The following is a 72,089-nucleotide window of genomic DNA, read 5'->3' as shown; positions in this document are numbered from 1 at the left end:
AGTTTCTCATCTTTTATAACAATTATAAAGCGTATGAAACTTTATTAAAGGCAAACCAGCCAGTACCGACCTCTGATACCGCAGAATGACATCGATCCTCAGCGCCATACAGCAATTTTTCATCTGTGTATCACATTAATTTCTTAGTGATTCAGGTCTGCAAAAGGAATCAAATAACAGACCACGGGTAATGTGCAGAAAAACGAAGTATATCAATACAGCAAAAATATTCATCTAAGCATAGGCCGAAATCGCTTGAAACCGATAGAAATTACCGGTGAAGATCTCATTTTATCGACATTTCTGGATGGGCTTAGGTTTTACTTTATTCTCTGACTATTATGTTCCTAGTAGTAGAGTTTCACAAGAAAAGGTTTATTCGAACATTTCGCTACCTAGAAACCCAGTGTGGCTCTCAAAATACTGTCGATAATGAAATTGTTTTATGTTTAGGTGAAGGCGTATGTTGTACCGCCTGGAGAGAGGCCAAATGTGTTAACGTAATTTCAACATTAAACTTATTCCTCGTACGACAGATCTGACTGAAAGAGAAACGGGCCTCAATTCCGCATTTTGGAGTTTTTGCAGTTTTTATGCTAAACTAACCAGTTCTATTTTACATTTATTAATAAGACGTATTCATTCAATCTGCATGGTATTGTAAACTTCTTTAGTTGTTACACTGGACTAGAAATTCATCTATGGGTACATGCCGCACCTACTTGCCAGGCATTACGTCCTATTTATAAATGAATCCTTTGATGAATGATTTCATTTTGATATGCTCTGATACATATTTCTGCTATTTCCTGTACGTTTTAGTCCTTCGCGTGAACTGTCAAAGCATGGTAACACACTGACGGAGAAAACTGCAAGTCGTGCGACGTACACAAAGGTTGGTGGGCGCGGTTCTGCATCTGAAAGACGGTGTCCGTTCACATTCCGCACCAGTTGCATAAGAGTGGCGCTACAGCGGCACTATGAGGATGCAAATCTGGTTTGGTTTAAATATAAGCTGTAACGGTCCTGAGCGTTAGTTACCTTTGAGGCTGTACGTGGTGAGTTGATATTAGTCAAGAAAGCCCTTAAAGCGACAAAGACCATTATCAGCATCTCACTGCGTTTGAACGAGATCGTGTAATAGTGCTACGACAAGCTGGATGTTCCTTCTACGATACTACAGAAAGACTTGGAAGGAATGTAGTTACTGTCGGTAAGTGTTAGCGGCAGCGGTCACGAGAATGTATGGTCACAAGAAGACCGGGCTGCTGACGGCCAGGTGGTACTACATAGAGGGAGGACCATTCGGTTAGGCCTATGACTCTGGCTCTTTAACTGCGGCAGCAATTTGATCAGCAGTTGGCACTGCAGTAACACAACGAACAACCAACTTCTTTAAATTGGTTACTTTTAGTCAGACGGCTTGTAGGGTGCTCTCCACTGAAACGAAACCACCGCCATTTGTGATTTCAGTGATGTAAAGCGAGAGCTCGTTGGAGGGCAGAGTGGAAGTGTGTTGTGTTTTCTGATGAAAGCTGATCCTGCCTCGGTGCCAGAGATGGCCATCTGTTGGATAGAAGCAGGCCAGTTGAGGGCCTACAACCAACCGGTCTCCTTGCTAGAGCCACTGTACTTACACCTTGAGTTATGGTCTGGGATGTGATTTCTTACGACAGCAAGAGCACTCTCGGGGCTATCCTACGCAAACTAATTACGAATTTTTAAGTGAATGTGGTGATTCGACCTGTTATGCTGCCATTTTTTAACAGCATTCCAGGGGGGTTTCCCAACCGTATAACGTTCAGCCACATAACGCTCTGGTAACCCAAAATGTGTTGCAGAATATCGACATGTTGCCTTGGCGTGCTAGATCAGCAGATCTGTCTTCAATCGAGCACATATAGAACATCATCGGACGACAATTCTAGCGTCATACACAAACAGTACTAACTGTCCCAGTGCAGTAAACATGAAACTCCGTCCCACAAAGTGACATCCGGCGCCAGTAGAACACAATAATGCATTTACATTTGCTTGCATACATTCAATACCCGTTAGTGATGTAACAGCATTTCACATCTGCAGTGGCTTATCGCGCACGTAAATTAAGCTGTGATCTTGCCATGTTAACCATTTAAATATGTTATCTAGACAAATATATTCCCGAAGTTTCATTACTCCACACTGATTACTTTTTGGTACTGCGATTTTTTCCTTCAGTGTATTTATGAATTCCGCTCATATTTGTAATTAGGTACTTTGTATTGTATTGTATGGAACTGCGGACCTAGAAACGATGGAGAGGCTTCGTCCCCGCCGTAGCCCTCAGTAGTTCACAACCCCACAACAGGCCACAGCAGTCCACCCACCCCACCGCTACGTCACACCGAACGCGGTTCGTCCTCAAGTGGAACCCCCACCCCCCAGTAACGTCTCACACCAGACGATACACCCCAGTGTTTTCATGGTAGAGTAATTATGGTGTACATAGTGTAACCGAGACGGAATAAGCGGAACGAGCCCGCATTCGCCGAGGCAGATCGAAAACCGCCTTAAAAACCTTCCACACACTGGCCGGCACACCAGACCTTGACACAAATCCAATTACAACTATCAAGCTACACTTCTGTAAGGAAGCTCACAAAATAACTATGTTCAAAAATAACACACCACACTCTCTTTATTTTCCACCCGCCCGGAAAGCAGTGCGTTAGACCTCACGGCTAACCGGGAGGGCCAATTAGGTACTTTACTGCTACAAATAATTACAACTATCAAGCTACACTTCTGTAAGGAAGCTCACAAAATAACTATGTTCAAAAATAACACACCACGCTCTCTTTTACTTCTACGCAAAAGACTCTTTTTATCATAATCAAAAAGGCCTCCACAAATAATGTTGTGCGGTGTCAGAAAACCAAAATACTTGTTAAATGAAACTAGCGGAAAATATCTGAACATCGTTTCTGCACTGAAGAGCCAACGAAACTGGTACACCTGCATAATATCGTGTAGGGCCCACCCGAGCACGTGGAAGTGCCACAACACGACGTGGCATGGACTCCACTAATGTCTGGTGGGAACTGACACCATGAATCCTGCACGGCTGTCCATAAATCCGTAATAGTACGAAGGGGTAGAGATCTCTTCTGAACAGTACGTTGCAAAGCATCTCAGTTATGCTCAGGAACGTTCATGTCTGTGGAATTTGGTGGCCTGCGGAAGTGTTTAAACAGATAAAATATTCTTGGAGCCACTCAGCAGCAATTCTGGACATCTGGGGTGTTTCATTGTCCTGCTGGAATTGCCCAAGTTCGTCAGAATGCACAATGGACATGAATGGTTGCAGATGATCAGACAGCATGCTTACCTTCGTATCTCCTGTCAAAGTCGTATCTAGCCGTATCAGGGGTACCATATCACTCCAACTGTACGGTCCCCACACCATTATAGAGCCTCCACCAGCGTGAAGAGTCCCCTGCTGAAATGCAGGGTCCATGGATTCATGAGTTTGTCTCCATACCCTTTCGCGTCCATCCAGGAACCATGTTCCAGTCATCAACAGTCCAATGTCGGTGTTGACGGGCCCAGGCGAAGACTAAAGCTTTGTGTCGTGCTGTGATAGAGGGTACACGAGTGGGCCTTCAGCTCCAAAAGCCCATATCGATGATTTTCGTTGTATGGTTACCACGCTGACACTTGTTGATGTCCCAGCACTGAAAACTACAGCAATTTGAGGAATGGCTGTAGTTTTGTCACGTTGAAAGATTCTCTTCAGTCGTCGTTGATCCCGTCCTTGCAGGATCTTTTCCCAGCCGCAACGATGTCGGAGATTTGATGTTTTACCGGATTCCTGATATTCACGGTACAAGTGTGAAATTGTCGTTCGGGAAAATCTCCACGTCATAGCTACCTCGGAGATGCTCTGTAGTATCGCTCGTGGGCAGACTATAAAACCACGTTCAGACTCACTTAAATCTTGATAACCTGCCATTGTAACAGCAGTAACCGATCTAAGAACTGCGCCAGACACTCGTAGTCTTACATCGGCGTTGTCGAACGCAGTGCCGTTTTCTGCCTGTGTACATATCTCTGTGTTTGAATACGTGTGACAATACCAGTGTATAAGAGTTCTAACTCATAGTTTGGTGCGTAGATTGTTATCAATATGTACGACTCTTTCCATAGAAAAAGAGGCACTTGAAAACATCCATTGTGCTTCCTGCCTCTTGTTGATGGACTAATAAGAAGGCAACAAGGCAATCGACTTTTTGCATTTTTTGTATTCATTGTATGTGAAGTTCAGAACTCAAATATCAACCACGCAATCAAATCTGTTAGATGCAGCATAAAAACTTTCGGGTTGGAAGAGGCTGATAGGGAAAGTAAGTAAACTGTTTATTACTTCAAATTCAATCGTCATAACTGCTAATACATTTATCTTACTGTCAGTAATGCGACTTATTGACTTCATGGAAAATTGTTTGCTGCGGACTACGGAACCACGATTGAACTCAGGCGTGCACCTCTTGATCTGAAGTAAGTCGACGACCACGTATGGCTTTCTCTAGGGCTCTAAAAATATGGATGGCGATTGTATGGAGGACAGAAGGAAACTTCTGCAGTATACTCGAAACAGCAATGGCAACACATGTTTCGCCTACTCTGGGAAGCCCTTTCACATACTTCGTACGGTCCTGATTTCTCCCCAAGTTACTTTCATATTTGTGTAGTCCTTAACAAGGACTTCCTCGGCCGTTGCTTTGCTTTGGACATAGAGGTGCACGCCTGGGTGTAATCAAGCTTCTCTACGCAGCAGCGAAAATTTTCTACGAAGGCAATGGCCAGCTCGTCTCAAAGTGGGATAAACGTATTCACAGCTAAGGTGATTACTTTTTAAATGATAAACAGTTTACTAACTGCTTTCCATTTGTCTCAGTTTAATTTTACTGCCCTTTATAGGAACAATAAGATGTGCAGTTTTCATAAAAATAACATTTAAATGAGTTAATTAACATATATTTAAACGACGTAGGAATTCTAAGTGAACGAAAAAAGAACGAAAAAGTTATGACGAAAACGAGAGTCTATCCAACGATTACCAGTCTCGAGCACTTCGATATTTTTTATTTGTATTCAGCGGTTTGTGGTGAAGCTCGTAGAACATGCAACTTTGTCTAAAAAGTTCATTCCGACAAGTATCAAACCGACACCTCCCTTTCTTGCATGCAAACGAGTACTCTAGCACAGAGTCACAACGTTTATCGAAAAATCTACTTTTATTTAGCTTATTAAGGATTGTAGGAAAACTTGAAAGGGGATTTATTCGAGAATTTTTGAGAGTTACATCGAACTGCTTCGGGTTATTGGTATACGAGTTCTGGATTTCACACGCATACATAAAAAAAGATACAGAAATCCGACTGTGGTCTCCTTGTAAATAAATTTATTTATATTGAAGTTCCTCTAGCATATAACGAAAGGCCGATGATACGCGTTTCACAGTGAATCACTTTCTAAACTGTGTCCTTTAAAAAACATTTAGTTGTGCGCAGTTTTCTGTGCCGACAGGTTTGTTATCCACTAAACGGATTTAGAAATGATGAGGAGAAGCTAATATTTCGCTGATTGTTTTAGTAAAACTGCAAGTATTCAAGTATTCGTATGCAGTGAAATAGTTTGGAAACAGCTATGAGATGCTGCAAATACACCGTTTTCTTCAGAAGTATACGCGGTTTCTGCCTCCTTACATTATTTAATAGGCCAAAAAATTCTGTCACAATTATCGTTAAACATAGAAAACTTTCTTCTGTAGGTCTAGACTTGTGTGATTCGAAAAATAAACATTATTTGCCAGGTAAGCAACCAGTTACATTGTAATAGCATCTGCAAATGAACATAAGTATTCGGTTGGTGCATAAGTACCTAGCGTTTTACCATAAGTTTAATAAACAAACGAGATATACAACGTACATAACAGAGACTTTAGACACGTGAATAAAGTGGATGCAGGATGACTGCCAACCCAACTCCTGTACTGTGTTTTCTGTCACTCTGTCAGAATCCAGGCGGGCGTTATCATGATCTAGCATCACTTCACAAGGTCTTCCTTGTCACTGTTCGTGGATTGCATCTACAAGACGTCTCAGCTGTCAGCAGTGATGGTTACACATCGGGAAAGCAATTCGTAGTACACCACATGGCCAGTGTTCCACCAGACGCGTACCATTGTCTTGCACTGACAGATTCTGCTTTGTTTGGTCTCAGACAATCCTGTCTTTCCCTTACGTTAGTATAAAGACACAATCTCCCGTCACCAATAACGATACAGGACGGGAATGGTCGGTGTCGATCACTACCAAACTGAAAACGAGCACACAGAAAGGCAAATACGGCCACCCACAGATTTTTGTGAATTTGACATAGAGCATGCAGTACCATTACGCTCGAGTTTCAAACCTTCCCCATTGCATGAAGATGTTGCACGATGGTGGAATGATCACAGTTCATCGCATTTGCCAGTTCTTCAGTATACTGAGTGAATCATTGTGGATTAATGCGTCTAAACGATCTTAATCAAAACCCCGAATGTCTTCTTAACGTGGAGACTCACTAATGTAAAACGATCTTTCTTGAAACGAGGTAACCATTATCTTGCCGTGTTCAGCTCAATAACATTATCCACATGCTCGGCGCAAATGTTTCTCGCTGCCTCTGCTGATGTCATCACTCTACTGTATTCAAACATAAGAGCATGTCGGAAATGTTACAATTTCTCTACTTGTCACTCCATTTTGTAGCGTACTCAGTGCCATTTGCTACCTCCAAATGACGAAATTATGATGCGTAAACTCAGACAGCAGACTACAAGTAAAAAAGGACAATCTATAAATAAAGCCATAGCAGTCGGAATACCAACACCAGAACAAAAACGCTATGTACTTATCCACTACCTGTGTCGTTGATCCCATAGTCCACATAACGAATCACTAGTTAGAGCTGTAGTTTAATCAGGATGTGCAGTGAACATAAAATGATTGCGACGAGTCATTTACCTGGTGGGCAGACTGATGGCTTTGTACACAGGTGGACACTTGCCCAAGTGGAGGCGTGCTAGCTTACAGCGCGGACTCATTTGGCTTCCGGCTGACAGTGACCGACCTCGCTAGTGGAGTCTCCAAACACCTGCAGAGCCAATACTTCCATCCCAAGCTGGGCTTCTTCTTCACCAAGGCTGGTGGTCCCTTCACCTACCTGCCGTTTGGTCTGGCCCGTACAACGGCCGGCAGCAGCTGCGATGGGAACGTGTACATGCAGGCATTCGCCAGCAACATTCAGGATGTACTCGACAAGAAGGCCATAAGAGATGCCAAAGGCAGCCAAGTTATGGATGTCATCACGCAGGTAAAGCATCCTCTAATGTTACACTTATTTGTAACATTCTAACATATTGCAACTGTATACCGGACCAGGACGCGAACTGGGAACTCTGCCTTTTGTGACAAGCGCTCTAGTGACTGGACAATCCAAGCACGACTCGCGACCCAGCCTCACAGCTTCACTTCCGCCTGTACACCTCCCCTACCTTCAAAACCAAGGTAACGTTTAGCTAGTTCATTCGGAAGAGCATCTCCCCTCAAAGGCCAGATGTTAGGTTTTAAACTGCTAGGAGGTTCCAAAATATGAAATCCTCATTTCATAATATTTAATGGAGTGGAAATGAAACTAATATATTTTACGAAAATGTCTACCTATTTTTGGCTGAAAGCAAGGAAACCGTTGATTTGTATCGTGTCCTAGACAGTACGTCGTTTGCGAAATGCACCTTGACATGGATTACCTAAAACATCTCCATTCAGTCTAAATTCTACTAGACAACCAATTCTCCAACTCAAAAGAGTTTTTTCTATTTGTTTCAAACATCTGTGTTAGCATATTGGTTCCAGAGAGCTTGGTTTTTGTCCCGGATTAGCATTTGACAGTGATATCTCTTTTATCCCATATTTATGTGCATTGTAAAAACTTCAAAGCCCCGTTGAAAAGACTATAAAAGGATTTTATTAATAAATTGTTCAATAAAGAATCAGTAAAGGCCTTGAAGGGCGTAAACCAATTAGTACTGATCATAGGCTTATAATACGCAAAGTCATCACAAACAGATAGCATAAAAGAAACAGAATGACGAGGTAGAAAGATAGAAACGCAGATAATGAAAATTTGTTTTACGAATAGAAAGGTATAAGCATCGATTCAGCATTCTACAAAGTGAAGATTACTGAGATATAGATGAAAGGGACGTATAATTAATACAGATACGATACTTAAGGAGAAACAACACATAAAAAAGAAGCTCTTAAGAGGAACAAGGCAGATATTAAAACAATGGAAAACAATAAAAATGAAAGAAAAACTTAATGTTATGTTGGGAATAATCACATTTCAAAAAATGGTTCAAATGGCTCTGAGCACTATGGGACTTAACATCTGTGGTCATCAGTCCCCTAGAACTTAGAACTACTTAAACCTAACTAACCCAAGGACACCACACACATCCATGCCCGAGGCAGGATTCGAACCTGCGACCGTAGCAGTCGCGCGGTTCCGGACTGAGCGCCTAGAACCGCTAGACCACCGCGGCCGGCAATAATCACATTTCACCATTTATAATAGAACATGTTACAGTAACTAATAAAATTGTTAAATCATTCCCAGATGTCTTTCAATCACTGCATAGTTCAAGAAATTAATCATATACGCAAAACGTTAATAATGAAAGCAATGACATTCCAAAACTAATTCCAGCTGATTTTGAAACGCCATTCCAGATAAGAAGAAGGGTAAGGTTCTAGAAAACGGTGGACTTAAAGCTAAAAGAAAAGCTATACAAATGGAACTTGGGAAATTGTTTGTAGATGCTATGTGGACTGAGAGAATTTAAAAACTGGGACATTTCTGTGATTATTCCACACCTCCGGAAACAGACAAGACACAATGATAGTTTATTGTATTTAAGGTAACGGACAAGGACTTGTAATTTACCCAAGAAGTGTTGCATTTATTCCTATACCAAACTGTAAGTTATCTCTTACAGCTGTAAAAGACTGGGATGTGCCTGATTCATAGCCAATCTCCCAGTCAGCATGGAAATATAGGGTTAATTAGCAAGAAAACGCGTCAGGGGTATCGCACTCTCTAAAGCTACTGCCGGATACTAAAACTGCTGTCAATGTACAACTGAGTGAGTGTAGCATATTTGTAAACAAACTTGACAAACACGGTTACAACAGTTCATAAATAACTAATATCGACAAACTTTAATAATAAGAACGAATGACAACTGTTAGTCAACTCCATAAGTCTAGCAGTGGCGGTAGATGGCCTTATATTGCACAAAGTAATCAGCTACTCAGTCTCCATACGACAAGATCCTATTACATTCTGTTAAACGTTCCTATAAGCGTCATCTCATAATCACGAACTGTTGCAAATACACTCCTGGAAATTGAAATAAGAACACCGTGAATTCATTGTCCCAGGAAGGGGAAACTTTATTGACACATTCCTGGGGTCAGATACATCACATGATCACACTGACAGAACCACAGGCACATAGACACAGGCAACAGAGCATGCACAATGTCGGCACTAGTACAGTGTATATCCACCTTTCGCAGCAATGCAGGCTGCTATTCTCCCATGGAGACGATCGTAGAGATGCTGGATGTAGTCCTGTGGAACGGCTTGCCATGCCATTTCCACCTGGCGCCTCAGTTGGACCAGCGTTCGTGCTGGACGTGCAGACCGCGTGAGACGACGCTTCATCCAGTCCCAAACATGCTCAATGGGGGACAGATCCGGAGATCTTGCTGGCCAGGGTAGTTGACTTACACCTTCTAGAGCACGTTGGGTGGCACGGGATACATGCGGACGTGCATTGTCCTGTTGGAACAGCAAGTTCCCTTGCCGGTCTAGGAATGGTAGAACGATGGGTTCGATGACGGATTGGATGTACCGTGCACTACTCAGTGTCCCCTCGACGATCACCAGTGGTGTACGGCCAGTGTAGGAGATCGCTCCCCACACCATGATGCCGGGTGTTGGCCCTGTGTGTCTCGGTCGTATGCAGTCCTGATTGTGGCGCTCACCTGCACGGCGCCAAACACGCATACGACCATCATTGGCACCAAGGCAGAAGCGACTCTCATCGCTGAAGACGACACGTCTCCATTCGTCCCTCCATTCACGCCTGTCGCGACACCACTGGAGGCGGGCTGCACGATGTTGGGGCGTGAGCGGAAGACGGCCTAACGGTGTGCGGGACGGTAGCCCAGCTTCATGGAGACGGTTGCGAATGGTCCTCGCCGATACCCCAGGAGAAACAGTGTCCCTAATTTGCTGGGAAGTGGCGGCGCGGTCCCCTACGGCACTGCGTAGGATCCTACGGTCTTGGCGTGCGTCCGTGCGTCGCTGCGGTCCGGTCCCAGGTCGACGGGCACGTGCACCTTCCGCCGACCACTGGCGACAACATCGATGTACTGTGGAGACCTCACGCCCCACGTGTTGAGCAATTCGGCGGTACGTCCACCCGGCCTCCCGCATGCCCACTATACGCCCTCGCTCAAAGTCCGTCAACTGCACATACGGTTCACGTCCACGCTGTCGCGGCATGCTACCAGTGTTAAAGACTGCGATGGAGCTCCGTATGCCACGGCAAACTGGCTGACACTGACGGCGGCGGTGCACAAATGCTGCGCAGCTAGCGCCATTCGACGGCCAACACCGCGGTTCCTGGTGTGTCCGCTGTGCCGTGCGTGTGATCATTGCTTGTACAGCCCTCTCGCAGTGTCCGGAGCAAGTATGGTGGGTCTGACACACCGGTGTCAATGTGTTCTTTTTTCCATTTCCAGGAGTGTAGATACCCAAATTTCGATCACTAGCATGAAGGTATGTAATTCTGAAATATCAATGAGCCTTAACTGATTGGGAGTTGGCCTCACAAGGGCTCAGTACAACTCACTTGTTAACAGCGCTAGACAGACCCGGAAGGTCACCCATCCAAGTGTTTACCAATGGCGACAGCGCTAAACTCCGGTGATTTGACGAGAATCGGTGTAGCCACTGCGGCAAGGCCGTTGGCAAAGCCTCCACAAGGTACACGTAGTATGAGGGGAACTTGTGTTACACATTCCTCCATCTAATCAACACAGTTAACGGCTACCTATATTATCTATTAGCTATACCTCATTTTCTAACTCGCATAAATGGCTGTTAATAAAATTATATTAAATCGCTTAGAAAGTGTAAATAATACAAATCAAAACATTTTAATGAAAAGAGAACATATGTCTAGACAGGAGAATAAAGCACCTGCTTCAAGCTGGCCATACGCGTTTCTTGTTCTTAACAATACTACTTTATATTGGAAAACCAGATGTAAGCATGTTAAGGTACATTGTTAATTACTTCCGTGGTGCACGGTCCAGTCACATGTTCGACGTCAACGTGAAGTCACTCACAGAAGAGACGGCGGGTGACAGCAGTGGAAGGTATGTAAAGCGTTTCCGGGGGACGTGGGAAGAATGCAGTCGTTGTTGTGTTGGAGAAATAAATCGTTTTGTCTGACGTTGAGAAAACATGATCATTGGATTTCGGGCCAAGGATGGAAACCTTTCCGAAACGGCCTCCTTGGTTGAAGCATGTCGTGCTATCCAAAACCGGTGGCGCTATCCGCAACTGGCAACAAGGCTACTGTGGTGCACCGCGAACCGCAAATGACAGCGGAGGTGTACGAGCGAATAGATGTTGTTCCAACATTGCGTCTTCAATGACGGGTCAGCGAACGTTGCTACGTATGGCCCTCAGGAGCATACACCTGGTCCATGCACCCATGTTATTGCTCATCGCCGACGAAGGCTAGAATTTGCGACCCAATGCCAGAATTGGACATCCACTGAATGGCGACAAGTGGCTTTTTCATAATAGTGTTTTATGCTACATCGGAAAGATGGACGTAGGCGTATACTGCTTGAAACGTCTGAAAGCAAAGAAGGATCCTGGCCAGAGGAGGGAGTTATGATCTGAGGAATGTTTTCGTGGCATTTTCTGGTGGACCTCCTCATTCTGAAAGGCACGATGGATCAACACATGTGTGCATCTATTCTTGGAGGACATATTCGGGCTCTGGACAAGTGATCACATTAATGTGAGTGGACAGCGTACTATACTGTTTTTATATTGAGAGGTTGCAAGATAATTGCAATAATTGTTATTTTAATCTGACATTATGTTAATCAGAAATCCAACGACAAGCTTTCAGAGGTGGTAGAATGGACCAATACAAGAAAAAGAATGTCTAGTAAACAAGGGCTATAAAATTCATACCTAAAGAGCTATTGGCACTTGTCCAGTACAAGGGATGTGCTTCACAGAAGCGAAGTTTACAAGTACTCATAACTCTTAAGGTATACACTTTACAGCATGTTTACTAGACTTTTTTTCTTGTTTTGCTCCCTACTGCCATACCTGAAAGTTTGTCGGTGGAGTTCTGGTTCAGTTTGTATGTAGGCAAGCAGGATTAGTTTTGACTCATGGTCACAGTTTCAATATTTAGCATGGTCTGTGTAGTAGATGACGCCATGAAATTTATTTAAGGGGGGTAGGACGTCAAACGGTCCGACTTGGAGCAGGAGAGGCACCACAGGACATTTTATTTTCTACTGACTATACTTTTACAAATAAATTCATAAAACTTTGTCAGCATAACCAGGAAGGATTCAGGATCTACACTCATAGCAGTGGAAGTGCAAAACATAAAACAATAATTGTTTTAGATATGAAATCTCATCAATTTTTACTTACTGTTGGCTGCATTTGCTGCTATAGGTACATTTTTCTTCACAAGTAAGAGAAATTCTTTGATGAATTTTGTACAGCATACAAATCATACTTACAGGTGTATGAAACTCTACAATTTTCCAAATCTATTAAAAGCTGTGGTAAAAATTGAGATAATTAACTACAAAATTTGATTTTGTTCTAAACACAAAGTTTAAAACGTAACAGCTCATTCATTTTTTCATAAATTAAATAGATTCTAGAGTTTCAGACACCCGTAAGTATGGTTTGTATGCTGTGCAAAATTCATCGATCAGTCTCTCTTACTTATGAAGGAAAGTGTACCTATAGCAACAAATGCAGCCAATAGTAAGTGAAAAAATGATGAAATTTCGCATGTAAAAAAAATTTATTTTGTTATGTTTGTGAACTTCAGCTGCTACTGGTGTGAATCCTGAATCCTTCCTGGTTATGCTGACAAAGTTTTATGAATTTGCTTGTAAAAGTATAGAGAGTGGAAATTAAAATGTCCTGAGGTGCCTCTCCTGCTCCAAGTCGGCCCGTTTGACGTCCTACCCCCCTTAAAGGTGAGCAGCAGTGTGTAATTTGGCTATAGTTTTCACTCCTTGGATTTCGGTCTCGCGTCTGATGCTGCTTCAGCCATTGTTTCGGAGGGTGTGTTTAGTTACAGTCTAGATAGTCTGGGTGGCGACACTACCGCGCCAACTAAAACTGTTTGATGACGAGTGTTGAAACAGATTAATTTTCGTGATTACAGTCTCACAGCTTATCTTTTCTCTGATGAGCATAGTCATTGGACTTGGAATATTTGACAGTGTCTTTCGTTGACTGGACTGAACGCTGATTCAAACGTTAATTTTATTTTTGGGGCTTGAGGCAGCCGAGAAATTTATCTAATTTGCTTCAGCTAATATTTAGACTCGCATGTGATGGACTAGTTTGGTTGTTTACTGCAGTGATTATTTGGGATAATAAACTTTGGTGTTATTTCGCGATTAATAGCGCAGTCGGGCTTTGAGTGTTTGCTTATGTGTTGGCTGTTACACGAACTTTCTACACATGTTAATAAAACATTCTCGGGTTTCATGCCGCGTCGAATGGTTTACTGCCCGCGAGCTTTCGGCAGAGATCTCCTCTGCCATTGTCAAGTGGATGACTGCCGTTTCGTTGTCATTGCCGTGCTTGTATAGCCGGGCCGTCACTCGTCACTTTTGCTCGGTCCCGCACCGCGCGACCGCCGGGCCCGCTTCAACTCCCTCAACAGCTGAGTACAGCGTGGGATCCGCTGTTGAGGGAGTTGAAGCGGGCCCGGCGGTCGCGCGGCCAAAACATTACCATATATGGTGCGGGACCGAGCAAAAGTGACGTCACGAGTGACGGCCCGGCTATATAAGCACGGCAATGACAACCACACGGCAGACATCCACTTGAAAATGACAGAGGAGATCTCTGCCGAAAGCTCGCGGGCAATAAACCACTTGACGCTGCTTGAAACCCGAGAATGTGTTACTAACGGATATCGCCGCGAAAGCACGCATTCGTACGTAACGTACCTCTAAGGGGAGGAGACGCGGCGCTTCATCAAACACCTGGGAAAGCTGCGCGCTAAGAAGGCTAATTTACTAAGCTCGCTCGCCTTCCTACTACGCTGCCGTGATGAGAAGACGGTTCCACGTTTTGCCATCGTTAACCATCACATCAACACCACGGCAGCCAGAAGAATTTTTCGCCGTGCTAGCTTAGCCCTGCTACGGGAGAAGATACATTTCACCAAAAAACAGCTGCATCTAACAAGGTCACTTTCAGCTTTGGATTGGGACTGGATCGACGCAGCAGCAGTTCCACAGCAAACATCTTCGAGAGAGAGAGCAACGGGGAAGCAGAAAGGGAAATTCAGTAGGCTTTCGCTGCAACAACATGGAGCAGAACATAAAGTTACGGAACGTGCTGTAATCAACATGACAGCAAGAAACTTCGACGCAGGTGCCATCTCAGCACTTAAGAAGGGACATAACTTCTCTCTTCCGCCACGAAGCATCCCCTTCGCTGACATATTGATTGGTGTTGAACAAGCGGCTCGTAAGTTTCCAAGTGATGTGGCTGAGGAAATTGCTGAGGAAATTCTTAGAGAAACGAGCTGTGTTCTTTTAAATCCAAACTACCAGATCCAAACACGACTAGAGCTGAACGCAGTGGTCTCCGTGCTCTCCGGAATGATCATTTCACCGTCGTCCTTCCAGCTTACATGGGCAATGCTGCGTCTTAATGGAAGGAGCCGACTATTACGCAAAAATCAGACGGGTGTTGGAGGAAGACACATACCAAAAATTACCTCAGGAAAATACATGTAGAATAGTGAGGAGGACTTCAGAGCTTCTCAAACGGTCATCGCTGGAAGATAATACTATTAATAACCTCCTCCCCAAGGCACCAAGACCGGCCACGTTCTATGGTCTGCCGAAGGTGCATAAGAAGGATACACCGTTGAGGACGATAGTGAGTACCATCGGATCGTCGACCTATAAACCTACAAAACATCTGGCCAGCCTCCTCTCTACGCACTTTGGACACTGCGGACTCCATATAAAGAATACGGCGGACTTCATCAATCGGATTAAAGGTCTGCGATTTGCTGAAGAGGATATTATGGCTAGCCGCTACGTGGTTTCTTTATTCACGTGTGTCCACATCACCGACTCTATTGACTTGCTGTCCCAGCTCTTTGACTACACCATCCTGGATTTATTTAAGCACACTCTGATGTCATCATATTTCTTACATGGTGGAGAATATTTTAATCAAACTGACGGCGTAGCGATGGGAAGTCCATTAGCTCCAGTAGTAGCCAACCTCTTTATGGCGCATTTCGAAGACGTCGCCTTGGACACGGCTCCTGCAAAGCCGAGCTGTTTTTATCGCTACGTCGACGATACCTTCGTCATTTGGCCGCACGGATAAGACAAGTTAGAACAGTTCCTGGAGCCTATCAGCAGCATACACGACTACATCAACTTCACGATGGAAGTAGAGAAGGAGGGTTCCCTGCCGTTCTTGGACGTGCTTGTCCGCAGTAAGCCCAATGGGTCTCTAGGTCATAGCGTTTACCGCAAGCCCACCCACATGGATCGGTATCTGAAAGCCACCAGCTTCCATCACCCAGAACAGAAACAGTCAATTCTGAGGACCTTAGAACATCGAGCTGAAACCGTCTTACACGCTGAAAACTTGCCGAGAGAATTGAGCCACTTACGCATAGTTTTTAAGGAAAACGGTTACAACAACAAACAGATCTCACAAGCAGTGACAGCCAAGCCTCAAAGGAAGAAGGCCTCTGAAGAAGACACCAAGCAGGTTGCATTTTTACAATTTTGTGGTTCGACAACAGGGAAGGTTAGTCGGTCCTGAAGAGGCATAAAATAGACACAATTCTCAGGCCTTCGGCAAAGATCCAGCCACTAATGAAATCCGTGAAAGACGATGTAGGCCTCAGAACGCCAGGAATTTACAAGATACTGTGTGGATCTGGGCAGTTCTATGTCGGCCAGACTGTTCACACTATTGAATAGCGCCGCATACAACATGAAAGGTGTTACCGTCTGCGCTGTCCCGAAAAGTCAGCTGTAGCAGAACATGCTCTGGAAAACGGACACCGAATTGCATTCGGTGAGACGTCTGTTATTAAACGGATTAATGGCTTCTGGGATAGCGTGATAAACGAGGCCATAGAGATTAGAATTTCTGACAACACCTTCAATAGAAACGGTGGACTACAGCTGAGTATAGCGTAGGATCCGGCGTTGAGGGAGTTGAAGCGGGCCCGGCGGTCGCGAGGCCAAAACATTACCATGTATGGTGCGGGACCGTGCACCAGTGACGTCACGAGCGACGTCAGGAGCGACGTCACGAGAGACGGCGCGGCTATATAAGCACGGCAATGACAACCACACGACAGTCATCCACTTGACAATGGCAGAGGAGATCTCTGCCGAAAGCTCCTGGACAGTAAACCACTTTACGCGGTTGGAAACCTGAGAATGTTTTACTAACGGATATCGCCGCAAAAACATGCATTCGTTTCAACACATGTGTTCCACTTGTATTAATCTCATACACTATATTAATTATGATTATTACTATATTTTCATTTTAATCCGCAGTTGTGTAAGGACATAATTCGGAATTGTGTGAATTATTTGCAATACAAAATTGATGAATATTATTCTGTTTTAAACAAATTAGTCCGACATGATTTATTCATGTATTTTATCCATTTATAAACTACGTCACTAGCCTGCGTAATACACTATAATGATCTAAGGGACAGTTCTTTAAGAAACGCGTGGCCTTTAGAGCACATGTGTACAACCGACCCCCCTGATGCAACATCCGGTCAAGCTAATAGTCAGGGACCATTAGTTATTCATTGCCCACACAACAGCTGCTGGAGAAAACTGCTGGTGTAGTCCTTGGTTAAGCATTAGAAAGATTTGCATTTCAAATTTTGTGAGCTATTTTGAAGTAATGAACTGTTAAGATCATTTTCTGAGTGATTGGCTTTTGCTTATGACGTATTCTAAGCTCGTGTTTATGTGTACGTCTGTTTCAGAACTATATAATTCCCTCTACAAAGATCCGTTATTACTATCCAGCTAGTTGTAGAATACACTGAGCCAGTCAGTTACCGTTTATATGATATTATTGTGCAACCCCAGACTGTCTGGCGTAAATTAAAAAAGGTGACTGTAGTGTCAGTTTGTTCACGATAGTTTTTTGTGTGTACACCACACCAGTTCAGTATTAGACGGAATGATACTTACCGATTAACTGGATTATTTTCAATGATAGATAATGTAATAATGCAGTTAAATGCTGCTCGATAAATGGAACTGATAATTATTAATGACTAAGACATTCGCTGCGGACAGCAACAGAAAAAAATTCTTAATGGGTCTCCCCAAAGTTTCAATAAAGTTCGTAATATACATCAGACTATTTATTTAGTACATAGCCTTTGGACAGTTTTGAGAGAGACTCAAGTAGACAAATCTGTCATAGTACAAATGAAATAACAAAGCTGTTTTGAAGTATCTCTCTGAAAGAATTATTAAGTGTTTATGAAGCAAAGCGTCTCTACCTGAATCTCGAAAAGACATCGGACATTCATATATGTTTAACAACAACACTAATTATTGTATTAATGAACAGAATTTAGTAAGGAGGTCAGGTCGTTCAAGAAAATTGAATCGATACAGAAGACAATTCAGACGTAATGCGCGTTCTATAGACATTTACATTTTCTAATGCTTCATTTAATAGCCCTGTAGGATAAATAATTTTAATTTGACTAAAAGTTGTTCAAACTATTAAAAATAACGTCTGTTGTGATCAAATAACATAAAAGATGTTCACAAAATTCGACAAAGCTATGAATTATTCTGTAGAAAATATTTTCAGTGTTTACACATTCATTTCAGACGCCTAAGACACGGCAAAGTCAACTTTAAAAATGAAGTGAAAATACTTCTCATTGCTATCTATGGCTCCATAGATAAATTTTATTTTAAAATTATGTGGTTGAAAAAAAAAGGAATATCATACTTATACTGTTACTAAGTTATCTCCACTACAATATTCTTTGTTCGTGATAACATTGACAGGTACGTCTCTTAATAAATGAAATTTATTTAATAGGGAATAAGCTACCTCGTTAGACGTTATTAGGGTACATCGTTTCCATGCAAGTAACGTTTTAGATGAAGCTGAATCAAATAAAAACTAAACTTTTACCGTTAGTCTCCTAAAACAGTAATCATTTATGAAAATGAATTCCATAGCTAAACAGTTATCACTACATTCTCATAATATAAAATCTTATTTCTGTTATCCAGTAGGACGGTTCTTTTGAGTCTCTGGTTCCAGTTTACATTTAGGAACATTGTGCTGTTCCAATGTTGTTATTAAGTTATATCTTCAGTTTCAATCTTAACTATACCAGTTGCCTCCAGATAATGATGCACCAAATAGTTTACATTTAGCTTTAAGTTTTCAAAATGATGTGCTTGTTTTTTGTTAGACTGACAGGGTACGTTCTTCAAATGGGCCTGGCAACTGTTAATCTAGCTACCTAATCTACCCAATATTTTTCTACATCTTTGTACAGTTCAGAACTTCTACTTTTGTTCTGTTACCTAAAAATTTCTAGCAATATTTTTCGTCCAGGTTTCTTTCTTTCGTTTTATGTCGATGAATCTATAATTTTGGATTCATTATTGTAACTAGACCAAGTTTCTGTCCTCTTACGTTCATTCGGTTTTACGAAGTCATTCCTTATCGGTCGAAAGATCTTTCGTTACAACAAACGTTTATGTTAGCTCACATTTGGGTGACTCTTTATCTTAGACATGTAAAAATGTTTTGCGTTAAAAATTTTATCAGTTTTCACTGATACTCCTGTGTTTAAGCTTAGTTTTAATTCTGTCGTTAGTAATAGTCTTCGTTGTTTTGCAAATACAAATTTGTAATGTTGCACACGTTATCCTTTTTTTATTCCTTTCATCTGGGTCGGGGAGCAACAAGGTAATATTGACACTATACCTACTCTGGTGGATTTTGTGCAGTAGGTTCCATATCTTATCGCTCACTCTATGGTCATTTTGTGTCGCCATGACGTACAAATTAACATTTTCACACCATACAGTTCAGTTCGCTGGTCAGTTAATCGTGACGCCACGCCGGCGACTTGCGAGTCAGTGTGATAATATTGATGAAGAAGGACACACAAACACCGAGTCCCCTGCCGGGAATCGAACCCGGGCCCCTTGCGTGGTAGGCGGTAACGCTACCGCTACGTTACGGAGGCGGACAGTGGAACACAATATGTACAGGAGGAAAATTATTTAAACAGAAAAAACTGTGGGTGGTTGCACAGGACACCACAAGAAACGTTTTCCTCTAATGTCACTATTAACTGAGAGGGTTTTCATCCGGTGTACGGCTTAATTGCTCTCAATATTCAGCTCCTTCACGAGAAACTCTTAATCCATTTGAATTACAGCGTGTGCACATCCTCGAACTGGATGATTATGCACCCTGATCACAGCATTCGCAGTATTCATGTAACAGCTTGAAAATGCATCCTGCACTTCCGTTCTTTGTGCTATTTACAGATGAGGCAACGTTCGGAAACATGTGGTTCTGATTCCAAGTTAAACTATAAGTAACCTTTACCCGGTTTGATATCTGGGATAAGTTAGGTACTCGCAAGCCGGCGAAGTGCCGCCCAATAGGAAGACATGCACCAGAGCATTCAGCAACACGAAATAATTATTGTTTACAGGTCCCGGTACGTAATAAAATGGATCATCTGTACCCCTCCTTTCCCACTTTTTTTTAGTATATAGCTACCAGTTTCCGTGACTCAATATGCCACCTTCTGAACGTAACTGACGCTGAGGTGGTGAACTCCAATCGGATACACGATATAAACAGATAATAAAATTTATGAAACAGTTTCCGTAGACTGTTGTAACAACGACGTTGTGTCTACAACCATGAACTATTACTACTATTATTATCTACAAACATAATTCAGTTTGTACGGAATCCTCAGAGCGCGAGTCTTACTCACACTTTTTCGGTATTTTAGGTAAACTATGCCGAGGTGCAATATATAAATGAGTACCCTTCACATAGTGTGCTGCATAAGGAAGGGTCACTACGCGCTTCCCTAGGTAATTATATGAGACGAAATGCGGTTTAAAATCTGAAAAATAAGAGTGTCCTCGATATCTCACTTTTGAATTTATAGTGCGCCATATTGACGAGTATATCATAAACGCATACATAAGCATCGAATTAGAAGTGGAAAGCAATACTTCCACAAGAAATTTCCACGACCTGAAGTGTTGCCAGTTCGTGCAGCTTCCTGTTACTTGGCTTTATTTAAGTGATTGCAAAATCAAACGAAATCACGCATTGGTTAGCCAATTTGGACGTATAAGTAAATGAATGTATCGAAGAGGTTGTAATCAGCCTTCAACGAATCAGAACTGTCTTTCAGACTGAAGATACTTGTTCACGACATAATCATGAACTGTCCTTTTGTGTATGTTAGAATGCTTATAGTGCACTTGCTTAAGGTCTGGATTCGGCTAACACTTCAGGTAATAATATTTAACAATCACAAACTGACGCTCTTCACCTCTAGTAAAACGATTTGAACAATGTAGCCTTGGACCGTGATTCCAAATCCACATTAAGCATGACGTTCCTTCGCTACCTATTTTAGGAGAGTCGGTGTAGGTTGGACCATGGCAGAGGCGAAAGTCACGCCAGGTAGAGACTCTGTAACCTGTTTGTTTTCTTCCACGAGATTTCTTTTTATATCAGTGAGCTATTTGTCATTCAATGTCGCTTGTTCATTAATGTATCTGAACTCCAGCTGTTGAAATAATTGGTTCAGGGCTGGTATTAGAATAAGGTCTCTCCTTTTTCTGGGTGTGACTCATTTGAGACGACGCAGTTCCATCGTTTTATTGTTTCCCCAAAATAACACACTCATCAGTCTCCACGAAAAGCAAGTGTTTTGGTTCGAACCTTGGTCTGCAGCAAATTGTTTCCATCGTGTCATTTTAGGCTGTAGCACACGCGCAACAAACTGCAGGTATCGGACAATTATAATTTTTTATGTCTCTCCTTGCTTTTCAACAATAACGATTGGTGCCGCTTTCGACACACGGTGAGAAGTTTCAGGCAGACCTAGAACTTTTAGCCAAATCGTTTCAGGTTCATACCAGCCACATTTAATTACTAAAGAAAAATAATTCCATAGTCAGCGCCTCTTTGTGTTTGATCAATGACGATGATATGTGGAGGATTCGACTCCCAGTCAGCATAGAACTTTATGTCATGCTATTTTTATTTCAGACACGTGCACATCTCGGTGCTGGTGAAATTAACCAATTTTTATATTCGCGCCAAGACGTTAAATTTCGGTAAGGCAAACGTTCTTCGTCTCGTCATTTCAGTTTCAGTTATCTGTCCTCTGGTGACAATTTTTGATAGTTAACATTCGACTGTGATTCGTTTACAATCCGATTAAGTTGCAAGTTCGAACACCCATTCAACACAAAACTTTATGCAGTGTCATTGCAAGTTTAAACCTGAGCGCACATTGTGACTTAAGCCATGATGGCTCTGAGCGCTATGCGACTTAACTTCTGAGGTCATCAGTCGCCTAGAACTTAGAACTAGTTAAACCTAACTAACCTAAGGACATCACACACATCCATGCCCGAGGCAGGATTCGAACCTGCGACGGAAGCGGTCGCTCGGTTCCAGACTGTAGTGCCTAGAACCGCACGGCCACTCCGGCCGGCTTAAGCCATGATCTTCGTGGCTAATTAACAGGAACAGCAGTTGTTGGATTGGAGTCCCAGTTACCACCCCAGTACAAAACTGTATTAAATGCAAGTTCATACTGATACTTGCTTTTTGAAACGTCATTTACCGTAATAAATTTGAGTTTACAAGCGAAATAGCTTTGTCATCTCTAATACTGTGTTCTCAGATGTTTCCATTATAGTAATACTAATTTGCATCTGGATTGACAGCCATACAGAGCTTTTATTTCTTGTGACCTCTTGTAGTAACCAGTTTTTGTTGTCAAATGACTGTACCGAGGCCGGCCGGAGTGGCCGAGCGGTTAAAGGCGCTACAGTCTGGAACCGCACGACCGCTACGGTCGCAGGTTCGAATCCTGCCTCGGGCATGGATGTGTGTGATGTCCTTAGGTTAGTTAGGTTTAAGTAGTTCTAAGTTCTAGGGGACTTATGACCACAGCAGTTGAGTCCCATAGTGCTCAGAGCCATTTGAACCATTTGACTGTACCGAAAAGAAGAAGATCGGCAAGACAGTTACGTTATGCCGGTGGTACACAACGCATTTCACGCCGTTCACACACTTTTGAGCACGATAGAACATAGTTTGAGGTGTAGTAGTGTAGTGTATTCTGAACATAATACGTCATATGAGCATATGTCCTTTTCTCAATAGCCTCCGAGGAAACTAATGGAAAGAACAGGGAACGGGAAAAATTCAGTGTGCCGGCCGCGGTGGTCTCGCGGTTCTAGGCGCGCAGTCCGGAACCGTGGGACTGCTACGGTCGCAGGTTCGAATCCTGCCTCGGGCATGGATGTTTGTGATGTCCTTAGGTTAGTTAGGTTTACGTAGTTCTAAGTTCTAGGGGACTGATAACCACAGCAGTTGAGTCCCATAGTGCTCAGAGCCAGCCAAAAATTCAGTGATAGTAAGTGAATCACTGTGATTTAATGTTTTGTTTAGTTGTGTACATATCCTCACAACATACGTCACTGCAATGCATTTTGCAGCTGTTGCAGACAGATGCTCTGTTGCTGATCTGACCTCATTAAACCAGTCGTTTACTTGATCACACGTATGTAAAATATGAATGACAAGTTCCATGTAGTAAAGAGTGACTTATTTGCTGTTCCGGTCGAAATGTCCGAAATTGGAGTAGCATTATCTCAACTGGTGTACAGGTCAGTTGGTGAAGACACATCTGAACCCTGCTGCTAGAATGTGCGGACAACCAAGTCAAAAAACAGGGAAAACGTATGGTTGCATAAAAATGACCTATGTTCAATAAAGACCACACTACGCAGACTAACGTCGCTTTGATTGTATTTGCATGTGATTGCAGCTGAAGAAGGACATGCGAGTGGCGCGCTTCGTTTTCAAATATCTATATGACGGATACGGCCGGAAAAAGGGCGTATGTTCATTTGCAGGTTTTTGTTCACAATCATCAATACTATCACCTCTAAATCTGTATACTTTTCCTCCTGGCTCACCCTGTATACTTTCACTGTGCTCCACAAAATACGGAAACATCTGACCGCAACGTACATGAGGCTTCACTTGACGAAATACTGACAGTTCACTACTGCTATACAAGTGGTGCGTCGTGCTCCTTCTACTGACCCCGAGTCAGAACTGATGTGTTCTTTAAATGAAGGTATTAATTTTACGAAACTGTATATAAAAGAATTTTCGTAATTATGTAGCTTTTCTAGTAGTTCTGAGTAGCTAATAACTGTCTGGTACGCGAAGTATCATTTAAATCAACGATATTGGCAACGAATTAAATGTATTCTATTACCATTATTTACTGAATTAAATTCAAGTATATATGGATTTGTTACAAACTAAAAGCAAACACAGAACACAAATTCCTACCGACCGCCTTTCCCCATAGCTCTCTTTCATTACAACGTGTCCCTCCCTCCCTCTGCCACCCTCCACTGTCACCCTTTTCATTCCGCTGTCACCTCAAGAAACAAAAATACCCTCCGTTGATCTATATGGCAAGAAATTTCAAGTATTAAAATTTGTTTATGAAGGAGGCATTTGTTGCTGAGTAACTGATCTTTCAAAATTAATGAAACTTGGGATTCTTCGTACGTTTGTAGGAATCATCGAGATAGAAACTGCTAGCTGATATGAAAAAAGATCAGTAATTAGAATCATCACTAAGGATAAATTTCTTTCTTTGGAAACAACTAATTATATTCTTGATCACAATAAAAAAGAGAAAAGAAGAAATAACTAGCTGAAGCAATAAAGGACGACAAAACATGTGAAAACATACAATTACTTTCCAGTTGTTAGAAACTTCTATAAGCCTTAGAAAATCCGGGAATTTCCACTTTATTAAAAAAACGAGAAAGCCTACCCTATATGACTTCAGAGGGCACTTACTAAGGCAAAGTATAGTCTTTCAGTCCTGCTAGCAGAACCAGTTGGTTACGGAGTGCACTAAGACAAAGAGTCGTCGTCCTTCACTGCAGCTTTCAGAACCGGTTTTAGATAAGATAAGTGCCACCGTCCTATTTTCAGTATCATTTGACTTTCAGTCAACCGGTAATATTCCGATTAGTTACACACGTAAGTGAGCGACGGCAGTATGTTGTCAGTATAAAAACGTGATGGCGACGGCAGTATCACCGTCGTACCTTCACAATACAGATTTAAGAGTTACATCTGGCGATTTCGTTTCTGTTGGCGAACTGACAAGTTTCACTAACTTCTGGTGAGTATCGTCATTAAAATTCCCTAATTTTATTGAGTAGTAAGATAGGCGAGACTTACACCAGCAATTAATGGAACTGCATTTATGCAGTACGTTAATGCACTAATTTGCTGAACTGATCTAATGTTTGTCACATGACATTTATTAATTACTCTAACTTAAGCATTAATAAATCTTGATATTTATGTCTTAGCAAAGTTTTCATCCTCTTGTTCCTCTATAGATCTAAGTTCACGAAACCATAAACTGTTGTTTGGAGTTAGTCGCAGTGTGGAATCACGTTACAGAATCGACCGTCAATTGCAAGTTCAGAAAAAAATCGTTCTAGTAACTTATGACACCTCCACTTGCCTTGGTGTCAGCTGCGATTCTCTGTGATCCTGAATGAATCAAGTCATCAATCAGTAGGTGAATGATTCTGCAAGGGTATGTGGGTTACCAGTACAGATTCACTTGCTGAAGATGCGAAATGTCATCATGTTTATGACCGTTGCTGTTGTACTCTTCAGTCCAGAGGCAGGTTTGATGCAGCTCTCCATGCTACTCTATTATGTGCAAGCTTCTTCATTTCCAAGTAACTTCTGCACCCTACATGCTTCTGAATCCGCTTCATCTCTTGGACTTCCTCACCGAGTTTCATCCTTCACGCTGCCCTACAGCACTAAATTGGTGATCCCTTGATGCTACAGAACATGTCCTGCCAACCAGTCCCTTCTTCTAGACAAATGGTGCCACAAATTACTCTTCTCCCCAGTTCTATTCAGTACCTCCTCAATGGTTATGTGATCTACCCATATAATCTTCAACGCTCTTCTGTAGCACCACATTACGAAACCTTCTGTTCTCTTCCTGTCTAAACTATTTATCGGCCACATCGTCCACGTTTCTCATCCATACATGGCTACACTCCATATAAATACTTTCAGAAACGACTTCGTGACACTTAAATCTATACTCGATGTTAACGAATTTCCCTTCTTCAGAAACGCATTCCTTGCCATTGCCAGTCAGCATGTTATATCCCCTCTACTTCGACCATAATCAGTTATTTTGCTCCCCAAATAATAAAACTCATCTACTTCTTTAAGTGTCTCATTTCCCAAAAAAATTCCCTCAGCATCACCTGATTTAGTTAGACTACATTCCATTATCATCGTTTTGGTTTTGTTGATGTTCATCTTGTAGCCTCCTTTCAAGACACTATCCATTCCGTTCAACTGCTCTTCCAGATTCTTTGCTGTTTCTGACAGAATTAAAATGTCATCGGCTAACTTCAAAGTTTTTATTTCTTCTCCGTGGATTTTAACTCTCCAAATTTTTCCTTCGTTTCCCTTACTGCTTGCTCAATGTATAGATTGAATAACATCGGGAATAGGCTACAACCCTATCTCGCACCCTTCCCAACCACTGCTTCCCTTTCATGCCCCTCGACTCTTATAACTGCCGTCTTGTTACTGTAAAAATTGAAAACAACCCTTCGCTCGCTGTATTTGACTTCTGCCAACTTCGTAATTTGAAAACGAGTATTCCAGTCAACTTTGTCAAAAGCTTTCTCTAAGTCTACAAATGCTAGAAACGTAGGTTAGCCTTTCCTTAATCTATCTTCTAAGGTAAGTCGTAGCGTCAATATTGCCTCATGTGTTCATACATTTCTACGGAATCCAAATTGATCTTTCCCAAGGTCGGCTTCTACCAGTTTTTCCTCCGTCTTCTGTAAAGAATTCGTGTCGGTATTTGCAGCCGTGACTTATTAAACGCCGCGCGGGATTAGCCGAGCGGTCAGCACGGTAGCTCAGCGTGTTCGGTCAGAGAGCTGGCTGAGCTCTGTAATAAAAAAACTGAGTGAAAAGATCAACAACGAACTTCTTTAACGGACGTAACGTCACGTCCGCGACGACGAAATACAACGAACCATAACGAAACACACAAAAAAGCGGTCTATGGCGTTGCAGTCAGGGACTGTGCGGATGGTCCCGGCGGAGGTTCGAGTCCTCCCTCGGGCATGGGTGTGTATGTTTGTCCTTAGGATAATTTAGGTTAAGTTCAAATGGCTCTGAGCACTATGCGACTTAACTTCTGAGGTCATGAGTCGCCTAGAACTTAGAACTAATTAAACCTAACTAACCTAAGGACATCACACACATCCATGCCCGAGGCAGGATTCGAACCTGCGACCGTAGCGGTCGGTCGGCTCCATACTGTAGCGCCTAGAACCGCACTGCCACTCCGACCGGCTTAGATTAAGTAGTGTGTAAGCTTAGGGACTGATGACCGTAGCAGTTAAGTCCCATAAAATTTTGCACACATTTGAACATTTTTGAACTTATTAAACTGATAGTTCACTAATTTTCACACCTGTCAACACCTGTTGTAATAGACCCTCTGTGCATTCCTACCTCCTTTTGCTTTCCCTTCTTTGCTTAGAACTGGTTTTCCATCTGAGCTCTTGATATTCATACAACTGGTTCTCTTTTCTCCAAAGATCTCATTAATATTCCTGTAGGCAGTATCTATCGTACGTCTACAGATATTCTTACATCTGTCCTCAGCCATCCCTGCTTAGCCGTTTTGCAGTTCCAGTCGATCTCATTTTCGAGACGTTTGTATACCTTTCTACCTGCTTCATTTACAGCATTTTTGTATTTTCTCCTTCATCAATTAAATTGAATATCTCATCTGTTACCCAAAGATTTCTACTAGCCCTCGTCTTTTTACCTACTTGATCATCTGCTGCCTTCACTATTTCATCTCTGAAATCTACCTACTCTTCTTCTATTGTATTTCTTCCCCCTGTTCTTGTCAATCGTTCCCTAATGCTCTCTCTGAAGCTCTCCACCACCTTTGGTTCTTTCAGTTTATCCAGGTCCCGTCTCCTTAAATTCCCACCTTTTTGTGAGTATAAGACAGAATAGAACATTCGTAATAATGTTCGACATGTTCATTACTACACCGCAAATAAGGATATCCGTCACTTCGCAAACTACTGATCACCCTTGTGGAAGCATGCCTTTACAGTGTAGTCATACAACGTTATTTACATTTTGCACAATCTAGGCTCTCACTGCTGACCTTTTGCGGCTATAAGTATTTTATTTGAAAAGGAAATGGAAATGGAAAGTAATGAATGGTTGTAACCTGTTACTTATTAACTACCTGATCCGTTTCTCGTAATGAAACCGAAAGTGCGACCTTCTAGTTCTTGCCGCGCGAAAGAGTTGTGAACTATAAATAGCAAATTAACTCAAGGCATCCCCTGCTAGAGGTCTCTGAGTGAGTACCGATACGCAGCAGTTTAAATCGATATATTCTTATAATGCTTTCTGCATAATATTTTAATCAGATTCAGCTAACAAAAAAGGTCCCCACTTGCTGAAAATTAGCTTACGTCATTTATTAGGCCGTCAGTGAGGCAACATCTTCCATTTCCGTAGCGGAACAGGTGAGTGAAACGTTCGTTTGATAATTACTTTTACGAACTTCAAACCGGAGCGACTTATTTCTAGTTACATGAAGGGTTACTGGCATAAATTTTTGAATTTGTTGCATGTCTGAATGCTTACTAGGCGCAGCCTCTCTTTGCAATAGCAGTTACAGTTTGTGATCAAAAGTATCCGGACACTCCCAAAACCACACGTTTTTTGTATTAGGTGCATTGTGCTGCCACCAACTGCGAGGTGCTCCATATCAGCGACCTTAGTAGTCATTAGATATCGTGAGAGAGCAGAATGGGACGCTCCGCGGAACTCATGGACGTCGAACGTGGTGAGGTGATTGGGTGTCACTTGTGTCATACGTCTGTGTGCGAGATTTCCACACTCCTAAACATCCCTAGAGCCACTGTTTCCGATGTGACAGTGATGTGGAAACGTGAAGGGACACGTACAGCACAAAAGCGTACAGGCTTACAGAGACCGCCGACAGTTCAAAAGGGTCGTAATGTGTAATTATCAGACATCTATCCAGACAATCACACAGGAATTCCAAACTGCATCAGGATCCACTGCAAGTACTATGACAGTTAGGCGGGAGATGAGAAAACTTGGATTTCACGGTGGAGCGGCTGCTCATAAGCCACACATCACGCCGGTAAATGCCGAACGACGGCTCGCTTGGTGTAAGAAGCGTAAATATTGGTCGATTGAACAGTGGAGTCACGAATCACGGTACATAATATGGCGATCCGATGGCAGGGTGTGGGTATGGGGAATTCCCGGTGAATTTCTTCTGCCATCGTGTGTAGTGCCAACAGTAAAATTCGGAGGAGGTGGTGTTATGGTGTGGTCGTGTTTTTCATGGAGGGGGGCTTGCATCCCTTGTTGCTTTGCTGTGCGGCCTACATTAATGTTTTAAGCACCTTCTTGCTTGCCACTGTTGAAGAGCAATTAGGAGATGGCGATTGCATCTTTCAACGAGGTCGAACACCTGTTCATAATGCACGGCCTGTGGTGGAGTGATTACACGACAGTTACATCCCTGTAATGGACGGGCCTGCTCAGAGTCCTGACATGAATCCTGTAGAAATCGTTTGTGATGTTTTGGAACGCCGACTTCGTGCCGGGCCCCACCGACCTACAACGATACCTCTCCTCAGTGCAGCATTCCGTGAAGAATGGGCTGCCCCAAGAAACCGTCCAGCACCTGATTGAACGTATGTCTGCGAGAGTGGAAGCTGTCATCAAGGCTAGGGGTAGGCTACCACCACTTTGAATACCAGCATAATCAGTGGAGGGCGCCACGTACTTGTAAGTAATTTTCAGTCAGGTGCCCGGATACTTTTTATCACATAGTGTATGTGTAAACTACTGCTTCTTGTATCGATACTTGTGTCGTTCAAGTGTTTGTTTGTCTATTTTGGTTATAAAAGCTCAGTGTCAGTTAGACTGTTAGTGAGGCAGCACTAACCGTTCCCGCAGATGAGCAGGCGAGTACAGTTTCCGTTTGCTAATTATTTTACGAGCGTCAGGCGAGAGCGAATTATTTCGTTACCTGTGTGATTACTAGTTTAAATTGTAAATTTCTTACGTTTTTTTTGTGCATACTAGGCACATTCTAGCGTTGTGTACAGTTTTGCCATCTTTGGTAAGGACAGCGACTGTAATTGCAGTGTTCGGATGCAGACTTAGTGACGATTCGCCACAGATCCAGGCGTTGCTGGCTTCGGTCACGGAGCCTGAGGCTGTTGCCAATGTTCATCACTGTGAGGTGCCAAACGTGGAGATCCGATGGACGTCTAGCACATTCCACGTCTCCCAAAATCGATCCAATGCTGTTCATGTCCTTGCTACTGCCAGGGTGGAGGCTTAAAACTCACCAGTGGTTGACTGGGTTATCTTTCCGAAGTGACACAGGCAGCAGAAGACTTTCCAGAGGCCTATCGAATGGTCAGACAAACGGGTTCGAAGTACTGTCTTGGGTGATACAGGCCCTGAACCATCGCTTGTCAGGTTTTGGAGGAAGCCTCTCAACCTTCAAGGAGCGGACATTCACACAAGGTGGCATTACTCGTAGTCGTAGCTGCAATTTTAGGCACTTAATGAGGGCCCTTAGGTACATGGCTGCTAAGGAGGGGACGAAATCCAGTGTACAGTCCGCGTGCGTCCAGGGGGAAAACATCCAGGATGTGGAATGGGTCCTCCTACACGCCATGAAGAGAACAGGGTGCAGTCAGCCTCTAGTCGGTTCTAATTATGTATGCCGATTTTGGTTGGAAGAGTTTCTATCCGCTTCGGGCGTTTAGCCCAATTAGCTAAGACTGCCAGTTGTGCTATCCGCGGGAATAGCATCGCCGACAGTACCGATTGCCGACCTTTGTTACAGAGCAGAGTCTGAATGAGGCAACCGTGTAGGCTGCTGATTCCTCATCTTCCGTCGTAGAGTGGTGGGCTATCAGGTTCCGCTAAATAGGTGCGCTACATACGCAGGGTAGGTGGAGGCTGTATGGATTAGAATGGAAGGGTTTTTAGGTTAGAGGATCCCAGTAAAGAAGAAAATGTCAAAGGTTGCCGGTAAAAGACCACACAAGAGCCACAAATATTATAGTATAAGCTCCGACAGCTATGTTGAGAAAAGAACAAGAACTACAGACGTCAATGCGACGGGTGTTCAATAAATAATACAACACAATTTTTCTGAAACCAGGTTGGTATTACTCGAGATTTCAATACACCATATTATTCCCAATATTTCTTGGCTAGAAAACCCTGTATTTCCCCATAATATCCATTCAATGCGAGGTCCTTACGCCACCTTACTGAGAGGGCCCGTATGCCTGCATGTTACCACTCTACTGGCCAACGTTGCAACCAAACTCTTCCTGCATCGATGAACTCTCCCTCCTCCACAACCGCTTCCCGTGGAGTGCATTCATCATTGAAAGATGTGAAATACTGGCTGTAGGGAGGATGTGGAAGAAACTTCTAGGGTGCGGAAACTTTTGTGAGGCCTTTTGTTGTCATGAGAAGTAGAAGTTAGTTTGCATTTTTATGGCGACGAACACGCTAAAGTCGTTTCCTTGATTTCCTGAGCACAGCACAGTAAACTTCTGAGTTGATCGTTGCACCGTGCGGGAGAATATCACACAGAATAATGCGTTCAGAGTCTCAGAAGACTCCCGCCATAATATTACTAGCTGGGGGTGCAGCTTTGAACTTTTAATTCGGAGGTGACATGGTGTGGCGCTACTCCATGATTGCCCTTTTGTTTCCGGTCCGAAGTGATAAAACTATATTTCTTAGCCTGTGACGATGTTCGACGAAAATTGTTATGAACAGCCACGTGGTGCGCAAGCAATTCCTCACAAATGGTCCTCAGTCGCTCTTTATGGTCTTCTGTAAGGTGGCTAGGAACCCAGCGGTCACACACCTTTGAGTACCCCAACTGGTGGACGAGTGTGTCAACAATACAGACGTCCAGTTGGGCAGCGAGGTGTTTGTGACGCATGGATCAGATCGAATGACGGTGGCCGCAAGTTCCAACACAGCAGGAGTCACAGCTATCGCGGACTGCCGGCATGCGGAAAATCGGACAAGTTTGTAAGACCAACGACTCACCGTGCTTTTGTTCACTGACTGTTCTCCGAGGACATTCTGCAAGTCCTGTTGACATTTTCGATACTGTGGTTTTCCGCCAAAACGGAATCAATGACAGTTCTCTGCTTGGAACACTCCTCCGTTATAGACGCCATGGCCGTACACCTTTTAATGGCTTGTGGATACTCAGTTGACTGTGTCCTTTCATGCAAGAAGACATGTGACTGTTAATACTTTCTCTAGCGTACAACATAATATAGAAATACCGATTTTCATACTGATGGTGATTTCGCACGTTAGCCACTACATTGGTAACAGAAGTTAATTACTCACGTTTTTTGACATTAATCGTGTACTCAATCCACAGGTGTGTAACCGAAAACAATGGCACGCAAAGATTGTGGCATTGCACTGCTGCTGCTGTTATCGCTAGCAATTGCAGGTGCACATCGGAACCGAAAAATCAGGAAGACAGCGGTTAACAGCGACGAATTGAAGGACAATTCCAGGTTAGGAGAACCTGAACTAGTGACCGTTATTGCCTTAAAGGAGGCGAAATTCGACTTTGGTGACAACGCAACGGTGGAGCAATATCTACGAGACAGCGGCAATTACGATCCCAAATCTGTGCTACCGTACGATGTAACAGGTGAGTTACAATAGCTGTTAGCGTGATACCATACTTATGTAAAGTCAATCATCCAACGGAATACGGTTCTAGGCGCTTCAATCTGGAACCGCGCCACCGCTACGGTCGCAGGTTCGAATCCTGCCTCGGGCTTGGATGTATGTGATTTCCTTAGGTTAGTTAGGTTTAAGTAGTTTTAAGTTTTAGGGGGCTGATGACGTCAGATGCTAAGTCCCATAGTGCTCAGAGACATTTCGAGCCAACGGAATACCAGTCACATTCTGGTGTTGTTTGTAGAAGTTAGTTCCAAATCTAAGTAGTCCGTATTTTTTACTGTAGTTGCTACATCGTCATTCCTGTAAAGGAGCGCTATGAAATAGTTATTATCTATATACCCAGCCTTAAAAGTAAAATAACCTAAGTTACACTTCTTTGTACAACTGCTTTCGGCTGCACCACAGCTCATAACCTGAATAAAGTAAATTCAGTTTACTGATCATTCAGTATTTCGAGGGGTGTTCGAAAAGTAACGCAACAAATTTTTATCTGAAACCAGGATAATTTTTTTAGGATTTCAGTAAACCACATTGTTTCCCACTCTACTGGCTATAAAAATTTATTTTTGAACAAAATCTCCATTCAGTGAGACGACCTTACGCCACCTTACAGGGAAAGCCTGTTTGAGCATATGGTACCACTCTAGTGGTGGACGTCAGAGCCAACGTGTTGCTTCAGTAAACTACCATATCGTTCATGTACTGCTTGCCGCAGAGTGCATCCTTCGTTAGGCCAAACAGATGGAAGTAGGAAGGTACGAGCTCCGGGCTGTAGGTTGGATTGAGAAAACTGTCCAATGGAAGTTCGTGAGAGCCTCTAGGGTGTGCAGACTTGTGTGAGGTCTTTCGTTGTCATGGAGACGTTCATTCTCATTATTGTGGCGACCAACACACTGAAATCGTTTCTTCAAATTCCTAAGGGTAGCACAACACGCTTCAGAGTTGATCGTTGCACCGCGAGGGAGGATATCAAACAGAATAACCCATTCAGAATCCCGTATAACCATCGCTTTGACTTTACCGGCTGAGAGTGCGGCTTTGAACTTTTTCTCTGGAGGAGAGACATTTCGGTTCAAATGGTTCAAATGGCTCTGATGGCTCTGAGCACTATGCGACTTAACTTCTGAGGTGATCAGTCGCCTACACTTAGAACTACTTAAACCTAAATAATCTAAGGACATCACATGCCCGAGGCTGGATTCGAACCTGCGACCGCAGCAGCAGCGCGGTTCCCGACTGAAGAGAGATATGGTGCCTCATTCAATCGACTGCTGTTTTATTTCCGGTTCGAAGTGATGAACCTGTTTCATGGAATCTAAAGATTTTCGATAAAAATTTGCCACGATCAAACTCGTAACGCGCAAGCAGTTCCGTACGGTTGGTCCTTCGCGGTTCTTTTGGTCTCCTCTTAAGCGGCGAGGAACCCAGCGATTACACACCTTTGAGTAGGTCAACTCATGGACGAGTGTTTCAGTACTGCCAACAGAGGCGTCGAGTCGTCCAGCGACGTGTTTGATTGTGATCAGTCGATCACCTCGAATCAGAGTGTCCACAGGTTCCAGTGTGGAGGAGTCACAAATGTGTGCGGCCAGCGGGCACACGGAAGATGGGACACCTTTGTGCGACCTCGTTGCGGTGCAAACGAGTCACCCTCCTTTCGCTGAATTCTGCAAGCGCCTATGAATATCCTCCATGCTCTAGTTTTCTACTGAAAGAAACTCAATGATATCTCTCTTTTTGGAATACTCGTAATTTACAGACGCCATTTTCAAGGCTAACTACAGCGCCCCCGTCCATCAGCTTTGTTATGGTATATCACATCAACTGCACTGCGTTGTAGGGTTGCCACAACATTAAATGTTCAAAAAAAAAGTTCAAATGTATGTGAAATCTTATGGGACTTAACTTCTAAGGTCATCAGTCCCTAGGCTTTTACATTACTTAACCTAAATTATCCTAAGGACAAGCATACATACTCACGCCCGAGGGAGGACTCGAACCTCCGCCGGGACCAGCCGCACAGTCCATGACTGCAGCGCCTTAGACCGATCGGCTAATCCCTCGCGGCGCCACAACATTACAATACTACACTCCTGGAAATGGAAAAAAGAACACATTGACACCGGTGTGTCAGACCCACCATACTTGCTCCGGACACTGCGAGAGGGCTGTACAAGCAATGATCACACGCACGGCACAGCGGACACACCAGGAACCGCGGTGTTGGCCGTCGAATGGCGCTAGCTGCGCAGCATTTGTGCACCGCCGCCGTCAGTGTCAGCCAGTTTGCCGTGGCATACGGAGCTCCATCGCAGTCTTTAACACTGGTAGCATGCCGCGACAGCGTGGACGTGAACCGTATGTGCAGTTGACGGACTTTGAGCGAGGGCGTATAGTGGGCATGCGGGAGGCCGGGTGGACGTACCGCCGAATTGCTCAACACGTGGGGCGTGAGGTCTCCACAGTACATCGATGTTGTCGCCAGTGGTCGGCGGAAGGTGCACGTGCCCGTCTACCTGGGACCGGACCGCAGCGACGCACGGATGCACGCCAAGACCGTAGGATCCTACGCAGTGCCGTATGGGACCGCACCGCCACTTCCCAGCAAATTAGGGACACTGTTGCTCCTGGGGTATCGGCGAGGACCATTCGCAACCGTCTCCATGAAGCTGGGCTACGGTCCCGCACACCGTTAGGCCGTCTTCCGCTCACGCCCCAACATCGTGCAGCCCGCCTCCAGTGGTGTCGCGACAGGCGTGAATGGAGGGACGAATGGAGACGTGTCGTCTTCAGCGATGAGAGTCGCTTCTGCCTTGGTGCCAATGATGGTCGTATGCGTGTTTGGCGCCGTGCAGGTGAGCGCCACAATCAGGACTGCATACGACCGAGGCACACAGGGCCAACACCCGGCATCATGGTGTGGGGAGCGATCTCCTACACTGGCCGTCCACCACTGGTGATCGTCGAGGGGACACTGAAAAGTGCACGGTACATCCAAACCGTCATCGAACCCATCGTTCTACCATTCCTAGACAGGCAAGGGAACTTGCTGTTCCAACAGGACAATGCACGTCCGCACATATCCCGTGCCACCCAACGTGCTCTAGAAGGTGTAAGTCAACTACCCTGGCCAGCAAGATCTCCGGATCTGTCCCCCATTGAGCATGTTTGGGACTGGATGAAGCGTCGTCTCACGCGGTCTGCACGTCCAGCACGAACGCTGGTCCAACTGAGGCGCCAGGTGGAAATGGCATGGCAAGCCGTTCCACAGGACTACATCCAGCATCTCTACGATCGTCTCCATGGGAGAATAGCAGCCTGCATTGCTGCGAAAGGTGGATATACACTGTACTAGTGCCGACATTGTGCATGCTCTGTTGCCTGTGTCTATGTGCCTGTGGTTCTGTCAGTGTGATCATGTGATGTATCTGACCCCAGGAATGTGTCAATAAAGTTTCCCCTTCCTGGGACAATGAATTCACGGTGTTCTTATTTCAATTTCCAGGAGTGTAGCTATAATTTTCCAACAGTTTGCGTGTCTTCACAGCCACTGAGCTGGCCCTTCAAAATTTTGACTTGATTGTAGCAATTTATTCATATTTATTACGTTATTTTTGCGGCTTTTATTTCAGAAAGGAGTAAAGAGGATCATTTTCAACATCAGTCGCAAAATTTATTATCAGCCCATGGCAGTAGAAACACTTTTCTTCCAAAGTCTTCTACAAACTATCTCGAGGTTATAGCGTACATGTATGTTTGCAGCTTTTTAATGTCTTCATGGATTCTCTTCAAAGCATCACAACGACCATTAGTAGGGTTCCCATCTTGCAAGTGAGGTAAAGCTAATAGAGAAAAGCTAAAAACCTCACATGTGTCCATATGACACATCTATGACAGGTCTATATGGTAATGTTAATAACACGAAGAGACTGAGATACCAGTTGGTACAGTGAGTGTGTGTCATGCATGGGACATGCAGTAGATTGCAGCTCATTGGTTTTTCTTTAACTATAAAACGAGCCCTCTGTTGACTCGTCAAACGGATGGTACTAACAACATCTCCTCTACTGACTGCAGTGGACACAGCAGCTCGCAACCGCATATTTGTGGCGACGCCACAGGTGGCGCGGGGCATCCCGGTCTCTCTCAGCACTTACCGATTCCACGATCCAGGCAGCTCGTCGCTGAAGCCGTATCCCAGCCTGGACGTGCATCGCACAACAGAGGACACCATCACAGACTGTAACACGCAGCTGGTGTCCGTCTTCACTACCACGGTGAGACGCGGGCGCTAGCGTTCCCAACTGCCTAACATTCGCAGTGCTGTAGCCAAGCCACCTGACTGTCGAATTAATGGTGTTACTAACAGCTAATTTGAATAAAGTTTATCGATATGGATGTGAGAGGGGGTGGTAAAATAATTCAGTGGAACAGAGAGAAAATTTAGTGACTGCGGAGGTATCACGAAATGTGTCCAGTAGCCTTACACTCTGGGTCCATCCCTATTCTTTACCTACAGTGTATGCCAGAAATACTGAGAAAGAGTTTTAGAAGTTGTAGAAGTTACCTTGAGGAACAACGCGAGGACAGGAACCAGATTGTGGACATGTTGTCCAACGGCGTTACGCAGCTTAGAACTTACAGGCGCCGGCACCTGCCATTAGGCCATCCCTCTGGCAGCCAACGTGAATTTGTATGCTAACGGACCATGGGCGCTTCGTCTCGCAATGTTGTTTGTTATTCAGTGATCGCGACTTATTGCCACGATCACGTGGAACCATCTGGAAAATCTCAACAGTTTCTCCATATACAAAAGACAAAAATGAACTGCAGCTGGAAACCCGTTTCCAGAACCGTCATTCACCAAGGCAGCAGGGCAACACAATAATAGGAGACTAGGCCTGTCTGCACTGCAGATGGCTCCATCTTGTCCATTGTCGATCGTGTCAATCAGTGGCGATCACTGAATAACAAACGACACTGCGAGACGTTTGCCAAAGTTCCGTCAGCATACAAAATCACATTTGCTGCCGAAGGGGTGGCCTTCTGGCAGACACCAGCAACTGTAACTGCGACGCCGCATAGTATCGTTGTATGACGTTTCCAGACATGGGTTACTATCTTCCATCTGTGCCTCAAGACACCGACTACAACTGCTTTAAGTTTATCGCAACATTTCTCGAATACCCTGTATATGAATTACCTACTAATTTACAATTAATATCTTTCGTAGAAGAAACAAGTGGTTCTCTTCTGTTGTTTGCATAATGTCTCGTGCTGGAAACATAAAAATAATTTTAAGTAACTTATTCTGCAATATTGCACTCTCTGTGGTATTACGGCATAATTTTATGTGATGTCTTAGGAAGAAATCACTCATTGCATCAAAACGAGCAGAGACAGCAATATGTTGTGAAGTCGTGTGATAGAGACAAAAGAGGAGTCATTCTAGCGTCGAGAGGCAGGGGGAATGCAAATGGGTAAATCCTCTAATATAGACGATTTTGTTTCAGAAAACTTCGGCAGATGAAGATACGCTCTACGCCATGGACAGTGGCGTTTTGGACATAGTCAAGAACCCGAAAGCGGTGTGTCCCCCTAAAATTGTCAGCTTCAACTTGCAAACCGATAAGGTCCAAAACGTGACAATAATTGAGAAAGCTGCCTGCAACACTATTTACACCTTAATTCGGGTGAGTTTCAAAGATAAATGGTAATCCGTTATTTTTATCGATGTAATAAGTTGTTCATGAGTACATGCTGTGTTTTCACGAGTGCAAATTAAGCCATTTTCCCTAGGTACCAGTAGCTTTAGTTAAGCAGATCGGTATATCAGCATCTTGTCAGGTAGAGTCCTCTTTTTAAATATCGCTTGAAATTCCTATCGTCAAACATTTCGCTTTCCAAAGATGACTGCCTTTTACTTTTCCTATAAATTAATAACTGTACTTACACTATTTTTACTTAATAGTTATCTACCCTCTCCGCTGGTGGGGAGGCTTGCTTGCCTCAGCGATACGGATAGCCGTAACGTAGGTGCAACCACAACGGAGGGGTATCTGTTAAGAGGCTAGACAAACGTGTGGTTCCTGAAGAGGGGCAGCAGCCTTTTCAGTAGTTGCAGCGGCAACAGTCTGGATGACCGACTGATCTGGCCTTGTAACATCAACCAAAACGGCCATGATGTGCTGGTACTGCGAACGGCTGAAACCAAGGGGAAACTACAGCCTTAATTTTTCCCGAGGGCATGCAGCTTTACTGTACGGTTAAATGACGATGACGTCCTCTTGGGTTAAATATTACGGAGGTAAAATAGGGCCCCATTCAGATATCAGGGTGCGGACTACTCATGAGGGCGTCGTTATCAGGAGAAACAAAACTGCTGTTCTACGGATCGGAACGTGGTATGTCAGATCCCTTAATCGGGCAGGTAGGTTAGAAAATTTTAAATGGGAAACGATTAGGTTTAAGTAAGATAAGAGGGAATTAGTGAAGTTCGTTGGCAGGAGGAACAAGACTTCTAGTCAGGTGAATAAAGGGTTATAAGTAAAAAATCAAATAGGAGTAATGCAGGAGTAGGTTTAGTAATGAATAATAAATAGGAACGCGGATAAGCAACTACGAACAGCATAGTGATCATTGTAACCAAGATAGAAACGAAGCCCACACCTACCACAGTAGTACAAGTTTATATGTGAACTAGCTCCGCAGGCGTCGAAAAGATTGAAGAAATATAAGGATAAAAGAAATTATTCAGATACTGAAGAGAGTCGAAAATTTAATAGTCATTGGGGACTGTAATTCGATTGTAGAAAAAGGAAGAGAAGGAAAGGTAGTAGGTGAATATGGAATGGGCGTGAAGAGTGAAACAGGAAGCCGCCTGGTAGAATTTTGCAAGAGCTTAACTTAATCATAGCTAACACTCGGTTTAAGAATCATGAAAGACGGTTATACACGTGGAAGAGGCCTGGAGATACTGGAAGGTTTCAGATAGATTATATAATGGTAAGACAGAGATTTAGGAACCAGGTTTTAAATTGTAAGACATTTCGAGGGGCAGATGTAGACTCTGACCAAAATCTGTTTGTTACGTACTGTAGATTAAAACTGAAAAAACTGCAAAAATGTGGGAATTTAGGGAGATGGGACCTGGATAAATTGAAAGAACCAGAATTTGTAGAGTGTTTCAGGGAGAGCATTAGGGAACGATTGACAAATACGGAGGAAAGAAATTAAGTAGAAGAAGAATGGGTAGCTTTGAGAGATGAAATAATGAAGGCAGCAGAGGCTCAAGTAGGTAAAAAGACGAGGGTAGTAGAATTCTTGGGTAACAGAAGAGATATTGAATTTAATTGATGGAAGGGGAAAATATAAAAATGCAGTACATGAAACAGGCAAAAAGGAGTACAAATGTCTCAAAAATGAGATCGACAGGATGTGCAAAATGGCTGATCAGGGATGGCTAGAGGACAAATATAAGGATGTAGAGGCATATATCACTAGGGGTAAGATAGATAATGACTACAGGAAAATTAAATAGACCTCTCTGGAGAACAGAGAACCACTTTTATGAATATCAAGAGTTTAGATGGTAAACCAGTTCTAAGCAAAGAAGGGAAAGCAGAAAGGAGGAAGGAGTATATAGAGGTTCTATACAAGGGCGATGTACTGGAGGGCAGTATTATGGAAATGGAAGAGGTCGTAGATGAAGATGAAGTGGGAGATTTGATATTGCTTGAAGAGTCTGACAGACCACTGAAAGGCCTAAGCTGAACCAATGCCCCGGGGGTAGACAACATTCCAGTAGTGTTACTGATACCCATGGGAGAGCCAGCCATGACAAAACTTTTCCATCTTGTGAGCAAGATACATGAGGCAGGTGAAATACCTTCAGACTTCAACAAGAATATAATAATTCCAGTTCCAAATAAAGCAGGTGTTGACAGATGTGAAAATTACCGAACCATCAATTTAATAAGTCACGTCTACAAAATACAAACACGAATTCTTTACTGACGATTGAGAAACTGTTAGGTGCCGACCACGGGAAAGATTAGTCTGGATTCTATAGAAATAACAGAACACGCAAGGCATTACTGGCAGAACGCCTTATCTTAGAAGATAGGTTAAAGAGAGGTAAACCTACGTTTCTAGCATTTTTAGACTTAGAGAAAGCTTTTGACAATGTTGACTGGAATACTCACTTTCAAATTCTGAGGGTGGCACGGTGAGCTGCATCAATCCAGTCTCTGGACTGAAGACAACAACAACAACAGTTATGGGCCAGTATCGATTATTGTATTACATAATTTACCATTTCAATATAACAATTTAATTAAAGTATTACAAGTGATCCTTATGCGACAATGGTGGTGATGTGATGTGCGTACCCTTGACTTTGAATATCATATCATGCAGGTTCCTGGTGACTAATTACGGGGAATGATATGTGGGAATTGTTGGACAAGATGTTGTATGGAAAAGGGTGTGGGATCTCTCTGTGGGGAAGACTTGAGAGACGAGATGTGGACGTTACGAGGTGTATGGAAACCATCTGGCACAACCATGGCTGCCTTGGTTTTAGTGGCGTAAGTCAGAAAGAACAAAGCTGTTTTAGAGTTCGTGCACGAGACAGGACAACAGCACCACAGGAGAAAAAAATAAATCCTTAACAATGAACTATACAGTGAAAGGGGGAATTTCTGTACATTGGAGAAGTATAGATCGATGTTAAGGAGCCGTGGAAAATATTAGAAGGCAACCGGGACCACAGAGGAGAATCGTATCTGATAGTTTTGGTAGCAGCGAAAGTTATAATTTGAGTCTGTTGTCTCAAGTAGATGTATAGGAGTCTCAAGTAGATACAGGTCTGGCTAATGCTCAACAGCTTTTCAATAGGAAACGAGTTGCTTCAGAGAAATTTTTGCGAGCCGAATTATGTAAAAAACTCAAAATTATGAACTTCTTCTAACAAAGTTCATGTGGTAGAAGAACTAAGTTTATTGTGCAAGAATTTTGTGGAGGATCATGTTGAGAGTGGGTGGGGACGGATGCAGTAATAATAGTGATCAGTCCTACAATACAGACAGTGAACATTTAAAGATGGCTTCAGCAGTGAGCCCCACGGATGCTGAGCTGTTTCTAATTATTTTGAGACTTTGTGAACTGAGTCAGCAGCCGGAACATTGATTTTCTGTCTGTGCTATGGGCTGCTGGCGCTTATCAAGTAACGGCGTATACATATCATAGTAGGAAGTGGAAATAAAAATGAAAATTTTCCACGTTCATACCAGAATCTCTAAGAGGGACACTGCCACTAATGGGAGTGTACTTGAAAAACAAATTTAATAATATTCTAACTTAATCAGATAATCTGCAGCCTGCAGATCATGTAGATAGGAATTGTATCTCGCAATGATATTTGACCACTGAAATCAGGGTTCTGTTTCTGAGCAAATATAACTTAGCATACATTCATGTAGGTCAGGAATTGAAAACGGAGGAGATGTCAAATACTTCAAGAAGAGATAAAAATACGTATGAAAACACTGATTTCCATAAATGATCATAATTTTGTATATTATGCTACAGAAAAAGATATTTCCGTAAGTTAATACACACGTCAAAAGAAGTTTTGCATGATGCCGGTTCCCAGAACTCCTGAAGATAGACGTTGACCGTTGATACTGTATCACAGACACAGTCCTTTTGACTGTTCAGAGGTGTCACTAAACCCATGCAAAGATGTAAACAACCATGCATGAGCAGCGCCTATTAGGCAGAGGGGGTCCGACAGTCGGTCAGTTACAGTCGTTCCACCAGGAAGGACATACACGGCTCGTGTTGTCTGTTGTTCAACCATGCCTAGACGGTCAATACCGCGGTTTGACCGCGTCCGCTTTGTTACTTTGGGCCAGAAAGGACTCTCAACAAGGGAAGTGTCCAGGCGTCTCGGTGTGAACCAAAGCGATGTTTTTCGGATATGGAGGATATACAGAGAGACAGGAACTGTCGATGACATGCCTCGCTCAGGCCGCGCAAGTGCTACTACTGCAGTGGATGCCCGTTACCTACGGATTATGGCTCGCAGCAGCTGACAGCAACGCCACCGTGTTGAATAATGGTTTTCATGCAGCCACAGAAAGTCGTGTTACCACTTACATTGCGCGCAATAGGCTGCATGATCCGCAACTTCACTCCCAAAGTCCATGGCGAGGTCCATCTTTGTAACCGTGCAGCGCGGTGCAGATGCGCCCAACAACATGTCGAAAGGACCGTTCAAAATTGGTATCACGTACCCTTCACCGATGAGTGTCGCATATGCCTTCAACCTGACAATCGTCGGAGACGTGTTTGGAGGTAACCCGATCAAGCTGAACGCCTTAGACACACTGTCCAGCAAGTGCAGCAAGGTGGAGGCTCCCAGATGTTTGGGGGTGGCATTATGTGGGGCCGACGTACGACGCTGGTGGACATGGAAGGCGCCGTAACGGCTGTACGATACATGAATGCCATCCTCCGACCGACAGTGCAACCATATCGTCAGCATATTGGCGAGGCATTCGTCTTCATAGACGACAATTCACGCGCCCATCGTGCACATCTCGTGAATGACTTCCTTCAGGAAAACGACATCGCACAACTAGATTGGTCAGCATGTTCTCCAGACATGAACCCTATCGGACATGCCTGGAATAGACGTAAATGGCTGTTTATGGACGACATGACCCACCAACCACTCTGAGGGATCCACGCCGATTCGCCATTGAGGTGGCTATAAGGACTCACCGCTACTTGTTACTACACTAGGCAAATAAATAAAGATGACGATAGTGAGAGTTTCAAATATCAAAATCGGCAGGCGTCCTGCAGTCATCGTATTCCGAGTTGGCATTGTTGGGAATTTTAAAAATTACAGGGTAGCCGTGTCAGTAAATGTTTAAGAAATACCAAATGGTTGTTACAGGAAATTTAAAATAACTGAAGGTGTGGGACAATCTGGACCAACCGTGGCTTGATAAACCTGTGTATAGTATGTCAAGATGAATACAGGCATGCATCAATGCAAGACGACGTGCTACTGGGTATTAGAGGTACCGGTGTGTTCAGCAGTCTGGACCACCAACTCTGAAGGTCTCGCTGTATGGTGTTACAACATGCAATGTGTAGTTTTCATGAGCAATATAAGTTCCGGGAATGATGTTTATGTTGATTTCTGTTCCAGTTTTCTATACTGGTTCCGAAACTCCCGGAACCGAGGTGATGAAAACCTTTTTTTGATGTTTGTAGTAGTAGTAGTAGTAGTAGTAGCAGTAGTAGTAACAATATGCATCTCTCCAGGTACATATTCCCGGTTTCTCATTTAAGACTTTGGGGCATTACTGAAGTTTGTAACTTCTTAATAATGTGATGTGGTAATAATCTAATATTTACCTATGCCTTAGCTTTATTTAAGTCCATTGCCATTCATGCAATGCACCAAGTGACATAATTTGCGACATGAATTAATGGTCAATCTAATTATTTCCAGGATTTTCAAATTTTTTCGTGATCATTAAAAGGAATTTCTAATTACTTAGTACAGGAAAACTACCTGTTAATTGAATAAATTATGATATGCTTTAATAAATAAATTATATGTGATTATCTGTGGGTATTTGGCGACTCATATAAAGCTTTTCGTTGTGTGGACTGTAGTGTCACTACACTCAAGTCAAAATATTAGGGAGCAGACGATACTGCAGGTTCTCACTTTTCTTGCCTGTTACACAGAAAGCAGTATGTATTAGTTCAATATCGCACACATACTAATTTGTAGTCGAAATTTTAAGAAACGAGACGTAGTATAATACAGGAGTCTGTGTTATATCTTTATTATTTAATAATTTATTTCCATTATCCTTTCGGTAGAATATATAGGTGGAGTAATTAAGTTTAGTAGCACTCCTCTTACTGAAAAGTCGGTTAATGAGCATTTAAAAACATCGACAGACTGTTCCCAGTATATGGATTATCATTAAAATTTCACAAGTATTCCTAAGTAGCCAATAACACTTTACATAGAGCTTCACTGGCCATGGAAGTAATACAGTCAAACAGAGAAGTGAAATACCTAGTTGTTATACAGTTTGTAGTGGTATAGATAGATTACAAACCATAATTACGTGACTGGCACATTATAGTAAATCACTTTTTTTAGTTCAGCTATATTTGCTGCAGATATTATGAAGCTATTTATGGCTAAGGACAAGAAACCAACTTAACAAGAGACCAATTTCTGCATATTTCTGTTTATAAGCAATAATGTACTATTGAATCTTTTTGAGGAAATTTACCATCCAAAGTGAATGTTTTCAAAATACAGACCCACACACTACCAGAGAGAGACAAGGTGTATAGAAGAGAGACGACCTGTTAAAATACCAAGAATGAATAGCCCTAGAAGAGTCATCTAAGTAGAAAGGCTATAAGGACTCACCGCTACTTGTTACTACACTAGGCAAATGGCTATAAGGACTCATCGCTACTTGTTACTACACTAGGCAAATAAATCAAGATGGCGATAGTGAGAATTTCAAAAATCAAAATCGGCAGGCGTCCTGCAGTCACCGTATTCCGAGTTGGCATTGTTGGGAATTTTAAAAATTACAGGGTAGCCGTGTCAGTAAATGTTTAAGAAATACCAAATGGTTGTTACAGGAAATTTAAAATAACTGAAGATGGTGGAAGTATCTTGTTGTTCTTTGTAATCCTTCTGATACCACATTACAGTCGTTCTGTTCAAAAGGAACTAATAATTTGGATTTTGCGCCATCTGGAAAAGTATCCAAATGTCTTCAGTTATTTTTTAAAAAATGTAAATGGTCTGATTTAAAGGAATTTCCACACAAAAAATATATAAGTATTAATATCAAATGTCAAAATGTTATTTCTACGTCTAAAATACCTGCCTGATTTGATGCCTAAAATAGGGCGGTATATTCTCACATCATGTGCCACAAAGCTAGTCTCAAGTCTACATTTCCTGTCATTTTCAGAAAACTATGTCAAGATAGTGGCACTAAATCTTAGTGTGGGGCGGCGGGTGGAATAATTGTTAGTAAAAATGTTTTGTTTTTCCCAGCTGATGCACCATATGTGGGGCGGCAGGTGGAATAAATGTTATATATGTTGTTATTATCTATTTATTCTGTTTGCCGTTCTCAACACTGGCTCTCTAAGTACAATACTGGCAACCAGAAAGTGAGTAGCAAAACGTGAAGCCTGTAATTAGAATTCCTAGTGCCCACTTAATCTGAGAAATACATTTATAGCTACAGCTTATAACTCTGAGGAATTAGGAGATTGTCTGGGATTCATAATCAAACACGATTCTCTCTAAAATATTCACTATATTCTGAAAGTCACAGACCAAAACGATTCCACACAATCCAACTACCAGAGCAGTTCAGAGTCTAATGCGCTGATGCAACTATAACTGTTCAAATTAAATGTTTAAGTGAATGCTCGCCATAATTTGATGATAATGTTCATCAAACGCCACGCTAAATAATGGTAGAATGTCTGTCCCGCGGCGGCACGTGAAAATACGACATACACAAACTGAAGATAGAGTCATCCCAGAATTAACACTTCACTCAAAAACGATTTCATGGTTACGCGTATCCCGAGTAACTTATTACGGCATCCGAGGCTGTTTATAGGAATGATACCGACGCGACGCGACTCCCAGCACAGGTGGTGCGGTAATCAGCGTCTGGAGAAAACTGGGGGCTTTTTTTCTCGCGCAGCGTTCTTATATATAAAGCCGCGGTGCGGACGGCTAAGGGAAAGCCTGATCAAATCCGCTCTCCTGACTAGCCGCTGGGCTAGTAATGCACCACTTTAAGTTATCAAACAAATCATTGCTTCCTTTGCTGATGGCCGATGAAGCTCTCAATTTAAATGTGCAATCAGCACACAGGTAAGTAATCATAATAAAAGTCTGACGTGGCTAAGTCAAATATTTTGGGCGACAGAATTAATTTAATTACACTACACGCAGTAGACGAGCTCTGAACTTGCCTTTTGGAGATACGCTATCGCTATAGTTTTATAGTTATTCAGTTGAAACTTCTCACATCTTTATGATTATAGCGGATCTCCCTTCTACTTAAACATACCAGCTTTATTTATTCGCCTACTTAATCTATCTTGCTTCCTTAATTTTTAAGACAAAAACCAGAAAATCATGAATTTCAACTAAAATTTTAATTTTGAGATCCAGAATACTGTTTCTACTAAATTATTTTGCAAAAGGGATCTAAATATAAATTTTTAAGTTTCTAGCTCTATTCTGTTGCGCCAATGATTTTTACAGAAAAACATCCAAATTTCGAAAATGGTTAAAGTTATTGAACTGATATTCAACACATACTGATTTAGTATTACTCCTGACATGCTAGAACCGTTTCAGGTTATTTACTTGATTTTTAAAGTATTGCGCAACATTTATGACGTCAGAGCTAGTTACAGCAGACTAGGCTGGCACACAATGGAAAGACTGATGTGAATTTTATAAGGCGTGAATATGCTGCTTCCCTACATTAGGCCTACTTGAAGCTATGTTACTGTTGTTTTCAGACTTTTTCAGTAATGCTTCACCTTACTAAGCACTATTTTAGTTGGGATAATACAGTATTGGGATAATACAGTACATCAAGTTCCACTCTATAAAAATATATTTGATATTATTGGCTGGCTAACAATGCATTTCATTACTTTAGATCTGGTGCCTGAACGTAGTTATCCACTGATGTTACAGTTTTCCATTTCATCACAACGGAACATAATAAAAATTATGTATTTTGATAATATGTTATTGCACTGTGTCACTTAAACTACATTTTTGGGTAAAACACGAAGTTAATATCGTAATGCTCCAGATATAAAATCTAATCACACAATGTGGCCAGAAAATGTAGCAGACAAGATTCCTCACAAAGATGAATGTTTGGTATCTTGAAATTATGATTTTGGCACCAAAATAAAATTATTTATCAAAATACATAAATATTCTGAGTGCAAATCACGTACAGGTTGCCTTTCGTAATACGCAAGTGTAATTGCAGGAATCTGATTATAAACATTAAGTCGATCTTTACACCAAAATAGAAGTGTCTATATTACTTACAAAATTGTGTAAAGGTTTCGTGTACGATGTAGACATAGCACTACCGTAACTTTATTGTTTTATAAGTTTTTTAAAAAGAATATAAACGGCTTTCGTATAGTTACCACTGATACAACTTACAGGTTAGGCACTAATTGTTTAGAAACTTAGTTCAATCTTTGTACCACACTTTAAAGGAACAAAAACTTGTGTGTAGTATTAATCAAATACACAATTATTTGTTCCGTGGCACTAAAAAACACGTATGACACTAATGCTGATCTAACTTGAAGATTAAGCTGGTCTTGTCAATGGGAATAGTTTTTTTATCTTTGAACTACCTTTTCAAGAAACCAAAAAAGTTCTATATTATTTATCCAAATAAGTATTGAATTTGAACATAAAAACACATGTAAACATATGTTTGCATTTAAATTTACACATATAAAACAAAAAAATTAATTTCTACCTTTTTTACTTTCTCTATTTGTGACCACACAAGCTAGTTCGACTCGTTATAACTTCTTGATGTTACAACATATAGTACATGTTCTCTCCTTAGTCTTTTATCAGTAACACAGTATCTTGTTCGAATCATTGTCGCTTTACAGAAACCTTCTTTCCTCTTCTTGTCACGTTTCCCATCGGTGAATATAGTATTCAGCTTTAATTCTGCAGCTAACATGTTGACATTTTGCATTATTTGACTTCTTCTAATAGGAAATCCATTCTTCTGATCGTCCAGCAGCCACTGAACTAACTCAGTTTCGCTCTCTTTTCTCAGTGTACAGGAGAGACATGTCTGTTTCGAACTGGATATCTTCCAGAATTTTTATCCATCCAAGTTGCCGTAGGAACATTGTACAGCTCATTAAAAATTAGTGACTTAGTAAGCTCGATTTCAGCTGACGTGTTAGGCAACTTGGTATAATTTTTTTGACACATATCTGTAAGCCAAACACAAAATGATGGAGAGCCAATAACTGAAACAATAACTGAAAGCCAATGGAGTTACACATTGTCTGCTCCTGGTGTTACGATGCGATTTTAAGATACAGTAACATTTTTGTACTTGATATCTTTCCGTATTTTGACAAGTAATTTTCATTTCTTGTGAAGACCTAGCATTGGTGTAAGGACAATATTTGGCTTCTGGGATTTCTTTTTTTATTTTCACCCCTGCCATCACGCATTTTTTAAAATTTTCCGACCACCAGCATCTTGCATTTTTAAGAATTCCCCATCACTGCCATCTTCGATTTCGCTTACTGCAGTGCCATCACCAGTTCTGAGACATCGAACTTTCTTCTCAGTGTGGAAACTTGTCCATCACTGTCTTTGACCATGCTATATATTTATCTTTCTTCTTTGGACCATCAGTACGCTATCCTTGCATTTCAGAAAAAGTTGTTGTTTAAATGAGACAACACATGAATCATCTCATGAAATCACATAATTTTTGATATGGTTTGAGGGTCCACAGTCACGTTTCAGGTGTCAAATGTAAGATTCGTTTAATTGTACTCTTCCAGTGCCTGATAGTTACAGAACAATAATTCAGAATACGTATTTGTTTGCGTCATCTGTAACTGCTTGCCTGTTTAGTACATTACTTTAGCCAACATGCTTTTGTACAATTACTGGATTCTTCAATTTCTTTGAGCCCAGTGTCTCATTTAGATCTAAATTGAAGTGTCAAATGTCTGTTTAAATGCTTTTTTAACCACATGTGTACTGTACTCTTATAGAATAAATCAGACATGGGAATAGTATTCTGTCACTTCTTTTGAGCGTCTTTAGTCATGTTTTAAGCATTCATTTTGGCATATATTTTAGCTGTAGAAATAACATGGTGACCATTGACGTAAACAAGGTGTGTGTGTGTGTGTGTGTGTGTGTGTGTGTGTGTGTGTGTGTGTGTGTGCGCGCGCGTTGATTTACGTATTCTTGACATGAAAATATTGTACTCTTTACGCCGGCCGTTGTGGCCGAGTGGTTCTAGGCGCTTCAGTCTGAAACCGCGCGACCTCTACGGTCGCAGGTTCGAATCCTGCCTTGGGCATGGATGTGTGTGATGTCCTTAGGTTAGTTAGGTTTAAGTAGTTCTAAGTTCTAGGGGACTGATGACCTCACATGTTAAGTCCCATAGTGCTCAGAGCCATTTGAATTTTTTGTACCTTTTACATCTGTGAGTATTTTTGATGAATAATCGGATACTTTTGAACATTGTACCAAATTCAGATCATTTCGATACTTTCCAAGACGACCAATATGTCGGATACATATTGATTCGCTTTTTTGTTGTAGTGACTGGTAAAATACTGGGCTGTTATTGGGAGATATAAATGTGTACGGGATTTTATGTATTAATTGGCGTAAAGACACTGTAATTTAAACCCTTGATGTATTTGTTTGACAAATAATTCAGGTCATCTGAATAAATTTGAAGATGGCACAGTATTCAGATTATTCGGATATTTTTGGACACTGCTCGTGGGTTTTGATATTAAGTAAGTAACAAAGCACAGTCATCACAACTGAGTTACAGAGAGTCAAATCAAAGACCTTTCAGCTGTTTAATCTCCAGACGGTTATTTTATTGGGCTACCAGTTGTGGCGATTTATTACGCCACCTTCAGGCCCCCTAACCGACGTGTAGGAAGATTCCAACCTCGGGTCAGGTCAAAATATGGGCCAGCATTCAAAGACTGGTATCTGTAGAGTTCTGCTTGATACAGTGACCACTTCAAACGTGATTCGCCGACCGAAGACGGCGTTATAAATCGTCGAAACTGGTAGCCCAATAAAATAACCGTTTGGAACTTAGCTGGTTGAAAAGTGTTTAATTTGACGTTGTGTACTGAACAGCCGAGTCCTACAGCCATCTGGGAGGAGTTGGACATACAGAGACAACTGAGCTAGTTCGGCCTCTGAGATTTCTTTTTTAATTCTCACCACTGCCATCGTGCATTTTTTCAAGTTTTCGAACCATTAAAATCCTGCATTTTTTCTAGTTTTCGACTCTTGCATTTTTTAAAATTTCCCATTGGTGCCATCTTCGATTTCGGCGACCGTAGTGATACCGACATCTTGGATTTTTTAATTTCCCAGAACACTTTTTTTTGTTTTTTGTTTTGCGACTGCAGCGTGAACCAGCAGTGGCTATTTGAGCTATGTGCTTTAGTCACTATAGGCATTCTACTCAAATAGTTTATTTCTTAGTCCTATTTATGTCCCACAAAACGATCATGTTGGAATAATCACACGCTTTCTGCCGTTGATTCTTGCCAAGTACCAAACATGAATGGAATAAGAAGAAGGAAAAAAGAATGGCGGTATTGGTAACACCCCTGCTACACAAGCAGTGTGTCCTTCACAGTGTCCATCCCCAAGATAACCTACATACCTCACATTACAACTGACTTCTGATCATCTAAAAATGTGTACAACTCCTTTCGTTTCAATGTTTCCACTTGGGCCATCAAAGTTCTTTACACAAACATGGGTGCCAATAAATTTACTTGAACAACCCTGGCAGTGCTTTGTTAAACATTCATAATCTAGTACCTTACCAGTTTCAATAAATGTGGCAGTTATAACCCCATTCAGAGAAGTATGACCTCTCTTCTGCCAAGATCCATCAAATGCTGCTACAATGTCTGTATTCTCAGACAAAGCTACTGCTTCTTCTGCTGCTCTTTTCATTGAATGTTTACTTACACCACATAAAGCATTGTGTGTTAGTTTATTGTATCTGTCAAACCTCAGTTGAGATGGAGGCAAATCCATCACTGCACAAAAAGTCTGGGCAGCTCTCCTTCCCCTTCCAATACATCGCATTGCATAAGCATGCTGAATATTTACTCTGTAATGTCGGCTATCAGTTACTGGCGATCTCTTAGTATTACTGTGCATCTTGCACGAGTTACGGGCAATCACTGACCGACTTGATAGACCCTTCCTTACTGAAATGTCCTCGGAAATGTCAATACTTTCTTTACAATTGCAGTACTTACATTTCACAGCACTCATGAAAAGTCTTGACAGCGTATTTAGGTTCACAATAACATTTCCGTCGTTATTGTTGCTCACAATACTACTAGGCTTGTTCTTATTACATTCAGAAAGCGAAAGTTTACGTCTAGAAGCACTGCCTGTAGACACAGTTTCCGCAGGCGACTTTTGAAGCAACTGATGTGTATTATTTGGTTGTGTTTCGAAGTCGTTGCCGCGAAACTTACGTTTGAGGCTAAATTTCTCTACTCTCGGCATTTGTAGCACAGGAAACACACACACAGAAACTGAACAACACACAATAACTACAAAACCACATGCATGTGAAATTCTGAAATCATATATTCTCAGATCTTTGTTTACATTCGAACCATAGACTTCTGGACAGGTCTTTACTTTGGTTCTGGGAGTCAGTGCCTTCTAGAATACACCTGTGTTAACGATCCGTAACTAACGACGGAAAAAATGGAAGAACAAAATAATGCATCACATGTTCTGACGCACTTCAGTCTGACAGATGGGCGTGGCACCTGTACAACATTAAGTTCAACCTCTATTTTAGAACTAATGGAAAATGATAAAGCCCATAAGCTATACATGTTTTAAATCAGCATGAAATGATCTTTTCTATAGACCAAGAAATTTATCATTTTCACTATCATGACCCTTAAAGACCGTCGCTCAGGCCAGCTTTTGCACTGTTTTTAAGCGCCTTCTCACGCTGGTTTCGGCAAATGCTGGCATGGTGTCCACTTTCTACGTCAGACAAAACGTTACACAAAAAGTTAAAATGCGATCCTCGTGGAACAGAGTTTACACACTGCCGTTTTCCGTGAGATCCACCGATTTTTTCTTTCTTTCTGAGATGCATAGTTCTTCCCATCGCTTCTATACTACCCCTAAAAGCAGGATTATTTCATCCGCCAGCTGTGCCTTTCCGATTATTTCTATCCCCGCCTGTGCCGGCCGCTGTGATCTAGCGGTTCTAGGCGCGCAGTCCGGTAACGCGCGACTGCTACGGTCGCAGGTTCGAATCCTGCCTCGGGCATGGATGTGTGTGATGTCCTTAGGTTAGTTAGGTTTAAGTAGTTCTAAGTTCTAGGGGACTGATGACCACAGATGTTAAGTCCCATAGTGCTCAGAACCATTTGAACCATTTCTATCCCCGCCTTCACTGTCGTTGTATTCTTCTCTTAGAATCTGAGTTTGGTTTATTTATGTCTGTGGTTAAAAGCAATTGAACTTTCTTTCTGGAAGACTAAAACGCCATTTGACTGTGTATTACCGTATTTATCTTCTGTACAGTGTACATTTCGGCTTTTGTGCCATTATCATGGACAATACTAAAAGTTCTCACACCATTAACATGTCATGTAAGTTAACACAACAGAAGATAAATATAGTAATACTAAGTCAAATTGAGGTTTATTCTTTCAAAAGATGTTGCATGACAATGGCTCATAACCATCTAAAAGTAATTGAACTTTTTCAGTTAGTTCCCTTATTAACAAAGCATAACTGGAGCGACTGCTTTGCAGAACGTACTGACACGTGGCTTTGTACACAGGTGGAGCAGTGCGCGGATAGCAGATTGGTGGCATACATCGCCGACACCGTAGGCTTCCAGCTGACGGTGACCGACCTCACCACTGGGGTCTCCAAACACCTGCAGAGTCAGTATTTCTACCCCAAGCCGGGCTACTTTTTCACCAAGGCGGGTGGTCCTTCTACTTACCTTCCGTATGGTCTGTACGGGATATCGGGAGATGACAGATGCGATGGGAAACTGTACATGCAAGGTCACGCGACGAACATACAAGCAGCCGTGAAGAAGGAAGTCATCCGGAACGCGAATGACGGTGACATTCTCGACACTGTGACACAGGTACCTTTATATCTATTAGAGCATCATTAGAAGTCTAACAATACTCAGAATTTGTTTGGTGAAATCTTACATCAAAGTGAAAAGAAATATGCAGTTAATGCTATTTTGTTCATACTATTACGGTTTTGTTGATAACAGTGGTCCGCCTCCACAGTTGAATGGTCAGCGTAGCACAATGCTATGCGAGAGGCCCGGGTTTGATTTCCGGCTGAGTGTAAGATCTTATCCTCTCGGAGACTGGGTGTTGTGTTGTCTTCATCATCATATCATCCTCATCGACACCCAAGTCGCCGAAGTGGCATCAAATAACAAGACTTGCACCAGACGACCCGTGTACCCAGCGGTGCCTTAGCCACACGACATTTCTTTTCATAGAAACAACGTGTCAAACTGCTATGCGATTGGCACGACCTAAAACATGCAAATAACGTCCCTCCTGCTACACTGTCAAGTAGCGTGTGCACGTCTACATCGGTGTACTATGTATCCCCTCTATTTTGACCACCAGAAGTCACTTATTAGCCAGAAGGATAATAAAAAGAAGTTATCACACAAATACTGTTTCGCAGAAGGGGGGGCATACATGTACACATAGAGACCTCACGCCGCTCTAGAGTGCATCACGGACAGCAAATACACTGAAGAGCCGAAGAAACTGGTACACCTGCCTAATATCGTGTAGGGCGCCGGAGAGAACGCAAAAGTGCCGCAACACGACTAGTGTATAAAGTAGTACTGGAGGGAACTGACATGATGAATTCTGCAGGCCTGTCCATAAATCCATAAGAGCACGAGGGGTGGAGATCTCTTCTAAACAACACGTTGCAAGGCATCTCAGAAAAGCTCAATAATGTTGAAGTCTGGGGAATGTGGTGGCCAGCGGAAGTGTTTAAACTCAGAAGAGTGTTCCTGGAGCCACACTGTAGCAATTCTGGAAGTGTGGAGTGTCGAATGGTCCTGCTGGAATTGTCCTAGTCCGTCGGAATGCACAAGCGACAGAATGGATGCAGGTGATCATACAGGATGCTTACTTACGTCTCACCTATAGAGTCATATGTAGGCGTATCAGGGGTCGACATCACTCCAACTGCAATCGCCCCACACCACTACAGAGCCTCCACCAGTTTGAACGGTACCCTGCTGACATGCCGGGCCCATGGATTCATGAAGTTTTCTCCATACCTGTACACGCCCATCCGCTCGATACAGTTTGAAACGGGACTCGTCCGGCCAGGCAACATGCTTCCAGTCATCAATAGTTCAATGTCAGTGTTGACGGCTTCAGGAGAGGCGTACAGCTTTGTGTCGTGGAGTCATCAAGGGCACACGAGCGGGCCTTCGGCCCTGAGAGCCCATATCGATGATGTTTCGTTCAATGATTCGCACGCTGACACTTGTTGATGGCCCTGAATTTAAATATTCATCAATTCGCGGAAGGGTTGGACTTTTGTCACGTTGAACGATTATCTTCAGTCGTCGTTGGTCCTGTTCTTGCAGGATCTTTTTCCAGCCGCAACGATGTCAGAGGTTTGATGTTTTACAAGATATCTGATATTCACTGAACATTCGTGAAATAGTCGTACGAGAAAATTCCCACTCCATCGCTACCTCGGAGATGCTGTGCCCCATCGCTCGTGTGCTAATTATAACACCACGTTCATACTCACTTCAATCTTGATAACCTGTCATTGTAGCAGCAGTAACAGAACTAAATACTGCGCCACACACGTGTTGCCTTAAATCGGCGTTGCCGACCGCAGAGCCGTGTTCTGCCAGCTTTTTTAAAATCTCTATTCTTTATCTTTACATTATACATATGTAACCCACCACCTCACATGATTAGTGGGTCCTTAAGTGTTACAACATCATTATTCAAAAAATGGTTCAAATGGCTCTGAGCACTATGGGACGTAACATCTGAGGTCATCAGTCCCCAAGAACTTAGAACTACTGAAACCTAACTAACCTAAGGACATCACACACATCCATGCCCGAGGCAGGATTCGAACCTGCGACCGTAGCGGTCGCGCGGTTCCAGACTGAAGCGCCTAGAAACGTTCGGCCACACCGGCCGGCCAGCATCATTATTGATAGCAGTTAATTACAGTAATTACATGTGAGCTATAGTACAGTATAGTGCGTCACAATGAGCAATTTCTATTCTATTAGTACTCTACTTAATTCTAATGGCTATTTATGACTAACCTCTACTGCCTGCAGCGTCACAGGTGTGTCAGTGAAGTGTATAAACCTACTGCACGGCCTTTCTCACAGAGCTAACCCCGATGAGCGTGCCCCTGACACTTGGCAGGCCAAGGATGACTTGAATCGCTGCAGGTTCCTACTTTTGTGCCATATTAACTAATATCCTATCCTAGGTCAAGTCCGGCGCATGTCTCCGTTCGGTTTGTTGTACCCCATCCACCTAGTCCTACATGTGGCGGATTCCAACTGTGTTGTAAGTCGACCTATCCACGCACAGGCGGTACTGGATCAGGATACTGGAACACGATTGTGCCATCAGATATTCTGATAGAACTTTCCGTGATACCTCGTTTGCTAGATTGTTCAAGAGTTCGAAATGTCTCCTCACGTCTCAGTAGGAAGTATGACTCATTGTTTGGTAGTTGAAGTCGTAAAGCGGCTGCTAAATCATTGAAAAGCTGGCACTCGTAAACCACATGGTCGGGAGTAACCTCCGATGCGCCACAGTCACACGCAGGCGTAGCCCTCCTCCCAAACCGACATAGATATGTCGGATAGGGCCGATGACCAGTGAGAAAGTGGAACAATCCACTAATTGGCTCAAAGTACTTCATTCCTAACCTTTCTTTCACGTCTGGCAAAAGTTGAAATGTCCTACGACCTGTATCATCAGTGTCCCACGATCCCTGACACAGCTCCTCACCTCTTCTCCTAATCGCACCCGTGTCCCCAACCCGAACAACCAGAATGTACTCTGTTTTCTCAATGTTTCCTTTCTTGCCCCAAAACCATGCTGCTTGCTCTCTAATCTTGATGTCCAGAGGGCAGAGCCCCATTATCATTAACAGAGCCCCACCTGGAGATGTCCTGTAGACCCCCACTGCCCTTAATATTCTTCTGCACCCCTCTCACCGACATGGCACGCACCGCCCTCGTGAGCCTATGCGCCCAGACTCCCGAGCCGTAATCCAGTATTGACGTTAACATGCTCTTATGATATAGGTTTATCAGATGAGGGGGAATATTCTGCCTGTTTGCAAATCTCTGTATTTGAATACTCATACCTACACCAGTTTCTTTGGCGCTTCGGTGTGATACCAGTATTATTTTCTGTTCAATTCGCGTATCGAGAGATGGAGAAATGGCTGTCCATCGACATCTACACTTGCCCTGATCTCTCTTATTTTCATGAGCCCTATTTGAGATAAACGATTGTGGCAGTATAATACTATCACTCTCGTCTTCAAACACATGATATCTAAATTTATTCAACAGCGTCTCGAAAAGTTACACAAATTTTCTTTCCGTTTTAAAGTCCTTGGGCAGTTCCGTTACACTTTCTTATGGAATACATCACCCTGTTACCGAGTAACAAGTCTCCGAATTCGTTCCAAATCTGTTGCCATGCCTGCATGGTAAGGACTCTAACCACTGAAACAACACTAGAATTGCTCGCGCTGGTGTCTTGTATGCGTTTCTGTGTCCCACGAAGTAATTTAAAGAATGTAGCTGATGATGCCGCGAATCAGAATGTGATATTTGAATACTATCTGGACGTAAATTTTGTCACTGCGGAATTCAAGGACACATGCAGCGTCCAAGCACGAACTTAGTATAGCTGCCACTTGTGACTTCAGTATTACGCATTTGCTGTTGGTTAGGTATGATTGCCTCCTTGTCATGACTGCGGTACACCGCCAGAGCTCAACAGACACTTTGGGACGGAGCAGTTTTCCAACTAATATGAGCACATGATATAATCGGTTAGTTAATCTGAAAAATAACTCGAATGCGTTTTGTCGTTTTAATCGTTACGTCTTTAATTACGATGGAAATTTGAAAATTGCTCTGTCGAAAGACTGTGTTCTATAACGAACTCTGTCGAAAGACTGTGTTCTATAACGAAAAAAGTTATTTATTTTGGACGTATACCATCACTGGATCAATGTACTTTGACCTACGTTATTCCAGTGAGTGTATACCAACATCGAAGGGCTTGTGCTTAAGACATAACTAGGACCGTTATTATCGGTTCAATAGGCTCATGACGTACTCAACCAATAGATTTCTTTAAATGCAGTATTAGGAGATAGTCCGTTGGTGAATAATATTATTTAATATTCTTACACCTGAATACAGAGACACAACCTGTTACGGACCATCGAGGAGGACACAGGCTACTTATTGCATAAACGCTAAATAATCGGAAAAGCGGAAGCGTGTAGGCAAAAATGGGAGCTTACCAGCTCTAGAATAACATTCAGATGTAGCGCGTGAAAGACAAAAAACTAATTTCACAGTTTGGATTAGGAAAGGGAGGAAGCAGGACGGCAATGATGGAATATGTAACGAACATCACTCAGTTAAGAACTTTAAATGAAACTCCATCAGATAAAAGGTCTCACACTGTAATTATTTCATGGTAGATTCATAAGCTTCACCTATTATAATACTGTTTTGTGTCAATGGAGTTATTTTTATATTTCTCAGTACGTTGGCTTGTTAGTACTGACCAACGATATTACCCGTAAATTCACCGACATACAGCTTCCATTACTCTCTTCTTTATTGAAATATATTGTTAATCATAAAGTTTACAATTAATTGCAAGGAAACTGGTGTTTATGTATATCTCTTCCGCCCCTACAAATCGACTGTCGTACACCTCTGAATATTTTGTTTAGTTTCATTTGAGCCCTTTCCTTCACCAGTTCAAAAATATTCAAATGTGTGTGAAATCTTATGGGACTTAACTGCTAAGGTCATCAGTCCCTAAGCGTACACACTACTTAACCTAAACTATCCTAAGGACAAACACACACACTATAGTACCTATGTATCGCATCCACCAATCGCCACGCAGCAATACACTCACAGACATAAAAGCAGTGACCGAGTAGACGTCAAACTAGTTGCTGGTCAAGCTATCGACCTTTCTTTGACTATCTCTGTTCCTCTTCTGAATGGCAGCATGCGGCACCAACGTTTAGCAAGTATACGTTTGTAAAGTTTCAGTTGGGTGGTTGTTTTCATGAAGTTTCACTTGTACGACTCGTGTGACTGATATTCCTCTGAGGGTAGAGTAACTGTAAAAAGGTTTGTGGATAACTGGGAAACAACGAAAGTTGATGAATACATTAGAATGAGCACGCAGAAGATTAAAGAGAAAGCTCATACTACCTAACAATGTACACAAAAAAACTGAGGAACATAATGAAGCTACGTGTGGACATCGACAATATTAGACTTCCTCGTTCTGTTGCGCGTATCGTGTCGAATCCTACACCACTGGCAAAGGAAATGAAATAAAGTAAAAAAGGGATTCGCAACTTTCGTTTTCCACTCCTTCCCAAACCAGGCTTGCGCTACGCCTCTAATGACCTCACCGGCTACGGAACGATAAATCTTAATACATGCTGTTTATAAATTAGTTACAGAAAATTAACATGTAATTGTGAAGAGGACACACAACTCAAAGAAATCTTTCATACAGATCTAAATGCAGTGTATCTTCAAGTCCTATTCCCGCCCAAGATCGTTAGTTTACGAAGTTCCCATTAGGTGCCATGCGCAATTGAATCATGGTATCTAATAATGATGCATAGTGTGTGTCGTGTTGTTTATGCTTTCATGAATCCAAATCCACTACTACAGCTCAGGGACAATTCAAGACTAAATATCAGCCGGCACGGTAGTTCAGCGTGTTCGATAAGAGGGCTGCTTGCTCTCTGTAATAAAAAAAAACTGAGTCAAGGAATCAACGATCAACTTGAACGGGTGTCTTGCGACGTCCGTCCAGACCAAACGCAACGAACTATATCGAACAAAATGGAAGGAATAATATATATATATATATATATATATATATATATATATATATATATATATATATATATATATATATCAGAGGACATCATCTGAAAGATAAACTGTTATTAATTGGCAGAATCTTTTCATGGAAATTGACTGTGTATCTCATAGGACGTCTGGTCAGTGTCGGCCAGCTGTCTCAGATGTAGCAATTGAACAAATTCGGAAGTCTTACTTTCGTAGTCCAGGTAAACCAACGAGACGTGCCAGCTTAGTACTGAATGTGGCTATTGTTTCAGTGTGGAAGGTTTGCTCCTACGCTTATAGAAAATGTCGACGAGCTGTGATAAAGGATAACACAAGCAATTGCCACCATATATCAAGACATGCTTCGTAGGAAGGGGGGGTGGGGGGAGAATTGATCACGTATGGGACATTTTTCGTGCTAGAAAAGGTGGCCGCATTGGACGCTTGTAAAGGAAACTTGAAGATATACTGCATTCCCTGCTGTATCAAACATTTCTGTACGTCATTTGCCTTTTTCAGAATTGCAGGTTACTTATTTAGAACTAATTTACAAACACCCTTTATTTCTTCCTTGCCTGCTTTTCTGCGTGTTCAGGAAATAGGAATTCAGATCATCGGCAAACAGAATTTATACGACTAAAAAAGAAAAATAATTGAAACCACAAATTGTTTCCTGAACTAAAATTTCCAATCTCGTCCTTGACTCCGATTTGTAAACACGTTACGAATGTAACATATGCATTCCAAATATTTCGTAATGACGAAATACGCGAAAGCACAAACAGACAGAACACATACTGAGAGCAAGACTGTCGTGTGTAACTGCTAGGAGCTTTCGTTCTGTTCCATTGATTTACACTGTATTACAGTGTGTCGTTCTTTCGATTGTGACGATCTAGGGTATCACACAAAGTGGTCAACTGTTTTCATGTCCTTCTCTTTTCCATTCACTTTACGGAATCGTTCTAGCTCTCCCTCTTTTCTCCCTTCCTCCATCCAGCAGTCTTTTATTCTTTTTCTTCCTACTTTGAAATCTTGGATTTTTTCTTGCTAACTTGCAAAATGCAGCTAACTCTGCAGTTTTCTGCTGTACACCGTTTTGCTGCTTCTTTCCTTGTTCCCCGTGCTCCAGGTGGCGCTACCCGGGCGCCTGGCGGGTCCCAGCGGTCCCCTGGCGGCGGACCCCAGCGGCCAGCTGCTGTTCTTCCCCCAGCAGGACGCGCTGGCCGTCTACTGCTGGAACACCAGCAAGCCGCACAACCCGCACAACTTCCGGATGATCGCGCGAGACAGCGAGAGGCTGCAGTACTTCAGCCACATGGAGGTGGATCCCACTAGTATGCGACTGTATCTGGGTACCAATCGCTTCACCAAATACCTCTCGAAAACTATCGACTATTCCGACTATAACTACAGACTTCTGTACATCAATCTGAGTGGAATCACGTGTTAGATAAAGGTATTATGTTGTTCAGCTGTGACTCCCTCTGGATTTAGTACTTCAACGATAACCAAAACATGGACAATTTCTTCTTTTACACATGTTTATGTGCAGGATACCGAGAATGAAGTAAATAAAAAGTATCAAGCACTAGGAAGTTTCGAGGATGAGATTTTCGCTCTGCAGCGGAGTGTGCGCTGATATGAAACTTCCTGGCAGATTAAAACTGTGTGCCGGACCGAGACTCGAACTCTCGACCTTTGCCTTTCGCGGGCAAGTGCTGTACCGTCTGAGCTACGCAAGCACGACTCACTACCCGTCCTCACAGTTTCAATTCTGCCAGTACCTCGTCTCCTACTATCCAAACTTTACAGAAGCTCTTCTGCGAACCTTCCAGAATTGCCACTCGGAAGAAAGGATATTGCGGAGACATGGCCTAGCCACAGCCTGCGGGTGTTTCCAGAATGAGATTTTCACTCTGCAGTGGAGTGTGGTCTGATATGCAACTTCTTGTCAGATTTAAACTGTGTGCCGGGCCGAGACTCGAACTCCGGACCTTTCGCGGGCAAGTGATCTACCATCTGAGATACCCAAGTACGACTCACGGCCCCGTCAATTGAAAGCTTACTTCGGGAACAAAATCCCGCACAGGCAACAGTTTCGCAATTAGGGACTGTTATAAAGTCAGCAGAGCACACGCTACTTCATTTTTTATAATTTCTGTACAAAAGTCAAGTATTCTCCCAGCACCGTCTCCATCCTTTGTTTCAGCTACATGCATGTACACCGAGGTGACTAAAATCATCGGATAGCGATATGCACACATACAGATGGTGGTAGTACCGCGTAAACGATGTATGAAAAGAGACTGCATTGCCGGAGCTGCCATTTATGCTACAATGATTCACTTGATAATTTTCCGGTGTGATTATAGCCTCGAAACGGGAACTAACAGACTTTCAATGCGGAGCTTGACACACGAGATATTCCATTTCGGAAATCGTTAGGTGCACGACATCGCCTACATCGCCTCTCCTGTGCTCGTAACCAAATATCAGTTGGGAACGATTGGAAAACGTGGCCGGGTCAGATGAATCCCAATTTCAGTTGCCGGCTGGAGTGGCCGAGCGGTTCTAGGCGCTACAGTCTGGAACCGCGCGACCACCACGGTCGCAGGTTCGAATCCTGCCTCGGGCATGGATGTGTGTGATGTCTTTAGGTTAGTTAGGTTTAAGTAGTTCTAAGTTCTAAGGGACTGATGACCTCAGATGTTTAGTCCCATAGCGCTCAGAACCATTTGAACCATTTGAAACCAGTTTCAGTTGGTAACAGCTGATGGTAGGGTTCAAGTGCAGCGCAGACCGCACGATGCTATGGTCTCAAGTTGCCAACAAGGCACAGTGCAAGCTTGTGGTGGCTCCATAATGCTGAGGGCTGTGTTCACATGGAATGGACTGGGTCCTATGGTAAAACTGAAGCGATGTTTTACTTACAGTGTTTATGTTCTGCTACTTGACGACCATTTGCTGCCATTCATGGACTTCGGGTTCCCAAAACAACGATGGAATTTTTATGGGTAACGATGCACCATGTGACCGGGCCACAGTTGTTTGGAGTTGGTTTGAAGACCACTGAAGAACATCCTCGACAAGTTGAACAAATGGTTTGGCCACCCAGATCGCTCGACATGAGTCCCATCGAACATTTATGGTACATAATCGACAGGTAAGTTCGTGAAAAAAATGCTGCACCGGCAACAGTTTCGCAATTAGAGACTGCTATAGAGGCAGCATGGATCAATATTTCTGCAGGGGTTTTTCCGGTTTTTGAGTCCACACCACCTCGATTTACTTCGCTATGCCGGGAAAAAGAATGTTTCGACACGGTGTTCAGAAGTACCCCATGACTTTCGCCACCTCCACTTCATTTAGAAAAATCAGAAATACCATAATTTCAGCGACGCAATAACGCAATGAAAAAAAGAAAAACTGGTAACAGACGTGAAGATGTGTGAAAACATTTTCCTGAATGACATGCTAATGAAAACTAACTAAAATCGAAGAAGAAGATTCACACTACTAGTTAGTTTCAGAACAGCTATTTCCAGAAACTGACGGTTTCAAACTAACTGTACAAAACCAATTAACAACGACAAGGAACAGCCGGAAGTACATTTTAGGATTTCTGTTTCAGACGGCAACTATAGGTATGGCTGAAATACTCTAGAGACTATGCAGCACACAACTGCGGGCTGCGGCGTAAGACAGAATTCAACTTAAAACCAGTCAAATGTCTGTTGCAAAACACAGGGTATCAGTAATTAGCACTGAACACGACTTGTGCTCAGCTGATTTATAGTAATATCGTATTTGCAAACGTCAATAACAGTACTAAACTTTTACATTAAAAGTTACTTCATTTTAAGACCTTTAATAACGGGCTAGGAATCGATTTGCTGTTTGCCATATTCTAACGGAAGGAACCTGCCAACAAATCATCTTTAATCATTACAAATCTAAACAGTTTTTTCCTACTTTTTGGTTATTTTCCGCGTATTGCAATTCTTAAACAGACACAATCAAGAAAATCGAAGTTCGTCAGTCAGGAGTATTTGTTTCCGCTTTCAGATAAATTTCAGTGTATCGCAGTCGCCATAACACAATTAAAACATCATCATTTACAGTAAGACTATACGTTCAGGAAGAATATTAAGTGCACTGTCAAATATTTCGATAAGTAAGTTACTTTAACACAATGAAATGAACTGAAAGAATTTTCTCAGAATCAAGAACAACATTTCAATAGAAAAGCCTTCAAGGTGATTTTCTAAATCTCAGTGAGAGATGTGACAGTGATCAGTACAGTGAACTCGCATTCGGAAGTCCAAATCTCGCATCCGTCTATTGCGATTTAGGTTGTCTATGGTGTTTCTAAATCGCTTAAAGGAAACACAGAGATCGTACCTTTGAAATAGACACTACCTACTTTCTCCCATACCCTTTTCCAATTCGAGCTTCGTCTCAGTCTCAAATGACGTCGGAAATTTGCGGTTTATCAACAACTGTCTACAATTTATTTGGGAATTCATCCAAAACGCGTAACCAGGCTTCATTTATTTTTTAAATAATTCACAATATAAGGATTATTACCCTGTAGCATGCACTGAATCGATGCTACAGTTCATTTGAAGCGATCTCAATCACGAATAATGTAAACCAGCAGATAAAGTATGCTGTCAGCGTAAGACTCCCCCCCACAGTTAAACAAATGCTTGAATTACAGCTCGTAGAACCGCGGGTTTAGGCTCTCTGACCTCAGTTCCGACAAATTTTACATGACGCCAAAGGTAGTGTTACAACATTAACTAGTGTATCGTCTTCAGTGATATGATTTCCGGAGTTACATGTCGAGCGGCGCGCTAAGGCTGTCGGCACGAAAAACAGCGCTGTCGCCACACGCCACAAGCTGGTGATTGCATTTTGCGCTCTCCGGCGGCAGTTGTCGGTATTACTTGGCTCACAAACCACGAAAATGGACGCTCTTAGAATTCCTTCGTTATCTCTGTTAAAAAGTACATTTCCTCTCTTGACCATATGCTAGTCGTATTATTCTGTCTGTCGTGTACATACATCATAACTTCAATATCCGCGAATAAGGCCAAAAGTGAAAGATACATGTCCATTCAGTAAGGACATAAGATTATAAATGTTCCAGATCGAACAAACTCACTCGTAACCAAAAGCGTACTTATATTTAAATAACGTCAAATATTACATAAATTATTTCTATTAATTGCATAGGAAAGTCCCACAAACTTCTAGGAAAACAGATGGTGAAAAAAATGTAAACACTGGAACGAGAACTCTCTACGTACCTACAGGGTGTTTCAAAAATGACCGGTATATTTGAAACGGCAATAAAAGCTAAACGAGCAGCGATAGAAATACACCGTTTGTTGCAATATGTTTGGGACAACAGTACATTTGCAGGCGGACAAACTTTCGAAATTACAGTAGTTACAATTTTCAACAACAGATGGCGCTGCAAGTGATGTGAAAGATATAGAAGACAACGCAGTCTGTGGGTGCGCCATTCTGTACGTCGTCTTTCTGCTGTAAGCGTGTGCTGTTCACAACGTGCAAGTGTGCTGTAGACAACATGGTTTATTCCTTAGAACAGAGGATTTTTCTGGTGTTGGAATTCCACCGCCTAGAACACAGTGTTGTTGCAACAAGACCAAGTTTTCAACGGAGGTTTAATGTAACCAAAGGACCGAAAAGCGATACAATAAAGGATCTGTTTGAAAAATTTCAACGGACTGGGAACGTGACGGATGAACGTGCTGGAAAGGTAGGGCGACCGCGTACGGCAACCACAGAGGTCAACGCGCAGCTAGTGCAGCAGGTGATCCAACAGCGGCCTCGGGTTCCCGTTCGCCGTGTTGCAGCTGCGGTCGAAATGACGCCAACGTCCACGTATCGTCTCATGTGCCAGAGTTTACACCTCTATCCATACAAAATTCACACGCGGCAACCCCTCAGCGCCGCTACCATTGCTGCACGAGAGACATTCGCTAACGATATAGTGCACAGGATTGATGACGGCGATATGCATGTGGGCAGCATTTGGTTTACTGACGAAGCTTATTTTTACCTGGACGGCTTCGTCAATAAACAGAACTGGCGCATATGGGGAACCGAAAAGCCCCATGTTGCAGTCCCATCGTCCCTGCATCCTCGAAAAGTACTGGTCTGGGCCGCCATGTCTTCCAAAGGAATCATTGGCCCATTTTTCAGATCCGAAACGATTACTGCATCACGCTATCTGGACATTCTTCGTGAATTTGTGGCGGTACAAACTGCCTTAGACGACACTGCGAACACCTCGTGGTTTATGCAAGATGGTGCCCGGCCACATCGCACGGCCGACGTCTTTAATTTCCTGAATGAATATTTCGATGATCGTGTGATTGCTTTGGGCTATCCGAAACATACAGGAGGCGGCGTGGATTGGCCTCCCTATTCGCCAGACATGAACCCCTGTGACTTCTTTCTGTGGGGACACTTGAAAGACCGGGTGTACCGCCAGAATCCAGAAACAATTGAACAGCTGAAGCAGTACATCTCATCTGCATGTGAAGCCATTCCGCCAGACACGTTGTCAAAGGTTTCGGGTAATTTCATTCAGAGACTACGCCATATTATTGCTACGCATGGTGGATATGTGGAAAATATCGTACTATAGAGTTTCCCAGACCGCAGCGCCATCTGTTGTTGAAAATTGTAACTACTGTAATTTCGAAAGTTTGTCTGCCTGAAAATGTACTGTTGTCCCAAGCATATTGCAACAAACGGTGTATTTCTATCGCTGCTCGTTTAGTTTTTATTGCCGTTTCAAATATACCGGTCATTTTTGAAACACCCTGTACATTCACTTCCTCAGCGACGCGTCACGACCAACTACGCTGTGCTGGAAATCTGAAAGTAACGACCTCGTTGAAGCCTCAAGATACAGGTTGGGATAGGAAAAGAATCACATGGAAAGGTGGGTCCACAATTCTTGCATCATTTGTCCTTCGAATCATCTTATTTATTTACTGTGCACATGACAGCGGTAAATAAAATTCGGTACACACCCAATATCTCTGAACACAAGAGGTCGTTAAATGAAAATAAGCCTTTTTAAATTTCAGCAAAGACTGAAATCACTGAACTTTCAGTTCCTCCTGTCCGAAGGGAATCAGTGCCAGCAACAAACAAATAGTTAACTAAACCTCTCTTAAACAAAAATAAGTAAAAATAACTGTTGCACAGTATTCTTAAACAATTCACCGTTATTAAGTTAAGAATTGTAACTTAGAATAAACACGCAAACATGGCAGATCTGACAAATTTGCTTACATCCATACTACGAATTCAGTGACAAATAAGGCTGATTCAAACAAAAAAAAAAAAAAAAAGAAACAAATAGTGGGTTGTTGCTGTTGTTGTTGTTGTGATCTTCAGGCCAAAAACTGTTTTGATGCAGCTTTCCATGCTACTATATCCTGTGCAAGCCTCTTTATCTCCGAATAACTACTACAGCCTACATCCTTCTGAATCTGCTTAGCTTATTCACGTACTGCTCTCCCTATACAATTTTGACCCTCCACGCGTCCCTCCAGTACTAAATTCGTGATCTCTCGATGCCTCAGAACGTGTGCTACTCCTTCTTCTATTCAAGTTATGCCACGAAGCCTCTTCTCCCCAATTCTATTCAGTACCTCCTCATTAGTTATGAGATCTACCCATCTAATCTTCAGCATTCTTCCGTAGCACCACATTTCGAAAGCTTCTATTCTCTTATTGTCTCAACTATTTATCGTCCACGTTTCACTTCCATACATGGCTACACTATACACAAATACTTTCCTGACACGTAAATCTATACTTGATGTTAACAAATTTCTCTTCTTCAGAAACGCTTTCCTTTAAATTGCCAGTCTACATTTTATATCCTCTCTACTTCGACCATCATCAGTTATTTCGCTCCCCAAATAGCAATACTCATCTACTGCTTTAAGTGTCTCATTTCCTAATCTAACTCCTTCAAAATCACCTGATTTAATTAGACTACATTCCATTATCCTCATCTTGCTTTTGTTGATGTTCATCTTATACCTCCTTTCAAGACATTGTCCATTCCGTTCAGCTGCTCTTTCAGGTCCTTTTCTGTCTCTCACAGAATTACAAACCTTAAAGTTATTATTTCTTCTTCATGAATGTTAATTCTTTCTCTAAATTTTACTTTTGTTTCCTTTACTGCTTGCTCAAACTACAGATTGAGTAACATCGCAGATAGATTACAACCTTGTCTTATTCCCTTCTCAACCACTGCTTCGTTTTCCTGCCCCTCGACTCTTATAATTGCCATCTGGTTTCTGTACAAATTGTAAATAGCCTTTCGCTCCCTGTGTTTGATCCATGCCACCTTCATATTTTGAAAGAGTGTATTCCAATTAGAATTGTGAAAAACTTTCACCAAGTCTGCAAATGCTAGGAACGTAGGTTTCCTTTTACCTTAATCTATCTTCTAAGATAAGTCGTTGGGTCAGTATTGCCTCACGTGTTCCAACATTTCTACGGAATCCAAACTGATCTTCTCCGAGTTCGGCTTCCATCAGCTTTTTCATTCGTCTGTGAAGAATTCGTGTTAGCATTTTGCACTTGCATTCTTTGGGATTGGAATTATTATATTGTTCTTGAAGTCTGAGGGTTTTTCGGATGTCTCATACATCTTGCTCACCAGATGGTAGAGTTTTGTCAAGGCTATCAGTAGTTCTAATGGAATCTTGTCTACTCCCACGGTCTTATTTCGATTTAGGTCTTTCAGTGATCTGTCAAACTTTTCATGCAATATCATATCTCCTATTTCATCTTCATCTACGTCCTATTTCCATAATACTGCCCTCAATTACGCACATCGCCCTTGTATAGACCCTCTATGTACTCCTTCCAGTTTTCTGCCTTCCCTCCGTTGCTTAGAACTGGTTTTCTATCTGGGCTGTTGATATTCATACAAGCGGTTCTCTTCTCTCCAAAGGTTTCTTTAATTTTCCTGTACGCAGTATCTATCTCACCCCTAGAGATATCTGCGTCTACATCATTACATTTGTCCTGCAGCTGTCCCTGTTTAGCTGTTTTGTACTTCCTGTAGATCTCATTCTTAAGACGTCTGTACTCCTTTTTGCCTGTTTCATTTACTGCATTTTTATATTTTCTTCTGTCATTAATTAAATTTAGTATCTCTTCTGTTAACTAAGGATTTCTACTATCCCTCGTCTTTTTATCTACTTGATCCTCTGCTGCCTTCACTATTTCATCTCTCAATGGTACCCATTTTTCGTCTGCTGTATTTCTTTTCCTCGTACTTGTCAATCGTTCCCTAATGTTCTCTCTGAAAGTCTCTACAATCTCTGGTTCTTTCGGTTTATCTAGGGGTCCCATGTCCTTAGATTTCCACCTTTTTGCTGTTTCTTCACTTTTAGTCTATAGTTCATAACCAATAGAATGTGGTCAGAGTCCACATCTGCCTCTGGAAATTTCTTACAGTTTAAAACCTGGTTCCTAAATGTCTGTCATACCATTATGTAATCTATCCGAAACCTTCCAGTGTCTCCAGGCCTCTTGCGTGTATACAACCTTTTTTCGTGATTCTCAAACAAAGTGTTAGCTATGATTAAGTTATGCTTTGTGCAAAATTCTACCAGGCAGCTTCCTCTTTCATTCGTTACCCCCATTCCATATTCACCTGCAACTTCTCCTTTTCTTCCTTTTCCTACTCTGTAATTCCAGTCCCCCATGACTATTGAATTTTTGTCTCCTTTCACTATATGAATCATTTTTTTTATCTCATCATACACTTTTTGAATTTCTTCGTCGTCTGCGGAGCTAGTTAGCGTATAATTTCGTAGTACTGCCGCAGGCGTGTGTTTCGTGTCTATCTTGGTTACAATAATGTGTTCACTATGCTGTTCCTAGAGGATTACCCGCGCTCTTATTTATTTATTCATTACTAAGCCTACTCCTGCATTACTCCTATTTGATTTTGTACTTATAACCCTGTATTCACCTGACTAGAAGTCTTGTTCCTCCTGCCACCGAACTTCACTAATTCCCACTATATCTAACTTCGACCTGTCCATTTCCCTTTTTAAATTTTGTAACCTACCTGCCCGATTAAGGAATTTGACGTTCGTTGCTCCGATCCATAGAACGCCAGTTTTCTTTCTCCTGATAAGTACGTCCTCCTGAGTAGTTTCCGCCTGGAGATCCGAATTGGCGGACTATTTTACCTCCGGAATATTTCACCCAAGAGAAAGCCACCATCATTTAACCTCACAGTAAAGCTGCATTGCCTCGGGAAAAATTACTGCTGTAGTTTCCACTTGCTTTCAGCCATTCGTAGCACTAGCACAGCAAGGCCAGATCAATTAATCATCCAGACTGTTGCCCCTGCAACTACTGAAAAAGCTGCTGCCCCTCTTCAGGAATGACACATTTGTCTGGCCTCTCAACAGATATCCCTCCGTTGTGGTTGCACCTACGGTACGGCTATCTGTATCGCTGAGGCACGCGAGCCACCACACCCACGTCAAGGTCCATGGTTCATAATTAAAAATTGAAATCTAACGAGATGGGAACTATAACGGAATTACATTAAAATTTTTCTCTTCACGCCAAGTACACACACAGAAATTTGAACAGAGAAAGGAACTATCTCATAAATTATTTATAGCTTTGCTCACATTTAAGCCTTTACGCAGAATATTTAGAAGTTAAAGCCAGTACGTCAGAGCCTCGTGAAAGGAAAGGCGAAATACAAAGAAGGCAAACCGTGAAGGTGAACAGTTCCGCTGTAGCAATGACGGACACGCCTCAAGTACAGGCGGAAGCCACGCGCAAGGGCACAACAGCAACAGTTCCGCACGGCCGGCAGCTGTCGAAATGCCGGACTCGTGCTTCACAAGGCTTAGAGGCGCTGCTAACCAACACCACATAGGTGAGACATATGCTACAGAAACACAAATTACGTGAAGAACAATCGTCGCCTTCTTAAGAGATCACGGCTATAAACCCAAAAAAATCCATCATAAAATAAGGTAGTAAATATTACTCCGAAAGGAACTGCCTGAAGGAAATAGACCTTAAATCACTAGTAAGGGAGTATAAAAATATAATAATTAACGTCTTGCCAAACAATTTAGGTAAACTTTACACAAAAACTGCTCAGCCAGGTGCTTATTTGAAACCAACAAATAGAACAAAAAAATTATTAAGCTTACCCATACAAGGGAATACTTAATGACCAGTCATTACAAACAGTGTCTTTGAATGAGTCTCCAGGCTTGGCAACCATCTAGAACCTAGTTTAAAAATAACCATATTAATACAGGGAATTCCCTCAAAATAATTAAAAGGTAAAATCACAAACCTTACAAAACGTGAAAAATCTCAAACTCAGTGAACAGGAACTATGCCCCACTGCTCATAACCAAAGTAATAAAACTAGATAAGAATTTCATGAAACAATAAAGCTGAAACAACAAACTACCATACACACGAGGCGAAACTTTAGTTTCACTAACGAACTACTGAATTTGAAAGTGCTGCACGGCATACGGCCTTGGTAATCCACAAATGTTAAAGTCTCAGTGGTACAATTTATCGCCAAAGCAGGAAGAGTCACTAATTTACACCCAAAATTTCACCAATGAAAAAACTGCAACGTACAATACGGTTGCTGCCGAGATTAATCACAACACATTAAAATATTGCAGTGATCCGTGAGCACCGACACCAGAGACGCAGATATTGGAGCGCGACCACTTCTGCCCGCAAAATCTTCCAGTAATGGTCCTTGCATACGCGGAAACGATTAGGGAAAAACAGCAATCGTCCAGAACCGCATAGCATGGGTAAACACGGAAGTGTAAATCCACTGTAGGTCTCGGCACAAACCGAACTAACGGCGGAAGGCATCGCTGAGCGGGAAAACCCACAAGTGATACCTCTACGCTGCGACCCTCCTGCCCGTTCTCACCACACAACCCAATGCCGGCGTACTTCAGACTCTCTGAGTCAGCGATCATCTACGACACCTACAATTTAAATTCATGCCGCCAGTGAAAAAGGGTACCGGGAAGCCACAGCTAACCTGAAGTGGAAGCGCCACCGCCTACTAGTATTTCATGTTACGCTGTGCAAAGGCTTTGTGTGTCTAAAGGTAATTATTTGATATCTACGAGGGCAGTTCAATAAGTAATGCAACACATTTTTTTTCTGAAACAGGGGTTGTTTTATTCAGCATTGAAATACACCAGGTTATTCCCCAATCTTTTA

At 42.5% G+C, this 72,089-nt stretch overlaps 1 protein-coding gene across 1 annotated transcript; it reads left to right on the top strand.

Moving 5' to 3' along the window:
- The first annotated feature begins 24,823 nt into the window (after nt 1–24,823).
- On the top strand, nt 24,824–61,366 carry LOC126251667 (protein yellow-like). The gene is made up of 6 exons (XM_049952238.1): nt 24,824–24,964; nt 32,360–32,641; nt 36,754–36,953; nt 38,190–38,369; nt 53,409–53,726; nt 60,901–61,366. The coding sequence occupies exons 2-6, from the start codon at nt 32,377–32,379 to the stop codon at nt 61,219–61,221; spliced, it is 1,284 nt and encodes a 427-aa protein (XP_049808195.1). The 5' UTR covers nt 24,824–24,964; nt 32,360–32,376; the 3' UTR covers nt 61,222–61,366.
- The last annotated feature ends 10,723 nt before the right edge of the window (nt 61,367–72,089 follow it).

Source organism: Schistocerca nitens, chromosome 4, assembly GCF_023898315.1.
Source record: "Schistocerca nitens isolate TAMUIC-IGC-003100 chromosome 4, iqSchNite1.1, whole genome shotgun sequence".
In the NCBI taxonomy this organism is placed as follows: Eukaryota; Metazoa; Arthropoda; class Insecta; order Orthoptera; family Acrididae; genus Schistocerca; species Schistocerca nitens.
This window is presented reverse-complemented; position numbering and strand designations above follow the sequence as displayed.

Bases quoted from the DNA above. Each gene is read 5' to 3' on its own strand.
- LOC126251667 (XM_049952238.1), top strand. From the start codon at position 32,377: ATGGCACGCAAAGATTGTGGCATTGCACTGCTGCTGCTGTTATCGCTA. The intron at 32,642-36,753 runs GTGAGTTACAAT...TACTGACTGCAG, and splicing joins GCTACCGTACGATGTAACAG to TGGACACAGCAGCTCGCAAC. The intron at 36,954-38,189 runs GTGAGACGCGGG...ATTTTGTTTCAG, and splicing joins TGTCCGTCTTCACTACCACG to AAAACTTCGGCAGATGAAGA.